This window comes from Pungitius pungitius, chromosome 19 (assembly GCF_949316345.1).
Source record: "Pungitius pungitius chromosome 19, fPunPun2.1, whole genome shotgun sequence".
In the NCBI taxonomy this organism is placed as follows: domain Eukaryota; kingdom Metazoa; phylum Chordata; class Actinopteri; order Perciformes; family Gasterosteidae; genus Pungitius; species Pungitius pungitius.
In genome coordinates this window covers 3,833,929-3,890,519 of record NC_084918.1, presented here as the reverse complement: position 1 = coordinate 3,890,519, position 56,591 = coordinate 3,833,929, and the positions used below count along the sequence as shown (strand labels likewise).

Below are 56,591 nucleotides of genomic sequence, written 5' to 3'. Positions count from 1 at the left end.
ATTACAGTAAGAAAGCACATTTTTCACATTCACATTTTGTGGTCAGAGGTCCCAATCAGCTTCGGGGCAGCAGTCCTGCAGGTGGTTTGAGATTTTAAGGTATTGGATCCCGGGCAATTAGGGCAGTTTAATCTGAATCCTCCGCCCAAAACGTGGGCCGTGTGCCAGCATCTGTCTCAAAAATAAAAGTAAGGAGGAACAAACAATTCAGTAGCTCTGCAGGGAAGTACGAAGTTTCAGTTCCCCATCGAACACCTGCTGAGTCAGACTATGACTGGATGATTACACAGGGGTTTCCTAGATTGGGGACCTGTCACAAGTTTTCTGCCTAAATTTCAAAAGATTTTAACTATATTGCACAAAAACATGTTTTCCTAAGTGGAAACATCTCTTTAATTGTTTGTGTTTTTACAAAATGTGTCGGTTTTTTTAGGAATTCTGGCCGTTCTCCTGCACCTCCACAACTTCAACACTTGCATTAATTCTGCTCCGTTTGACCCTGAGAATCTCTCCTTTTTGCTTTGTTCCTCCCTCCAACCGACGAGGGCCTCACCTCACGAGTGAAAATATGCTGAAAAAGAAAATAACTTGGCCAAATCCATGGAAACCGTAAAAACAAAGGTCTTTAAAGTGTTATAACGAATGCAGATAAAGTTCTGTGAGACATTTATTTTATTGCACGAATGTGGGATATAGTGATCATAAATATTTGATGAGAGCTAATGCAAAGTCTAAGATCCAATAACTGGAAACGCATCAATCCGATAAGGCTTAAAAGCCCACATCAAGCTAATATAATCAATAGTTTTCTCTATTAGATTCAGTGTGTTTGGGCTGCAGGCTCCTCTGCTGCGTCTGGCCGGTCAGCACCTTCTACTTTTGCATCTCCTTTCTGTTCGGGATCAGATGCTTCGGGTCCCGCCGCGACCTTTTCCACTGGAAGAGTCTTCGTTGCGGATTCTGAGAGGAAAACAGACATTAGTCAACATTTCATCTCGGGGGGGGGCACGAGGAATCGTCACCTATTTCCTTTCAGCCCGCTCACCCTTCCTCTTCTGCTTTTTGGTTCCGGTGACTGCCGTTTTCATCTTTTCCTTCGGGGTGTTTGGTCCAAACACCACGTTCCCCTCTGCGTCGGTGGAGTATGAGGTGGCCCCGGAGTCAGGCGTTCCCTCCACGACCTCCAGCTGAGAGGAGGAAGCCCGCAGTCACACGTGTACAAGAAGCCCCGCCCGCACCAGAACAAACCGTCACACCTGCAGGGTCCTCCACTCACCTGTTCAGCGAGGTCACAAACAGTCCGGGTGCACTCGGGATGCGTTCTCACCTGATGTAATATCTTTTACCCCTTAAGACATTTCCTCGTATTCATTATTATTTGCTTATTTCAATGAGATGCTTTTAAAATGTAAAACCTGGACATCCTTTGTAATGATAGTTACCAGAAACTGGGTTTCTAGTTTGGTATTCTGTTTCTTGCTGAGAGTTCGATTATAGTCGAGGAGACAGGAGTTCTCGCTTCGCTGAAACTAACAGTTTATTTTTTATTATTGTTTTACAGCGGGGTGCTGGATTATTTCTTGGTTTCACGGTGGTGTCTTGCAGCAGTTGAACTCAAATTAAGGGACAGTCCGACCCCAAATCCTCTTAACTGTAGTGTTGTCATCAATCTGGATTGTTCTTTTGGTTTTTGAAAAATAGGCCTTTTCTCCAATACAATGTGACTGTATGGCTCTAAAGAAAAAATATTCCTAAATTAAACTGCTCACAACAAGGTCTGTGGATTATCTTAATCATACAAACCTATTTTTTAGCCCCGTTTGTTTTTATTTGGTTTATTGCTCTGAAGGGAAAGAAGCTGTATTTGTTGTCCCTGTTTCTTAAAGTGTTTTCGTGCTGGTGGTTGATCTTCAGGGCGGCAGAAGTCTACAGAAGTGGTGACTGGGCGTGAAAATGCAACCAATCAACTAGAAGGTGAAAGTGAACAGTGGAGGGTTCAAACCGAAGAGAGACGACTCGAAGAGGAAAAGGAAGAGGAGGAGGAGGAGGAGGAGGTACATGCTGGTTTTTATTAGTTTCTCTGATGCAATAACAACTGTTAAGGAACAGTGATCAGAACATTCTTCATTACAGTGGCTTCGTTATCACCAAAATAAAAGAGGCATTATCAGAATTAATGGTGCACTGTGAAGGGGATTTCATGTCATTGGTAACAACAGTGACCGTGGAAGTGCATTCAAATGATTGTGAATAACAATAGAACAGGACTTAATTCAAAGCTGTTGAAATGACACATTGCATGTTTCAGCCCATTTGCTACAAATGCATCAACCTGTGTGAACGTAGATACAAGCACGACTCAATCTAATGTTTATGGGGTGTTGTTTTTGGCAGTAAAGTATTAACAATTTCTAGAAAATGGGGTAAAACATGTAAAAACCTTTGGTTTGGCTCTTTTCGTCCCATCAACGCAACACGTTTTGTCAAGTAATGTTTCATTTTTCAAACAGAGTCAAACGAGTGCAAACATTCCTCTCTGCGTGCTTCACTCAAACTACATTGGAAATTAAACCACTAACAGTTTTGAGTAGATTTTTTTTCTTCTTACTGGGCCAAATGCTAATAATAACTCATCACAACACTCTGCATTTCTGTCTGAAATGTTTCTTTTTTGGAGTCAGCACCTCTAGAGATCCTTTCACATTCTACACAAAACCCCTAAAAAAAAAAACACCCTTCCAGTGTTTTTCTTCCCATTTATACATATTTACGACAAGATGCGCAGCGCTTTTTAAAAATTATTTCTTCTTGCCGGCCGCCTCCTCGGGCATGAAGACACTTACAGTGAAGTCCCCGCTCTCCGTGCCGTACTTGTTCTTCACCAGGATGCTGTACTTGCCGGAGTCCATCGTGTTCACGGCGGTGATGGTGAAGCTGGCGAACTTGCCCGAGGCGATGCTGAGGATGCAGTGGTCGTCGGAGGTGATCTCCCTGTCGTTCTTCAGCCAGGTGACCTCGGGCAAAGGGTCGCCCGAGATGTTGCAGGTGAGATTGAGGGCCTGGTGAGACATGCGACATGCGCGAGTTTAAAAAAAAAAAAAAAACATAAAAAAATGACCTGGCCTCGTCTGGTGGGAGGAGTTTACCTTGCCCTCCTGGATTGTGACCACGTCGGGAAGGCCTCCTGCTACTCGAGCGCGACCTGGAAGGAACAGAGTTTACTCAGAAGGACGGCTTTCATGGCCGTTCTAACCAGGTTCCATATGAGGATTAGCTAGAATAAAAAATATATTTTACAGGACTTGTGATCTGTCTTTTAAAAGGAAATATAGCATAATTTATCATTTTAAAACACAATAGCGCCACGTCGTGTAGATACATCATCAGCTCCTACATCCAGACCTTAACAGTGACACTTTGAACTAGATACACTTACTTCTCTCTGCAATAGCAGCCGCTCTGGTGAGATAAAGAAAAGAAAGAGAGAGATTTGGCTGAATGTGGTTCCTCAAATCATTTTTTAGATTTAAAATGTTGTGATTGTGGCTACGTGAAGTTATAATATGATCACGGGCATCAATGAAGAAGTAACTCACTGAAGTCTCTTGAATTCTGCAAAAGCATCGTCGAATGCTGCAAAAAAAAAAGATGGAAAAAAACATGAAATTTGAATGCTTGAAAATGAAGTACAAGAAGTGTATTTGAGATCACGTTTCAGCGTTTTGAACCTTGACCGGACAGCTCCACGGTCCTCCTCAGGCCCGCTTTGCCATCGTGGAACTCGATGGCGTATTTGCCGGCGTCTTTCTCCGTGGGCTCCGTGATCTGCAGCCACAGCTGCTCTCCCACCACGCCACTCTTCACCCGGTCAGAGAAGGCGATGGCCGCATCCCTGTCGGTCACAGACGTGAGGAAACATGAGGAAAGCCGCCGACAACGCTAGAACCACACACACACACACACACACACACACACTTTACTCTCAGGTGTCATTACGCATGCTACACACACACACAGAGACAGCGATGCAGACGCAGAACCTACTTGTAGTGCCACGTCACTTGGAGCAGATCGTTGTAGAAGTTGACAAAGGTGTAGAGTCGGACGCCCTCGTCCGTGCTGGTGATCTTCAGCGGGGTGGAGGAGTTGGCTGTAATTCAAGCATCGCTTTTAATATAAAATGATACAAATGAAAAATGAATCAGGCACCGGGATGTTTATTGTGTGGAAAAAAAATGCTCATCTTCTCACCGATGAAACTGAAAACTTCATTCATCAAGTCTTTGAAACCTTTAATGGGGGCAGATTGGGATCATGGTGAGTGACATACTTGCTCCGCCATCGATCGCTTGTGTCAGTTTGTGACTTCAAAAAAAAAAAAAAGGTTCACCTTGATCCGTCAGATTCAACGTGGACGTGTCTTTCCCTCTGTCGTCCTTCAGAGCGACTTCGTACACACCAGAGTCCTTCTTGGAAATCTGACACGAGAGCCCGAGGGTCAAAGGGATCCACCAATGAATTCAAACACATTTAACATCCTCTCCCCTATTCTTACTTGAGCAATTTCCAGCTTCAGGACCCCCTCGGTGAAGCCGAGGTTTTCGTCCGCCTTGATCTGGTGGCCGTCCTTGTACCACAGCGCCGAGGTCTCCTTCTTCATGTTTCCGACCTGAGACGAGATGGGAGTCGTTGAGTCAGCGCGCCGTCAAGAGAGGGAGAGAGAGCGCTCGCGGGACGAAGGCGTTCACGTTTCTGTCTCACCTTGCACTTGAGTATCACGCAGCACTCTTGTGTCACCTCATAACTCAAATACTCGATAAAGTGAGGACCTGCAACGAAGCACGGCAGCTATTCAAATACAACTCCGATCACGTCATGAGAAAAGTAAACCGTAGTAGACATGAACGTGATTATCAATGGTTCAGCTGATTCATCAGCAGGATATTTATTTGCAGACAACTCATTTTTTTTTTAATCAAGACAATAATTAAATGAGTCAACAATGAAACACTTGCAGCTCTCCAACGTGAATATTAGACGTGCGGACAGCAATACCTTGCTTTCTGACCCATTCTTTCATCTGGAACTCTGATTCCTTCTGCAGCGCCTTGAACACTGCAAATAAAACAAGTTTACTGCGTTAACAAAGCAACGTTTAATCAACCCGCGGATCTTAAGCATGATATTCGTTGCTGCTTGTAAAAGTTGTAAAACATGAAACAAAGTAACTCAATCTTTACTAAAGAGGTCTAGTTTTTGGGGGAAGCATTTTTCATATTCATACACTTCATAGAACATAGCTGTCAGCCTCAAATAGACTAAACTCCCTGAATCCATCTTAATGGAATGTGTGAGTGGAATCATCCACTGAGCGTACCGTCTCCTATCAGCACCAAGCTGGACTGGTTGGTCGCTTTGCCGTCCTTCAGCTGGAAGGTGAAGGTGCCCTCATCCGCCGGAGTCAGACAGTCCATGATCATCTCGATCACGCCGGTGTTCTTGTCAAAGTTCATTTTGTATTTCTACAAAAACCAAAAGCGACGCCTTTTAAAAAACCTTTTTTCAAGTATCATTTCTTTCGTTCCATCCACAAGGCGTGATTCACAAACGTATTTGATGGCTTCAAATTGTCCACTCACGTCCCCCTGAGAGACAGCGTTGTCATTGAAGATGTAGTCCACTTTGCCGTTGGCCGTCATCTTGTCCGCCTGCAGCCAAAAGCGCACTTTGCCCTTCTCCAGCAGCTCCACGGCCAAGTCGGACTTCAGCGGAATAACTAGTGCGAAGGAAGAGGGGGAGACAACTTTTAACGAGAGAAGAACACACCCTGTTCACCGCTCCACGACCTGCTTAGTCCATGATGATGGACTCACCGGGGAACTTGTGGTCGTGACTGATCTCCAGCAGCCTCTTCAACTCTGTGGTATACACCAGGAAACGATCCGTGAAAAGAAGGGAATGAAAATGTCATCTGATTTACACACTTAAAACGGTTCGCTTCTTCACCCACCTTCTTCAGAGAGAGTGTAGCTGGATGAAGCACCATCGGTGTGGGTGACCAGACACGAGTAGATACCTATGTCCTCCTCCCCAGGGGTGTTGAAAACAGCTTTGGACCTGAAGGACAGAGGAGAACGACGTCAACATTTACGCATTTGTGTGTCAGTCAAAGTGTGTCCACTGCAGAAAGTCCTCCCACTTGTTTCCCTTGGTCTCCAAAGTCAAGCGGGACGGATCCGTGATCTCCTCGTAGTTCTTGGACCACACAAATTTGGAGTCGGCCGTCATGTCGCCGCACTCGAAGTTCAGGGAGACGACGCCGTTGTCATCGACGTCCACCACTATCTCCTTGGTGCCTGCAAAAAACCAAGAGTCCAGATTTAGCGACGACCTCCTCGCACGCCGGTTTTCGTCACCAATCAGAGCATCCCCCTCCCCTTCCCTCCCCCCCCCATACCTGGTTTGGTGAGCGCCACCACCGGCTCCGTCACGGCGGAGACTTGTCCAACGCCGGCGTTGTTCTGAGCGCGCACCCTGAACACGAACGACTCTCCTTCCTTCACGTTCTTGATCTGCGAGATTGGAAGAAGAAGAAGAAGAAGAAGAAGAAGAAGAAGTTGAGATCGTGGCGCGGGGAGGTGCTGCGGTGGTGGGGGGGGGGGGGGGGTCGACGGCGACCTTGATGAACGAGCTCTCCGTGGCCTTGGTGTTGACTCCTCTCCACGCCTCCTGCGGCGCGTCCGCCTCCTTGATGTCGACGTAGAATCCGTTGACCGGGTCGCGGCCCTGGTACACGGGTGGTTTCCATAGCAACACCAGGGAGTCACTTCGGACCTCTCTCACTTGCAGGTCGTGGGGCGGTCCTGTGGTAAAACACAAAGGCTTAATGAGTGCAGATCAGTAAGTTTGATTATGTTTTCGTTAAAAGGATCGAATAAAACCAAAATGCAGAAAAAAACAATTTGTCCCCTTTGTCCCACTTCTATGTGAAATCATCCATTTAACAGAAAATACATTGTACAACAGGCTTTACCATGAAATAGAGTATTTTTGTTTGATTCTCGTAGTAATACGTTGATTTAATGAGCACATTTATGAATGAGTGAGTTTCTCCACACAAGGAACGTGCAAAAGCACCGCTTTAAATTTAAATTTTGTGTGTTCCAATCATCTGCTTAAAAACGGACTTTATAGGAACATTTTGTTATTCTAAAAAGAGCGCTCTGCCGATGAGAAGCCCCCCCCCACCCCCCCGCTGCGTGGGAGCACCGACCTGGCACGGCGATGGTCCACTCCTCGCACAGGAACGTGTCGCTGGGCTGCGACGGGATGCCGACGCCCGCCATGTTGGCCGCACGCACCTGGAACTGGTACTTCCTGTTCTCCCTCAGGTCGGACACCTGGGAGGCCAGAGGGGACACGGAGGTGAAGCTGGCGCGCGGTCAGCCGATGCCCCCCCCCCACTCCCCCCCGCGTCCAAAGACCTACCCTGTAGGCCCTCTCGCTGACGGCCCTGGTGTTGGCCTCGTGCCACTTCTCCGGCACGCCGTCGACGACCTCGCGGTAATCCAGGAAGTAGCCGGTGATGTCGGCGCCGCCGGCGAAGCTCGGCTGCTTCCAGGCCAGGACCATGGAGTCGCGCACACACTCCAGGACGGAGATGCCGAAGGGAGGAGCAGGGGAGGCTGAGGCGACAGAGAACACGCACTGAGGCCTCAGCAGGGGGGAGCGGGGCGGCGCGGTGGGAAACTGAAGCGCCATAAAGAGGCGATGCTCTGATTTATCATTCGGGATCTTTCGAATCCGTTTCATGAACGTGTTGGAGATGTGTTGATGCTGGTGAAGCTTCAGTGTCCCACCACGAAAAAAACCCATTTCCAATTAAAGGACTCAATTGAAACTTACTGTCTTCTAAAGCCAAAATGTCACTGAAGTCTCCACTGTACTGTGTACAAGTTAAAAGACCATAGTGTGCAAACACCTGCAGTGACAGATATCAGGCTTCGGTATTACGATCTGCTCAGAGGAACAGTTTGAGATTTTGGGACATCTTTTGCTTTCTTAAAATGAACCGAAAAGGTCGGTACATCTGTCATGTCTTTACGCTGCGGCCAGAAGATGGTTATAGCTTTGCATAAGACTGGAAACAGGGATGGAACATTTAGCCCGATTTTATCCAAATAAAGTCCATCCACTAAAGAACACCGAAAGGCATCCAGTAGCTTTCTAGTTTTAATACAAAGAGAGCCAGGTTTCTCCCTGTTATGAGTCTTTATGCTAAGCTAAGCTTATCTTGCTTTTTTCTCATCCAACACTCTGCAAAAGAAAGCGAATAAGCAACACAGATTCTGAAAAATGTCCCAACTGTTCTTCTGTTCTTAATTAGAAGGTAGTTATGAATGACATCAAATGTGCGGTAAGAAGTGACACGACAACAGAAGAAGTGATTTCTGGGATTTGGATGAAGAAGCAACTGTGAGCAAAATGTTCCTCCAAAAGCAGGATCATGTAACATTGTGATGAGAGAATGTCCTGTTGTACCCTAATAGTCACATGAACTTGATACCCCCCCCCCCTCCTCCTTTTTAGAGGTGGGAAATTGGTCACAGAGGAGAACATCCGAGGTCAAAAGGCTCTCAGGTCAAATGTCCTGCGTTGGATGGATGTCCCGCTTTTGAAGTACAGGGTGTGCAGACTCCTGCCATGACGTACTTACGTGTGTGTGTGTGTGTGTGTGTGTGTGTGTGTGGGATCTGGGTCCTGAATGTCACGGCAGGTCCTGAGGTGCATGGTGAACGATGTTGAGCCACCCAGTGGGGGTGGGGTTTGGGGGAAGGGTTGGCCGGGAAAACTGGTATCAAGCGTGTTGAGTTAAGGTTTGGTGTCGTTTTTTTTTTACGGTCACTTACCTTAACGAGCAGAACACCAGTAGAGAACCTGCCCAACTGTCCACAACCTCGCCGAATGTTTTATTCTACTACTTTGCGAGGTCGGGGGGGGGGGGGGGGAAACCGTCCTCCTGCTCATTTGTCATGCGAACATGAAAGATTCCCGTCCGTGACCCCGGGGGCTCACCTGTCGACCCGCGCCGGGGCCTCGCCGCCTCCCGATCACCAGAAGCGTCTACAGGCAACTTACGTGCGGCGGCCTCGCGTCCGGCTCCCCCCGCGGGGGGCGGGTCTAAGCGCGCGGCGGCGGGGGCCGTGTCGGTTAGTGAGTCACAAAGTGAGTCAGGCGCGGCCTCTGGGGCCAGGTCTTTTGCCAGGTCAGGGGCCCAAGACACGCTGCCTCTCTCGCCCCCCTCGCGTTTACCCCCACCACCGGGTCGGGGCGGTGCGAGGGCGGAGCTCGCGGCTGCGGCCCCGTGGCCCCCGGCTTCAGTGTCAGCCTGCGCTCTAGTGTGCCTTCGCATAGTGTCGGGGGGGGACTGGACGGTTTCATGCGCGCCCGTCCAGCGTGGCCTGTGCTCGGTTAGTCGGCCCGCGTTACCCCCCGGCCCCATCTCCGGAAACACACCATGAGGGATGCCGCCCCCTACAGGAGTTTTCAGAGAGAAGCAGAGGAGGCTTTTAAAAAAAAAAAAAAAAGAAGAAGAAGAAGAAAAAAAAAGGAACAAAGGCAGAGAAGACGACCAGAGGCACAAACATTATTACGTTCACGTATCAAATGGCAATAAGATGTCTTCATCTGACACGGAGGGAAAAATGAAGACAAGATGATCAACATCCGCGTGAGGAGGTGAGTGTAGACTTGCTTTTGGATGATGAGAGCATGCAGACGTGTAAAGTAGGACACGTCATACCTGTGCAGCACAAATCCGCCATGAAAAAACACTGTTCTTCAGTAACAATGCTGATGGATTTCATCGCCTTTTACATTTCCACTCAAAATATTTAATAGTGGGTTGTGTATCTAGTTCATATAAACTATTTGACTATTTCTCCTCAACAAGAATACATTAGAGTTGCAGCTTCTACTTGATAAGATGTAATGTTAATTAAGTGTATTAATAATTGCTGCATAACAGCCAATTAGATGTATTGTAATTTAACAAAGTAGAAATGAATGTATTACTTTACAACTTTACCGATACTTCTTTCTGAAGACAAAAACAACCATTGGCATTTTTACTAATTGTTTACTAAGCGAGTGAGTTTCATGAGGGAAAACAAAGAGTAGAACAAAGCCGGTTAGTGAGTGAGAGACATTCAAAGGCTGAAGGTTATGCTGGTTGTGACTTTAGGGAACAAATGCAGAAGATCAGGAGGAGCAGAATTGGTCTGTTTTGCACATGAATGTGCTCCAATTCAATATTATAATTTATTGACTTTCACTGGGATTGTATCTCAATGTGGAGATACCGAGTTATTCCTTTACTCAACTATATATTTTTCCTAAATTGAACAGAACAATTCCTCTGCCGGGTTCGTTGCTCAGGAGAACTCGGTGCAGTTTGAAGGGTACCGGAGCGGTGGGAGAGGTGTGTCTGCCGCTACCACGACGTGATGCCGACACGACTTTTGTCCAGGAAAGGTGAAATGGGGCGTGGGTGGTGGTGGTGGGTGGTGGGTGGTGGTGTGTGACAGTGGGCTGGTTTGCAACAGTCGTTTGCATTGTGTCGCACAACTGACCCACATTAGATGAAGTCTACAAGTCCTGGCCCCGCCTCAGGCTGTGCAGGGAGGAGGAGGAGGAGGAGGAGGAGGAGGGGGGAGGGTGGGTGGGTGGATGTGGCTCGACATGGTGGTGTTTAGGTGGGGCAGATAACGGTGCAGAGTGACAGGTTGACACAGGGTGGAACCATGGTGGAGAAAGTGTGGGGTTGCAGATGGTGTAAAAATAGACGACATCACGTTAAAATGATTTTCCTTCATGTCTTCACGTTTGTTTGTTTCACATAAAATGTAAATATACATTCAAAGACATCTACGTCAGGCTCCTACATTTCCCAGAATACCTTTTGTGTTTTACATACGTTCAAATTAAGAGATTATATCTTTCCTATTCTTCCCTTTTAAATTATTAAACAAAATAAATGAAGGTGTGTCTGTTAAATCTTGTGAAAATGCTTAAGCAACACAAATTAGAGCTCCTTTGCATCTCAAATTATGATTTCTCACTACGGTTGTTTTCAATTATTAAAAGAATGTCTTTTTCGGGTGATTTCCTTCCTCCAACCCACTTCACTATACTCTACTTCTCAGTGACCTTTTAGTGACCCCTGAGGCCTCTCGTACCCAAAGGCGTGAACGCTCTTTTTTTTTCTTTTCTTTTTTTCGCTCACCAATCGCAGCCTTCACCTCCACCGGCTCGGACTCCGGGGAGAACTGGCTGAGCCCGGCGGCGTTCACCGCCCTCACCCTGAACACGTACTTCTCTCCCGTCGTCAGGCCGTGGCAGATGAACCTGCGAAAGGGGAACGAGGGCGACAAGTTCACAAGGAGCCCGGCAGGGGGGGGGGGGGAGTGTGCCCTTTCTGCGTTGAAGAGGGAGAGGCTGGTCAACTTCACCTGGTGGCGTTCACGGGCTTGTTGTTGCACGGCTCCCACGCGCCGCTGCCCACGATGCTCGCCTCGATGTAGTACCCCACAAGCTCCTTGGCCTCCCGGGACGCCCCCCACGACACGACCACCGACGTGTCCGTGTTCCTGGTCGGGACGACTTGGCTCGGCGCGGACGGGATGTCTGTGGGGGGTGCGACACGTCACTGACTCTGAATGCCGAACCCGCCGCGGGCGCCTCCGGGAGGCCCCCTCCGCCACTAGCGTGCGCTCTGACCCAGCTTGTCGCCCACGGTGGTGGCCTCCGTCGGGTCGGACGGCTCGCCGACGCCGGCCGAGTTGCAGCAGCGGACGCGGAAGCTGTAGGACTTCCCCTCGGCGAGGTCGAACAGCGCGAAGCGGGGCGACTTGACCGGGATCTCCGTGTTCACCCGCTGCCAGCTGTCGGTGCCCGAGACGCACTGCCGAACCGGGGGGGGGGGGGGGGAAACTGGGCGTCAGCGTGGACTCGTCCTCCCGCGCGAGGGAACGCGTGTTCAGTTAGTTACCTTTTCCACGTAGTACATGACGCCCTCGAGGCCTTTCTCCCCGGGTGGGTTCCAGCTCAGCACCACGTAGTTCTTGGTTGCTTCGGTCACCTGCAGGTCGAGAGGTCTGCCGGGAACGATGCCCTCTGACGGTCACGAAGACAACGAATTAGGCCCCCGAACACAAATGCGGCTTCGTAGACGTACCCCCCTATGAGGCGAGGCTTCCGCATAAATGCGATTCCCTACCCGCGGGCTCCTCTTCTGTGACGATGATTTGGCCGGTCCACGGAGCAGAGGTACCTGACAGCCGGAAGATCAATATGAAAACGTGTGAATACTCTATGTTTGCAGCTTACAATTTTCTATTTGGTCTATTTTCAAATACTGGGTTCCTGGAGCAGAGTCGTATCAAAGATGGCGAAACATCATTTGAGATGTGTTTTTCACGGTAACTTTTAAGTGAGAGGAAAACATCTCTAAAATCCCCTTTTCTGACCCCAAAAAATCCTTTGATTCCTGTTTCATGGAGCTGTTGTTTATGTCTATGAGCGAACCCGTTGCCCCAGACTGTCTGAGCAATCAAAGCATTTTGAACACATGGCGGCCTCACACACGACCCCACACACGCTTAAAGGCCACCTCTCTTGCGGGCGCGGTCAGCCGGGTCCATGGCAGCCACCGGCTCGGAGGCGCGTGACGGGCGGCTCATGCCGCTGGCGTTGACGGCGCGCACCCGGAAGGTGTAGGAGCGGCCCTCCACCAGGCCGGTGACGGGGAAACGGGCAAATTTGACGGGAGTCTCGTTGCACTGGATCCAGTGGGCGGTTCCAACCTCACATCTGTACGGGGATGGAGCAATATCTGTTGTTATACATGGGTTTAAAAGGGAGAATATGTGCAGAAGATATAAAGTATATGTGGATTTTAAAATATCAGTCGGTGACATCTTGCTGTAGATTTCTCCCTTTCATAAAGATCATTCTAGAAGGTCTGTATTGTCCTTTTTTCTGTGCACTTGTTACTGTGCATCCAATTTGTTTTTTATTCTTTTTAAAGGAAATCATGCAATTGCCAACATAGTAAAGCAAAAGGTCACAAACCCCTGCTATTAAACACGGACCTGTCCACAAAGTAGCCCAAGATGGAGTCGCCGCCATCGATAGCCGGCTGCTTCCAGGACACGATGATGTAATCCTTGTTGGCGTCCAGGCAGCGCACGTCCAGAGGGGCACCCGGAGCTCTCTCCACCTCGGCTTCAGCATCTACCACCAGCAGCATCGACATGGTCAGTGTGGTGGCTGTGCATGCTCTCTTTGTCTCTCACACACACACACACACACACACACACACCCGCTTGTATTGTTTTTTCGTTTGTACCTGTTGCGTCTGCGGGGCGGCGGGGGGGGGGCACTGGAAGCGTTCAGGGGAAACAGAGTGGGCTTTTACTTCAGAAGTATAGTATACCTTTGAGGCCAAGGCTTTGTCTATAGTGAACTGACATCCACCGTATGGCGGGTGGTTGGAAGGAGAGGAATGTTTTCTGGTCCTCGAGTCGAACGCAAGCCGAGAGGAGCCGGAGGACCGAATTAGCTGCAGATCCTCCCCGGAGTGAAAGGGGATAAGAGAGGTGACGCTTAAAGAGGCACAAGGGGTAAAGCCGGGCCGACTAAGAGTTGCATCAGGAGCAACTATTGAAAAATGTCTACGTATTTCCATCAAAAAACAACCAAAACGTTTACTGTTGGATGTTTTCTCTAAATGGGTCTGAAAGAAGGAATCTTAGGAGAGCAAAATTGCCCGCATTCTAATAAGTGACCTGTCTTTTAACAGTTTAAGAGATATGCAAACAAGTGATAATCACAACCAGAGAGAGCCACAAAGAGCTGGAATGAAACTGGGCAGCATTGTTTCTGGAGCAGGTATTGACAGTATCTGTCGGGGGGGGGGGGGGGGGGGGGGTCGCTCATTCCATGGCTGAGCTCTCTGAGAATAGACCAGTGCAGCCAGGCTCCTGTACTGCCTGGTCTTCTTAAGTGCAGAGGCTGTTAGGACCTCACCTTAAGCCGTGAATATTTAAAAAAAAAAGACTCATTGTCCCTGAGTGCAGCACTTGAATGAGCTATTTTGGCTAAAAACTGCCAGCTTATTGTTATATGACGTGACGTAATGTGCTGGTCAATCCCGAGCCGTGACCAAAGTCTATTTTCTGGAAGCGGAACCTTTCAAAGGCTCTGAGGTCTGCAGAGATAAGCTTCTATGTTCACTCTTTGCGCTGTATTCAAACAGATGCCAGGCGGTTTATTTTTAAAACCAGTCGCTGGTGTCTCTGGCGCTGTCACGAGGCGCCGGCGGACGTGCTGTTGTGACTCACTGACTTTGATGACTCACCCAACAAAAAAACAACAAAATCAGGTCGATGGCAGCGAGCATGTGTGGGGAAAAGGGCATCTAAGACACGTGACATTTGGTAAAAGGTGTTCCCACCTCTGACAAAGACGTAGGCTGAGTAGGTTTCGTATCCCGACTTGGTGGTGACGCGCAGGGTGTAAAGCCCCTCGTCCTCCTTGTTCAGGTGTGTGAAAGTCAGCGTTGCTCGGTCTCCACTCCAGCACATGTGGTTCCATTTGGAGGGAGACAGCAGAACATCTGGGTGAAAAAGACGGATAAACAGTGACGACAGAAAATAAATACTTTCTTGACCTAATGCTTTTTTGTCCATCACGTTTTTCCATTTAAAATATTTTAAATTTCCATATAATATATTTTTTTACTTAATATATATTAATATATATTATATTTTGATATTTTTCCATGACATTGTTTGAGCTTTATATATTTAGACCCATTCTTCAGTGACATTTGTCAACATATTTTACATTTTCGTACTAACTAAAACTAAAAAAACATATTTGGTGATAATATTTTCTATTGTGATATTTGATCTCCTCCATATCCATATCACAACCCTACTTTATTTTGTTGCTAATTTTTTTGTTCCTGAATGCAGGACTTTTATCTGTAATTTGACTATTTGCTCTTGCCACTTTAAGAAAAGATCTTGAGCATTTTGAATCCTCAGGCCCAGTGACATGCATGCAGGCATCAGTGATGCATGCCTTCTTACCGTCTCTGTACCACTGGACCTCTGGCTGGTAGCGGTGCAGGGCCGGGTAGATGATGACCGTACATCCCAGACTCATGGTCTCACCCTCTCTTCCAAAGGACACGCCGAATTTATCAACAATGTGAGTCTGGAAGTTGATGCCGTACTCGGACACTGGGCCGTCTGCAGACAAAGAGTCACAGCAGAGTCACAGCCTGGACGGGCGTCACGCTGCAATCGGTTTGCACACGCACGACGAGGGGCAAGGACTGCGTTCAAACCGAGGAGGAACCAAACATTCCACTGTGAAATCCAGGAAACACTCGATCAAAACTATTTTATTCATCATAAGGAAAAAAATACGGCAACAAATACAGATCAAATGAGTGACTCAGAGTGAAGTGCTCAAAATAATTGATCATGCAGCGAACAGTGCACAAAAGACACGTGAAAATCCTATTTGTTAATTAGGATCTTTATAGTGAACAATCACACATTTACAAAATGTACAATGTATGTACGATTAAAGTAACACTTTTGCTTCTTTACCAACGCATTCTACTTCTAATGCTCCTCTGGTTAACAAAATATAATCTCAAAATGTGCAGCAGCACATTCCTGAGACACACTTAGAAATGTGTTCCACATTAACATCAAACTCTTTATACCTCTTCAACACAGAGTGGCCATGCAGGGACTAGCCGTGGCAACAACAAGTTCACCAAAAAAAAATGTTCAAACCATAATCCGGAGACCCCCTTTACCTTCAGTACTGGCACCTGCATCGCCAAAGCATGAAGGAAACAGAAGAGCTGTTAGTGCAGTAGCACCCCCCCCCCCCCCCCCCCCCCCCTGTAAGGTACATGCACCAAACGTCAGACACACAAAAGCAAACAGCTGCTGATTAGAATGAAATATATTGCAGCTGAAGAGAGAGTTTTTTTCTCAGTTGTTGGCAGAGACAAAAACAATGAATCCATTAGATTATTCATTCGAGCGCTCGCTAACACACCGGAAGCAGCTTTGAAAGAGCATTCAGCTTGTTCCCTTGCACCCTGGTGACCCTAAATGTACAAATTCTGCCATAGAGCACACATTGAACAGTAAAGACAAATAGAAATACAAAGTAAATTTCACTCTTACGTCTGGGTGACGGCAAGGACTCATCGATTTCTCCCTTGAACCCTGCGGAGAAAAGCAGCGGTTACTATTAATACATGCAACACACACAGTGTGAGTACGGGTGTCTATTTATTGACACTTTGAGACTTCTTACAGTTAATAAAAGGCTATTGGCCAAATACATAACATTTGGAAACTTTACACACCGACAGTATTGATTTATGATGAGATTTATAACTTCTGTTTGTTGTGATTAAAATGATTTTAGGGGACCAATTCAAGACGCTTTTGGGAGCTTGTTTGAGCCTGGAGCATTCGGTGATGTGATGTGTTTGGCGGAAGACTGAAACGTACTCTTGACCACGACGGAGGCAAACACAGACTGCTCCCCCTTGGAGTTCATGGCGGAGACGCGATACTGCGCCGTGTCATCAAAATCGCATCTGAAAGAGGAGAGCATCAGCTGATCCATGTCCATGATACGCACATTGAGGACTCCTGCGTACAGTGCCCCCCCCCCCCCATCCCAACCGTGTAAATAACACCCAGGATGCAGGCCCCCCGACTGTAAAGTGTTCCATTACCCCTGGCCAGGAATACTCCTGTAATAAATAGACCCCCACTGGTGATGTCATGGGCACCAGGTGGCGTGGCTCGCTGTACATATCTACAGCCGACCTATTCCGTTGAAATGCGATAAAGATAACCCCGTATGTCCCTTTTGGTGGTGAGTTCTGGCGGCTCGTGGGACGGGTCAGACGTTCTCTTCATTTCTAAAATCCCCCACAAACTAACAGCTAGAAGAGCGGACGTAAGGAAATTCGAGTCACATGCAAATTCCAGGACAAATCTTCTAAATATTAGGGCGAGGTCATGTTATGGATATCAAACTATGGCATGAGACGCCTCAGTGACGTTCTAAGAAGTCTTTATATGAAGTACTGGAAAGGCTTAGCTTCACCTACCTGTTGATCTCCAGTGAGTGCACGCTGTATCTGCTCTCAATTTTATACTTGCCAGCATTGGAAAGAGGGTCGATGGCCACATTGTTTTTATACCTTTTAGTGGGGGGGGGGGGGGGGGCAGAAAACACGACAGAAAACAGACCAGAGGGAAAAGGAAAGAAAGTGAAAACGACAAAACTGAATCAAAGAAGAACAAGCCGGATGTTGAGGGGACAGCGAAGGACAGATCAGAGGTTACACGTCACAGGTGATCCGTGACCTACCAGACGACCCGCGGGTCGGGCCAGCCGCTCACGGTGCAGTGCAGACGCACACACTGCTTCTCCCACACGGTGTGGGAGCGAGGTTTGATCACAAAGTCCGGGGCGTGCATCAGGCTGTCTTCGTTCATGCGCTTGAAGTGTTCCCCGTGTTCATGGATCTACGAAACAAACCTTAAAACACTCATTGCACAATCATTGTACTTTTTACCAACCAGATAAAATATATGTTCAATTTCACCAGTAGTTCAAAAGTGCGTGGTTGATGCAAAAAACAAAGCAACCAAGCCGACCAAACATCCAACGTAGCGTTGTTTCTTTCACACATGCAACATGTCTTGTTCCTCGTGTCCCACGAATGGTTGCGGGTGTTGAGGCCCCGTCTCGCCGTGCATCCAGTAACTCAATGGACGACATGACAACAGCGTTAGTGCACCGCTTTAATGCGCTTTAATGCGGCTCAAGGGATGGCCATACACTACTGCTTCACTACTAGTGTGACTGTGCTGATTAAATAACTGGTTATCTAGCCCAATGTTATGTTTATAACTTTTTTTCTCCTATAAAAAGACATATTTTTGATGACTCTACTGGGATGATGTCAGAAGTACTGACTGTGATGTCACATATGATACGAAGCACAATGGTCAAGACGTTCAGTTACAATCTTCTGCTCATGATGACACAGGAACACACTGATCTATATAAGGATGGCGTCGGTATGGAGGGCCAATCAGGTCACTGAGGAGGCCATTTAAAACAGCCGCAGCCGGGTCACTCGTGTCGTGATTATGAGGATAATAATCGGTTAGTAAATCCGCGTTACTGCAGGTCATCGGCTTTCTTTAAGGGTAGAAATCCCCCACTGACCCTTTTGTTCAGAGAGATGCGCTCGGCCGACCCGCGCATGGCCTCCCTCCTGGAGACCTGCTCTGACCTCTCCATCTCCAGGCCGCTGGTGAACAAATCCCTGCGGGCCATGTATCCAGCCGTGTCTCGCGCCCTCCTCTCCTCGGTGCCCGAAAATCCCGCGGCGAACTCTTGGCTACGGGGGGAGGGGGGGGGGGGGGGGGTTGTGGAGCAGAGCCAGAGATAAGACGCGTGAGGCAAAAGATGAAATAACTTAAAGACGTAGCACAGAAGTTCGTTACCTGCCCCTGAAGATGGGCACTACGTAGCCGATGATTTGGTTCTCTTTGTCCACGGCCAAGTAAGTTGGCTTCACTCTCTCGGGCACGGGACTCAGTCTGCTCGCCTCCAGCCCAGAATACGAAGTCACTTTCAGTCTGAGACATGTAGAACACCATCAGACCCGGCACACAGCCCGACAGAGCAGCTCAGAACATTACACCAGCATGTTGGGAGGGGGGGGGGGGGGGTGAAAGTCCGGGATCAGGGTGGACGTGTGAGGGAAGCGATGCCATTTGAAGGAATGAGAGAACACATATTTGAGATTTGAGATGTTAGGTTGAGATGTCCTTTGGTTGCCCTGTCGAGTGCTGGAAGCTCAGGGTATGCAATAAGAAGAACCTGATAAGCTGATGGGGGCAAGAAGGGTATTTCCTGTATCTATCTGGCTCACTGTCCCTCTCAGCTGACCACTCACGACCCTCCGGACCCTCCGGGATCAGAGCTGCAACGGCTTCCATTGAAATGGATTCAAACGTGACTTCAACAAGTGCTTTTGTTTCATAACTAAAAACCAACAACAGTTACTTCACACAACCAATCAGTTGGCATCCAGGCCAAAACTACACTAACGCAGCCACGCTGACTGTAAAATCTTCATCACCTCAAAGTCCTCCACTCCTCATCACAGATTTGGTCATTGTTGGGCTGCCCAGCCGAAAGAGCGTGAAGCCGGAGATCAGTCGCACCTGAGCGCTCTGACCTGTTTACAAACTCCAGGCCAATGGATTTAAAGAGCCGCCCAGGCCCCGTAAAGCACACCGTAAGTTCTCTAATATAAGAAAGAAAAGGATCCCCTTCATCACAGTTCCAAAAAAACCTTCTTAACACTGCTATCCTTTATATTTCCTTCAGATTTCTTTAACCTTTGACATTTAATGACGAAAAAACGAAACTCGACCCACGTATATTCTCTTTTAAAAACACTGGACAGCTGACCAACGCATTTGACAAGGAACTTTGGCAACAAAGACGACCCGCTAACGAGCAGCTTCCCTCTTTCTCCTTTCGGGAAACAACAAGAAGCAAATGATTTTCACACAGGAGGAAGATGCCGCGTTTTGAACGCTACCAGGTTTTAAAGGTTCACAAGCCGTCACTTACTTTCCCTGCAGCATGGAACGCACAGGTCATGGATCTATTTCAGTCAATGCCATATACCATAACTCAGCCATTGCATAACACTGCTTTCCCTAACAGCTGATGCAACAAAGGGTTTAAAAACTAGACGGAAATAGCATATTTCCAACAACAGTTGTTGTTGTCTATGAAGAGGTGTTGAAGGAAAGAGTATGTGTCGGCATGCAGGAAGGCAAACACAGCATTTTTTTCTACATGCAAAAGAGATTCATGCAGGAATCAGAGTGTTTTTGACGAGATCAAAGATCCTTTTGTCGTGAGGGAGGAATGAAGGAAGATGATCCCAAAACTGTGACACAACGATGTTGTTGGAGGGAGGGACTTGATCGGTTGATTTGGGTGATGGAGTTATGCACGGTACTCCTCCTCCTCCTTACCCCCCGCTCCTCCTGCTGCTGCTGCTGGTGGTGGCGGAGGTGCTGCTGGTCTGGTACTGGCTCAGCTTGGACTCGGTCTCCTTGCTGCGGAAGCCCCTGTCATAGTGGCGATGGTGCTTCTGGTAGAAGGGAGCGGATCCAGACATGCTGCAGGCCCCTTCCCGGTACGAGCCCAGAGGTTCTGAGTTTCTTTTTTTGTTCCCTGCGTGACTTGTTAGTGTTCAAGAGCAGTTGGGTCGGCGGTTACATACAACATACTGAAGACTTTGGCTGACTGTTGATATCAACGGGGTTTAATGGAGAAGTTGTACGATCCGCACGATGCCAACATAAGCGTATCAAAACATTTCAGCCAATATCCGACAAATAGGTATTTTCTATATCAACCGTCATTAAATTACAAAATTCCAACTTGCAGAATCAGCTGGCGAAACGCGGCAAAAGATTCAGGCGCTCGGGCACTTTCCCATCATGCTTTTAGGCAGACATAGTGCAACAACTAAAACCTCATCACATATTACCCCTGCACAACTTGAGGCCACTCACCCTGGACAGAAAGCCTCAAACTCCAAGCTTTGAAGGAGAAGACGGTGCAAGTCCACTGTAAAAAGCTCAGTATCCCAGCCAAACCTGCAGGTAGGTGCGCACAGGGCTGCAGTTCCTACTCAACCAAAATAATGTCTGCCCCTTGCCAGAGTGTGCAAGCACTCGCAGGCCTTTTATGGTGACGTTGGAGTTAAATATAGCAAAGAGCAGAGTGCTCGGGGGGGGGGGGGGGGGGGGGAGCGACACATTAATGGGTGAAGGTTTCCGCCATAAGAGCCTAATGAACACATGCTTACTTTGGTATTTTTTTGTTCACATTTTTTAGATGAATTGTTGTCTTTTATCCAGTAAACCCGCACTGTATGAACTGTACTAATGTGTAAATATGAACACATTTAAATCTTTAGGTAAGGGATTATGTCAAAGAACATACCAGTTATTGTTTACTATTATGAAAATTATTAAATAGATGTTGATGCGCCTCAGAATTCAGCTTTTCGTTGAGACTCTGTGATCCCAGATTTAGGCCACAGTACATCGTCGTTGGTTAATCTCTCGGGCATCTTTTGTCTTTGATTTTTACCAAAGCACTCCCAGCTTTGAGTGTTGCTATCTTTAGCTTTGTTGTTGTCACAAGTCTCACATGCAACAAATGCCAATCCCTCTGTCTTTGACGCTCCCCTCTTGTCCCCTCAGCTCACTAACAGATTTTAAATGAAAACAAAATCCATGCTGTTTATAAAACACACTCCGGGTGGCACAGTGATACATGAACATGAATTTATAATAGTTTTTTAATGTAAATGAAGGTCTTTCGCTCTCAAAGAAAGATGGTCATTGGGCCATTTGGCTGCAGAAAACAGTGTTTGGACATCTGCAAACATGCCGGTTTTTAACCACTATGATTAACAAATCGAAAAGACTGTTGGTCCTCAGAAAAGCAGAAGCGATGCGAACGACTTGTTAAAATCCGATGCTGGAGAGGGTGACTTCATATTTACATTGTGCGCACGTGAGAGTCTGAATTTCCTCTTGGCGAGAGAGCAACTAAACGGTTACTAGCTGCAGGGAAGAAAATGTATTTTATTTAGCAATCGGTCAGCGTTTTGCATGATTCAGCATTAACGTGCCTACATTATGTACTGTAATGAATGTTTTCTAGATGAATTCTTCCTTATAATTTAGCCTGTGTAAATATAACTTTTCCAGAACAAGTGAAAGTGAAACTTAGCATCTTATTGTGTATCATGTCCCATGGAGCTAATTAAATATATTTATATCATAGAGTCTGTGTATTTGCACCTTGCCGGACATTGAATAGCATCCCTCTGAATATTTCATCACAGATTCCCAGGCTTCACTCTGAGTGAGAACGACCGCCGGTCTCAGCCATCGGAGAAGCGTCCTTTTGTAGAAATTGAAAAACTCAAGGGGACATCTTCCCAGGAGCATGATAACACAGGGCCCCGGTGACGTCATCCTACTGTACTCTATCACAATACATCACAATGTATAATGTGGAAAAGTAAGACGCCTTCTGGTCCTTCTGGAGCCAGCAGAAAGTGGACGATTTGAATACGGTTGCATTGAATCGGGCCTGTTAGCATCCTGTCATCGGCTTCAGCTGTCCAGGAAATTCCAACTCAACGGACGTCTCATAGGGATCTGTTTGTGGTATTTTTATGCTCTGCTTAGCATGACTCCCACTCCTCAAAGCCACTTGAAAGTTTGATGATAACAATTCTAGACGTGAACTAATTAAATGAGCTCTCACGCGGGATCGGATAACAGGCTGAGACTAACTATTAATGGCCTCAAGAAGCTGTCTAAGATGTCACAGAGAAGAGGGAAGCTTTTATTTGAAGCTAGCACACTCCAGTGGATTCAGGGGGACACTACAGTTTACAAAAGAAAATCATCTGAATACAATGTTACTCTGCAGGGCGTGCTGTGAACAAGTACAAAGGGATCTCCAGGTTTCAGCCTCCCCTTGAAAGGTGTGACGTCTAATGGGTTGGATGCAGTTATTTAATGTTTAATTTCTAGATGTCTGCAGGCTGTAATTCATGCTCCCAATAACTATTACTGACACTAGTTGTGTAGGACCACTGGCAAATACTTTAGACCGGTCACCGTTTGATTACAACATACGGCATCAATATGAGTGACTCGTGGCACATGTTCAGCCATTTTGTTTGAAACTGATCTGACAGCTGGACAAAAAAGACAACAGCTTGTTTTGACCTCTGACTCAACACTTTGACATCTTGCTTTTTAAGCTCTGCAGCACCGAGCTTCCCTTTACAGCAACGAGCAACTGTTGTTCTTCTATGGAGGGCAGTCACTGTCTATTATTATCCATCTTATTGTTGTGGTTAAAGTTTGTGAACTTTCTTTTGAATTAATTGGCTTTACTCAATCCGGTTAAGTCCCGTTGAAATGAAATCATCTTTTTACTAAACAAACCTGGTTAGAAAGCCACATATAGTTATAGCAATATAATATAATACATTTAATACCAACAACATAAGCGATCTGACGTATGCTAAAAAATTACATTAATAGCACAGAGCCAAGTTTAATGTAATATTTTACTCAGATTCACAGCATCAACTCAGTGGGTAATATATGAACTTCTATTTGTATTTGACTGGCACTAATGATCAAATAGCAACATCATCAACGATAAAAAGAAAAAGAAAACATCTTCCTAATTCAACTCCCATTCTTCCCAGGGGTGTCGTTCTAGTTTTCCCTTGCCTTAATTCCCTCAAAGGGCGATGTGCCTTTCTTCCCTTAAAAGGACATATCCAGGAATGTCATCGCAGGCCGAGCACTGTTTTCGGAAGTTACATTTTCTCCACCGGGGGGTATGAACATGCATTATGTATTTCAATACCCTAAATCATCCAACATTAAGATCGTTTTTAGAATTTTATTCAATGATATTCATATAAATAAAGAGTGAAAACCAAAAGCAACGTATATATTGTTTTCTAAAAAGATAAATAACAGCTCCATGCTTTGTGATCGCCCCTATTTTCCTCACTTGGTTTGGTCCGGAACCCAACGTGACGATCAGGAAGTGAAGGGCGGTGGTTGAGAAAAGCGCAGCGTCTAGCCAGCCGAGTCGTGTAGTTGTCAGGTAAGACGGTCTGTTTTTTTTGTCTTTATTCCTTTACTTGACTGCGGTAAAAACCCGTTGCTGCCACTTCGTCAAAGAACAGGGGGTATTTGTAAGGGAATACTGTGTTTCTGAATGTGGTATTGTTCGGTTGATTGCACTGATAACACGGCTAGCTGTTAGCTACGCGGCTGATCGCTCGATACCAAAAAAATAAAAAAAACATCATCGTTTCGTGGGTATTCAAAACTTGTAAAGTGAATTAATGTCGCGTTAAATATAATTTTACACGCAAACCTGAGTTAATTCACTTGAATGGCTGCTTGGTGTTTGTGGAAGTCTAACGTCAACTTGCGTCATTTATTATGCCTCACGTTAGGCCGCAACTTAATAGTTACTTAGCCGCTAATTTATGCTCCAGGAGGTTTAAAGTTATCAGTTTCTAAAATCAATAAACATGAGTAAAAGATGTGGACGAGGAGGACTTACTGCACAACACGTCCATGGAATTGATCGTCAGTAACAACCGACCATAAAGTAAACTAACGTTGCTTTTATTTTGGCTAATTTCCGCAAATGTTTTTGACAGATTTCAAACCTCCCAACGTTGATTATTGCCTTGAATTTGTGAAGAAATTAACTGTTTCCATAAGTACAATTATTTTCTGTATGCTTCTCAAATTGGACAATTTCTGCTTTTCCTTAAAGAAATGCATTTTAAACAAATGTCATACTATTAGGCAAAATAATGTATTGGAGTCTGTTCCATTGGCAACGTGTGATTCCCAGTTTATACTCTGAAATGATGACGTACAGCCCACCCCCTAAGGACAATAAAACGTGTATCACTGGAGGTTCATCTCTTCGATAATCTCACCATATCAACGCCATGTCTCAAATAAGTCAAAGCTCTACCCAGCACTTGCTGTTCCCGGTGGCTGGGACCGTTTTCCATCGACATCCAGTGGCAAAAAAAACATTTGCATCTGTAAACCTAAAGATGTGAATGGAGGGGAGAGTCTTCATTCAAGACATTGCCTGATAAGGGCATCTGTCCTCTCATCACAAAGTATCCTGCCTTTGGTGAAGCCAGTGAGCTGATCAACCTAGAAAGCTGGGTAACATTTCCATTTATAGCTCAGTGAAGGACACCACACCAGGGAATCGCTGCCAGAGAATTAAAATACCCCTCCGCACAGTTGTGGGCATGGATCACAAACTTATTTCGATTAACTTTATAATCCACATGACCTTTGATCAGGTTCTCTCCATCTGTGTCCTCTTTTTTTGCTCTTATCATGCAGTCTTTTTCTTCATTTTTGATAATGGCCACCTATGTTTAGGGAGTAAGCTGGCCCTTTTTAATCCAAAAATATGTATTCATTCACTTTTTTTTTTTTACCTTCCGTTTTCCGCAGGAAAAAAAAAAAGGTCACCATGTCTAGCAAAAGAGCAAAGGGAAAGACCACGAAGAAGCGCCCTCAGCGCGCGACTTCCAATGTCTTCGCCATGTTTGACCAGTCCCAGATCCAGGAGTTCAAGGAGGCCTTCAACATGATTGACCAGAACCGGGATGGCTTCGTGGACAAAGAGGACCTCCACGACATGCTGGCCTCACTCGGTGAGTCGGAGAGTCTGCTTTTACTTGAGGTTCGACCAATAGGTCTACAAGAAGCTGTAGGCAGGTCTGCTTTTTCTCCTTGTGGTTGTGCACCTGCGCTGTTTACTGTGCTCCTAGTAAGCAAACATTTGAACCGCCGGTAGTTAATGCGACTTGTATTCAAACCACTAATGAGGTTGAAACCCTTAAGACTAAATGCACTGTAACCGGCTCTATTTTTAGGTAAAAACCCAACCGATGAGTACCTGGAGGCAATGATGATGGAAGCTCCTGGACCCATCAACTTCACAATGTTCCTCACCATGTTTGGAGAGAAGCTCAACGGCACCGACCCCGAGGATGTGATCAGAAATGCCTTTGCTTGCTTTGATGAAGAGGGAACAGGTACATTCTGACCATTTAAAAAAAATATTTCCAGTAATTTTTAAGTGTTCTATAAAACTGATTTGAACGGTGTGATTTCTCAGGTTCTATCCAGGACGATTATCTCCGAGAGCTGCTCACCACAATGGGTGACCGGTTTACAGATGAGGAGGTGGACGAGCTCTTCAGAGAGGCCCCCATCGACAAGAAAAGCAACTTCAACTACGTGGAGTTTACACGCATCCTAAAGCACGGTGCCAAGGATAAGGACGATTAAAGAGCCCTACCAGCCCCACCGTTTCCATCCTTCTCACTTCTTCTGTCAACTAGATCACAGTGCTGCCTGTCTCGACTCTCCAGTACCAGCCCCATTTTAAACTAAACCAAAACAATAACTATCCACTCAAGTGTGTTGTGAACTTCCAGTATTGCCAAATGTACACCTAATGAGGAGAAAACAAATTCAAAAAAGTTGCAATGTGTTTTTCCTGTCACGTACAGATGTGAAGTGGCAGCACCTTGGAAGCTTTAAGGATAAGTCTTTTGCAATTCATGTGATCAGGTTTAGTGGAATTTTTACATTTTATAATATAAACTTTTTAAATAAAGCCAATCTATCAAGTTGTATATTGCTGACTTTCTCCCTTCCATAAATGACAACTGAAATAAGTAGTGCCTTATTCTGTCTTTATTTTTCACAATGGTCCTTAAGCACATTTTTCCTTCCATGAGTACTTGTTAGGACTTGATCAGTCGACCCTCCCCCGTAAACATGTGCCGACTAGCGCTAACTGAACTAACACCAACATTACCACCACTATATGTGCATTTTATTTATCAAGCTGCACTATACAACATTTAAAAAATACACTTCTTACCCAAAAATCGTTTTTGTGGAGTGATAAAGATTCACCTTTCCTCTGAGCCGACCACATCCTGGCGCCGTAGAGTAAATCATGCTGAACGCTATAGATTAAAAAACACCTAGTTTATCACAAAATGGTCATGAAATATCAGTCATAATACATACTGTAAGAAAATACATGTATTCATTTAATAAAGGATAGTACAGGATAGTACTCGTAAGTCAAATCAAATCATTCTATAGTCTACAAATGATGTTGTAGGTATGGTATATGAGCAAACATGTATAGTATACCATAAAATAAGTAATTCAAAAATATAAATATTTGGCATTCCTGTTTTAATGATATTTGATATGCCATTTGAGCCAGCAGACACCTGCTGCGTGAGATTGCGGTTATTAAAGCGGTTATGTCGCCCTCTAGTGTGTAAATAAATGTTTAAAAACTCGTGTTAAACGGTGTTTGATTCCAATACTGTCGGTAAAGATACCAATCGGCGTAAAGCCTAGAACGTCATTTAAAGCCGACCTCAAAATAAATTGATAAGTAAACGTGGTAGATTTATGGGATTTCTTTGATATCCCAGTTCATCGGGATGTAACGTTTGAGGTCCAGAGATAATGAGAGCAGTTTAGACTCCGGAAATGTGTAGACCCAACAGGTCTTCTGGATTCGCTGAATTAAACAAACGTAGTTCCTCATTTCTTTTTAGAAAGAAAATGTTTTTGTCTAATTCAGATCAAACATCGTCTACCGGATGTGGTTTTTTGCTGTTCCAATCCGACGCTCTACTTCCGAAACTACCGCATTACGAGGTTCCCTGAACGCCTCAACATCCTTACAGAACCTCCACGTTAGGGCAACATCTTCGCCCTCACCGGTTCTGTGTCCCCATGCTGACGTCGGAATGTCTCGGTATGCGTTGTTTATGGTTTCGTATATTCATTCGCGGTTTGTTTATTCCTCTGAGTCAGAAATTCAGCCTTTAAATGGGTTCCTCAGGTCAGAGTCTCTCAGTCTAGGTAGCAGGCTAGCAGCTAAGTGGCTAACAGCACCCTGAAGGTTGGTTAGCTAACGGCGGAGTAACGACGGTGGTCGTTGAGTGACATGTTAAGTTCCTCTCACTGCTAGTAACAAGAGGCATTTGGTTGACAATAATTTATATGCATTGTGTCTTGGTTTCAGAGTTTGTGTTTGCTCGTTTCAGCTGGGTCTAAAGGCGTCAGGTCATGGCTTTGAGGCTGATCCAGAGGTTTCCGCTGCTGAGGCTTCATGGGATTCCGCGCTTCCTTCCGGCCGGCAGGCTCCCAGGGGCCACCCGCGAAGGTCGGCCCCTATGTGCGGCCTGCCTGCACACCTCCGCCGGCGGCTGCATCCGGACACGGGGCTGCGGGATGCGCACCATGACCACCACGGTGAAGGAGCCGTCCTTTGTCGCCAGCAGCTCCGTAGGACTCCACAAAGACTCGGCACCTCGGTTCCGTCTGACCCAGCTGCACCGACCCACGGCTGAAGAGGAGCAGGCCTTCCGGCGGCGCCTAGTGGCCTGCTCCTCGTCCCGGCAGGTCCTCGCGCTGCTGCCCGCCGTGGGGGTCATGTCCGACACCATGGCCGCCGCGGCGCTCCACCGGGTGGCCGACCTGGAGCAGGAGAGGTGCTCCCTGAAGGACCCCACGGTGCTGGAGAAGGACACCATCAAGGCGCTGTGCTTCCAGCTGGAGCAGGACTCCGTGCGGCTGACGGACGCTGGACTTGTGTCCGCCCTCCTGGCCTGCACCCGCCTCTTCTTGGATCCCCGCAGCACGCTGATGGTGCGGCTGGCGTCCGAGAGCCGGGTGAGGTTGGACGCAGGGCAGATGAGCGTAGGGCAGCTGTGCACCCTGGGCCGGGCCATGCTGGCCGTGGAGGGTCCTGGCTGTGTGATGCTGGAGCAGGTGATGGAGCAAATCCAGAAGCAGGAGCCGGCCCAGTGGAGCCTTGCGGATCTCACGGCTGCCTACAGATTCGTGCAAGGTTACGTGGGCCAACGCGGAAAACACCGCGACCTTCTGAACGCCATGCACTCGCACGCCTCGACCGTCACCTTCCGCATGGACCCTCCCGCTGTCAGCGGGCTGCTCGGCGCTCTCGTGACCCTGAACCAGACGCAGGCCATGCCTCTGGTGATCAAACTGTGTAAGCAGGCCGTCCGGCACGTGCCTCACTTCACCGACGAGGAGCTCGCCGTTGTGCTCGGGGCCTTGATGCACTTCGGTCACAGCGATCATTACTTTGTGGAAGCGATGGAGAGGTACGCGCCCACCATGACCTTCACGTCCCACCCGGAGACGGTTACCAAGGTGATTCAGTTCTTCGGCCGGAGGAACATCTTGTCGCGGGCCGTATTTGATGCGGTCGCAGAGAGCTTCGTGTACCGCGCGGACGACTACAGCACCGGCCAGGTGGCCGCGCAGATCGTGGCTTTCGGAAAGCTCGGCTACCTTCCTCCCAACGCCAGCCAGGTATTCAGGAAGGTGGAAACCATCCTGCGTACGCGCTTCTCCCACTTCCAGCCGCGGACGCTGCTCGACCTCCTCCACGCCTGCACCCTGGTGGAGAGGTTCCCGGTGAATTTTGTCTCCAAAGTATTCAGCAGTTACTTCCTACAGCAACTTGAAGGTGAACCGTCCTGTACAGTCACCTGCGATATATGTTAAACATTTCCACAAATGCCTGCTTTTTATAATAATGCAAACAATGACGTTGATTGCAGTCATTATTGTGTGTTCTTCCCTTCAATCAATAAAGAGCTATTGGGATATTAGGCTTTGAAGACACTATTGAATAAAATTGCCTGTGTTTCCAGAGCAGAATACCGGAATGGACCGGATTGTCCGCGCACAGCTGACGCAGCTCTACATGACCATGAAGCTGGAGTGTCCCTTCTACGAGGTAAAATATGATAAACTGTGTTATAGATGAGGCCCGCCCAACAAAAGAAATGACGCAGGGGCCTAAAACCTGAATACTCTTCAGTGCGTCCCGGTTACCTGCGATAAAACCTCTACTTTTCTCAGAATGGCCAACACAAAAAGTCTTATGTCGTAATGTATAGAGAATTTTTGGTTGCTTTGTGTCTGGAAGCTCTCATTGACTGTCGATTTCCCTTGTGCTTTTATTCTGAAGGCTGAGATCAAAACACAAGTTTTAAATCGCTGCAGCTTTCATTGAAAAATGTTGATCATGTTAATTACTGATGAGAAATTAGAATTTAACCCCCATCACACCTTCTGTTGTCTCCTCAGGGTCCCAGGCTCCATTCCAAGTACTGCGTCAAGTCCTTCCTCATGTATGGACGCTTTGTGGAGACGCCGGTGGACGTACAACTGTACAACTCTGTGAAAAGTGGACTGGTGGATTTGCTCGGGGGTCGTTCCTACTTTGCATCCAAAGTGCTGACGCCGTACTGCTACTCGCTCGGTAACAAAGCAGCTGTTTATCTCCTAAAATGCGACCTGTAGGCAACCCCAAAAGGGCTCAGCTTCAACAACTTTTATTGGTTCTTTTAGATGTGGAAATAAAACTTGACGAAGAAGGCTACGTGCTGCCTGCCAGTAACACTGATGTATACAAAAGGTAAATAGAAGGTAAAGTCCTTCCGAAGTTCATCTGTCGAAGAACTCGTTTCTAACGTTGCGGTTTCGTGTTGCAGGATCGCTCTCTGTATCGACGGACAGAGGAGGTTTACTTCGAACACAAGGCAGCTGCTTGGGAAAGAGGCCATCAAGCAGCGACATCTGAGGCTTCTGGGATATGAAGTTGTTCAGGTTGGACCCTGGTCTGTTCTGTAGGCATCGTCTGCCCAAATAGTTCGCAAAATGTGTGAAATAGAAGGAAAGTATCACGGGACCAACTGACCGTTTTAACCATTTTTCTTTTAACTTTTTTCTAGATTCCTTACTTTGAATTTGAAAGACTGCAAAACAACACCAGCGTGGTGGAGTATCTGCACCAAAAGATCTTCCCTCACACTTACAGGCTGAGCTGGTGATGATACAAAGGACAACGCTGCGTTTACTTTGGCTGAGCACAAACTCATTTAAAGAAATATATATTTATTTTTTCAAGTAAAAGTAAATCATTTCTAAGTTATTAATTATGCATCTCTATCTCTACATATTTAACTTGGCAATAAAAGTGAATTTTATTTTTGAATGACTTCAATGTGCGTTGTTTGAAAAATAATTTATTTTGTTCTGCTGCAGAAACTGTACAAAGTTAAGAAAATCCCAATTGAGACCACCTCAGATACATAAGATATGAAATCAAGTATAGAATTATCAGCTTTTAATGAAAGATACCTGATTTTAAGTTGCAGTTCATGATTCATTGGACAGAAGACGCTTTGGTTATCAATGCTGCACTCTTAAGGCCGCAGGGAGTGTCAGTTGGATAAATACAAAAAGGGTATGATACACATAAAACTAGCATAATTGTACTTCGGATTGCACATTTATGTCGCAGGAATTTGAGGAAGGCCGAACTCGTCCACCAGGACACCATCCTGCAACACGATAAGAAAAGTGACCATTAATAAAAAAGCTCTGTAAATGAAAAAGGAAACTTGTAAAACTCTTAAAACGGCGAAGTACCCTGTTGACCGACTTGTCGCCGGGCATCCCCTCCGGGATGGAAGGAGCCGTTGCGGCCTCATCCAGGTAGGAGCTGTCGTCATCCATAAGGAACTCGTCTCCCAAAGCATCCAGCTCTGCAGACACGACGGAGAGTTACGTGTTATTATCTGAGGTTAATGATTACTGGTAAAATTTCGTTTTTTCCGTTGAAGTGTTTCACTGACCGGCCTCCAAGTCGTCGTCATCAATTTCAGGTGTGCCATAGCTTCTGCCCAGCGCCTCCTGGATGTCGTTAGCATCCTCCATCATGTCCCCGAGCTCATCTTGAAGATCCTGAATATCAAAATAAAAGTTTGCACTTCATCTATCGGCTTTGTAGAAAAGACTGTGCCAAACGCCCTACACAAAGGTTATATTTAAAGTGTAATTGACTCAAATTGATTAGGAGGGGAATATGGGTGTGTCATCCTTAAATATGTAAACAATGATTTACTGTGATGTCATCACACCTGCTGAGATCACTTGTCTAGGTTGTTAAAGCTCTATTGATAAATCAAATACCTCAATCTTATCAATTTTCACGTTCTTGTATGCTTTCTTCATGTCTTTCAGGCCGATTTTCATGGCATCAACCTTAAAGGAAAAAAAGCAAGTGTGAGCAGAAAGAAAAAAAGTGTTATTATTCTTCCATTTGGAAGAAAATATCACCGGTTACATGATTTATGGACTTACTGTGGTTTTAGTGTCTTTAAGGGTTTGGATTGTGTAGTTAGTTTGTTCCATGTTGAACGACTGCTGCATGAGGTTATCTCTCTGGCTCTCATACCTGAAAGAGAAAATGTATTATTATTATATAAAGTTAAGTAATAACTGGTAGATAAGACAAACTTACAGCGCCTTCTTAGTTCATTTAATATGTTTGATATTATAAACACTTACATGCGCTTCTGCTTCAAGACTCTCAAAGCTTTCTGCTTGACCATGTTCTGGTGAACAAAAAAAAAAAAGTGTGTTTACTTAACAAATGACACTAACTGATGCTCAACACAAGATTACAACAGAATGCTAGTAAATTAAAAAAGTACTTATTCTCCATTTTTGAAGTTTCCGGTTTCATTACATCGAAACTCTGTTGTCAGTGGGCTCGTCCGAAACGACAGTACACTGGATCTCACCTTTGAGGGCCCGTCCCTCATCTTTTTCATCTGGTCCTTGTATTTCACAAGTTCAACGTCTAGTCTGGCAATCTTTTTGTCCACGGATTCCGAGCGGGAATCAACCTACAAGTAAACCACAGAGATTAAAGACATCCACTTTTGGTCATTATCGGGAGCAAATAACAAATTACGAATTCACAGAAAGCTTTCGAGATTTATTTATTTATTAAGGTAAATGAGGCCCATTGAGTTACATTACTTATATCATCGGTGCCTCCCAGTATAATAATAACTCCCCAATCAGGAATAACTGGTTGCTGTCAACAACGTCACCGACAGAGCGACTGGTTTCTGCTGTCTTTCAGTGTAAAGGCTCAAATCCCTGCCGAGAATTAAATACTGCTGATTCATGACGTAAACAGATGAACCCGTTGTTTTGTTTAACGTTAAATACCTTATTTGTCGAAGGACACTTTTTTTGGTTAAAACAAACCCACTACCATCGTGGAAATCCTGTCTATCAATAATGTAAGAACCACTAACACTTAGACTCGTTGAATATGACAGCATCGCGGTTCAATATGGCAAACGTTGGTCTGTTTTCTGCTCATACAAGTTAGCTAACAGCTAGCTGAATGTTAGCTAACAGCCGAGAGGGGATCCATCTTTGTTTACTCTGTTTGAGACAGCGTTCAAAAAGTTAATTTGGGTTCGTACTCACGTTTCCTATACAGTCCGTGAGGTTCGGGGGTGGACCCTTGGGTTTTCCCCGGCCAAATATTCGGTTCATTTCGGCAATGAAGGCTTTTCACTCTTTAAGGACGCTTCGATAGCTCGATGACACCGTCCACAGTACAGCTGTAACAAAACACCCGGAAGAGAGTTGGAGGTGACGTCAGACGAGTCACGTGGTCGTTTCTCACTCGGCCGCGCCCTCGAGACGCCCCAAGTTTTCCTTAATTTCTTCCCTTTTGGAGGTTTCTGTTGTGTTGCTGTGTTCCTTTTTTAAGTTTCTGTTGTGTTGGTATTCGTGCATATCTATTAAAATATCAGTTTTGAATTTAAAGAACCTATATTTTTCATTTTCTTTTTGCAAAACACTAAGAGACAAACATGCCATGTTGCCCACATGATTTAATCTTAACATTTAAAAAACTATTTTAACTAGAATCCCCTATTCTAAATCAATTAAATTTGTTTATGTATGTTAGAAACATGTTTGTCTTAGTTTGAACATCTGCTTGAAATTAGTGGAAGAACTAATGCTGATGGATGTTGTTAATTGTCTGCTTATACCAAGCTGTGTATGTAATCAGTTACTGTAGATGTATTTTCTTTTAAGCGGACCACATTAATATATATATATAAATCAGTAATGACATGTTCTGTCCTCTGGAGAGAGCTGCAGGCATGCACACAATGAGTAAATCCTCACTACGACCCATCTGTAAAACTCTATCAAAGTGTGATTTAAAAAAGCCACCCGGAGAGACAGCGTTTTATTTTCAAACAAAATATTAATATATATATATTAAGTAATGACGTAGTGCCAACATAGAAATACAATTCTGGCAGCATCTAAAGTATCACAGTCAAATATTACAGAGAATTTACCAAACCGACAACAAGTTGAGGTGTAACTGCGAGAAGAAAATCAACGTTTGTTAAGCTTGCTTCAGTATTTAGGGCTTGGAGCGGTTATGTTATTCATTAATACGGCTGCTGTTCAGCGTCCAAAGCCAATATACAGCAGCAGAAGATTTTAAAGAGACCGAAGAGAAAGCAATGAGGTCTTGGTCCTAGTGTAGTTTCTTTAAACAATGTCTCTTATTTTGTTGTCGAGTAGCACAACCTCTGTGCTTTAATCTATTTTAACAATTAAACATGAAAAACCCACAAAGCTCTGGCTCAGGGGACACGAAAGTAAAGACAGATTTTTTTTAAATGTATTTTACTTCTGATTTACGTCGCTGACCTGTAAAGCTGTACAAACGTTCGTTAATATAAGACAGTCTATTTGCAGTACATTCAAACAGTGCAGCCCATCGAGCTTGATTCCATTGTAGCAATGATGATCGACATGCTACAAACACGATATATTTCAATGAAGTTTTTCTGTTATCTATACTAAAAACAGTTTTCAGAATAAACAGTATTCAACCCACTTGTTTAAACAGCTATTTATATTTTTAGTTTTCAGATTGCACTGATGAGAACATTTCCTTACAATAATAGTATTTCAGTAAGACTATGTGTATTATAGTAAAAAGCCACACAAAGCACATGTGATTGAATTATATAACACAAATTGAACAACTTATCAAACTGGACACAACTCCAGAGCCAAAGCTGTTAGAGAGCCCTCTGTCAAATTTTTAAATGCACATATATGTCCAGGATTTCCAACTTTTCGCATCGATAAATTCTAAACCTTTTGATTTTTTTTCTAACCACGAGGTCAGTTCTTTCACCTTGTGGTCAATCAGCACAATTTAAACACAGAAATCCAAAGTATCATGGCACATATGGGGGTGTCAGCCACCCCTGACTAGTTAGCTGTACTCGAACAAACAGTTGCTGTTTGACCCCCACTTACTAATAATTACTAAAATAATTATTTCTCTGTTACAAACATCCGCTATCCTGGACTGTTGAAGGCAATCAGGTTTGACAGGAATACACAGAATGTGAGAAAGGAAGCAGGAAACTAAATGAGCATATGACCATAAACACACTGATGTAATAAGTACACTGTGAGAAGAAGCCAATCATGTGACCATCTTCTTTTTTCACATTAAATAAAACAATTTTCTTTGGAAATTACGTCTTGTGTGATATGGACACTGTTGAAGACAAACATTTGGTCTTCCATCTCAACACACAATCATGAGGAAAATAACACGAATCCGAGCGTTGCGTCGTTTAATGTGGGCACGGGATAAAAACAGTGAGTGATAACGGAAAGAATGAACGGCAACAAAGACCAACGCTACACTGCTGATGTGACATGGGTTAGGCCAAGGTCACGCGAGTCCTCTTTTCCAATGTAAGAGATGGAAGACAGTTCCACCGCTAGTCACGTCGGCTTCGTGGCGCCCTGCGGGTTCCCCAGGGGGACGCCGGCTTCCCGCCCGCTGGGGTTCCTCCTGCTGCCCGACACCTTCTCCCCCCCCCGCAGCTTCGCCGAGACGCAGAAGTCCTTGAAGCAGCGCTTGAAGTTCTCATCCAGGAAGGCGTACAGGACGGGGTTCAGGCTGCTGTTTGTGTAGCCCAGAGCCACGCAGAAGAAGTAGGCGGCCATGATGGCGGTGGTTTCGGGCACGCTGGCCAGCGCCTTGACCAGGATGAAGATGTGAATGGGCGTCCAGCAGACCACGAACACGGCCACCACCACCACCACCAGCCGCGTGATCCGCCGCAGGTTGCGGTCTTTTTCCCTCGAGCCGGACAGCATCCGGACGCTCTTCAGCCTCAGGACCATGAGGGAGTAGCACACGGTGATGATGAGCACGGGCACGACGAAGGCGAAGACAAACACGCAGATCTTCATCAGCGTGTCCCAGTACACGTACGGCTCGGGGAACTGCAGGGCGCACTCGGTTATGTCTGCAGGGGACGAGGAGAGAGGAGGAGGGGAGGAGAAGTAGATGAATGGGACGGAGAGAGCAGTTTGCGCGGCGCCACTCTGCTGCTTTCCCGCTCTTAATTTAGCGAGCGCCCACGAAACAGCTAATCTGCACTCAAAGGGGAACATTTCGCTCTGAACTGTGCTCTCCTTACATCATCTATTGCACCATTCAGAAAAAGGAAAACTCTGCACTGACGGATCATAGAATACATTTCTTCCCCTAAAATATTAGTCTTTTCAACGTCATCGGGGGGGGGGGGGGGGGGGGAGCGCTTCCTCACCGCTCTTCGTCTGGGTGCCCCCCAGGACGAAAGCAGGTATGCCCGCCGCCGACGACAGGATCCAGATGCACACGTTGATCATCTTGGCCTTGACCGGGGTGCGGAAGTCCAGGGCCTTCACCGGGTGGCACACGGCCACGTAGCGATCCACGCTCATCATGGTGAGGGTGAAGATGCTGGTGAACATGTTGTAGTAGTCGATGGAGATGAAGACCTTGCAGACCACCTCGCCGAAGGGCCAGGTGTTGAGCAGGTAGTCCGTGCTCTGGAAGGGCATCGTGGTGGTGACCAGTGCATCGGCGAGAGCCAGGTTGAAAATGTAAATGTTGGTGGCGGTCTTCATCTTTGTGTACCTAGTAGTACCATAGTATGTGTCATTTTGGCCACTTGGGGTAAACAACAAAACATGGATATAGTACATGACAGTGTGCGCAAACAGCAACTCACAGCGGAACTAGCGTTCATGTGGAGTGTTTCTGTTCACCTGCTGCGTGGAAGTGTGATATTCTCTCCCTTTTTGCTACGCTTTTGGTCTCCACCGACTCCACGGGGGGAATACGTGGCTCATTGGCTGCTAAACGCTCCAATGGGTGCACTTGCTAGTCGCTAACGTTTCTAACTTGTCCGACTGTTATTTATATATACATATATATTTATATACTGTGCAGCTGGTAGATTACTGAGTTTTCATCTGAGCCTGGTCTCAGAGATGAGAGCCGGGGAGGTGAATCAAAGCGTAAACCAAAATAACTAAGCTGAAAGACGCTAAAGTGCTCTGGAGATCTGAGGCGGTCGGAGAGATAATTATCTGCGTGTTCAACCATGGGAGCGACACCTTGAACCAAGGTAAAACATGGAGCAGCTTTAACAGCACGGAGCTTTTTACAGCCATTTAAAGGTTGCGGTGCCGTGTCAGATACTTGGGGCTAATAGCTCAACGTTTAATGGCCTATGTTGACGTTGTGCCCCTTAGTGTTTGGATGGGGATCATATCCAATTTTGGTTACACTAAATCAATGGACCAAATAGTAAATCGTACAGCCTTTTGCCTCACTGAAATGATAAAAAAAAGGCTTCTCCTCACAGGCAGTGCAATCAATCTGGTTTCAGGTAATTGGCGATGCCGCTGCTGCATTTCATATTACATCAAAAGGAGATGGCTCTTGCGCGCCATAAATAAGGGTCAATGAGGTGAAAGCTATAAACTTGATAAAGCACAGCTGGTTTGCACTATGATTAATATGAATATTAATATCCACACTAGACAAAAGGGACATGCACGGAATATATAACAGAATGAAGTGGATGCTTTACACATTCACCATTAAATTGAAAAATGCAAACATCAATTTGTTTGACAAAATAAAAATGTGACTTCCTCTGTACACGACTAATATTTTTCCCCATGCCACTGAGACAAAATATGACATAGACCAGGCGGCCTGAAAGCGAGGGTTGGTGCCAGTGGCTTCTCCAGAAGCAATAACATTTATAGTTACTGGGAAGGAACACATTCCTCTACATGGGCCTCTGTTGTTTTTTTGCATTTCTAAAAACCTGCAAATCCTTCAAATGCAGAAAACCTTCCTGTCAACAACAGACCTTTAAATCCCTTGAAATGACATTAACGTTGCATTCTCATAGTGTTTCTTCACCCCTCTCGTATTATTCTCATGAAACGAGCTTACCTGATGATCACATACATGACGAGGCAGTTGCCCAACAAGCCGACCACAAACACCACGGAGTAGACTGCGGTGATGATGGGGATGATGGGCGACATGCCTTCCGGCTCCCAGTTATCATCCTGGCTCACGTTGCGGCTCTCGGAGTATCCGGACATCCAGGCGGAAGAATTCCCCGGGCAGTCTTCAAGGAGGCACTTATTGTCTTCTTTGAATATTTCAACCGAAGTGATTTCCATTTTATAGCCTGTTAAATGGAGAAAAAAAAACAACACCTTAAAATTATAAATTCAATTATAAGACTATAATGAAAACATTTAGAAGCCAATCGGGGATGTGGCGGTGAATGCGTTTAGGTAAAATAACGAATAAATAATTAGGCAAGTATACATCGGGGTGAGACAGAAGAACACGTGAAAAATCTGATTCAAATGAAGCAAAAAAAAAACTTAATAATAAAGCAGTCGCAATTAAACACACAGCAGCTCCGATCGTATCCCCCCCAAAAACGAACAAACAAAAAACGCCGGAGAAAAAAAAAAACTCGTCCGTGCGATGAGAAGCTCGCGGGTTACTCACCTCGTTCGAACCGAACAGAGGACGCAACCCGAAAAACAAACGGGGTTTTGGGGGCACGTTTGGTTTCCTCGGGGAAGGTTACAGCTCGTCGAAGTTTGCGGAGGGCACTGCGCGCCTGCAGAGCGGCGGCGGACGGCTTTGCCGACGCTCGTGCACGCGCCGGCGGAGAGGCGGCGCGCAGTCAGGATCGACCCACAACACGCGCACACAAATACACACACATTTTTATATATATATATATATATATATATATATATATAGAGAGAGAGCCAAGCTTCACCCAAAATACGAGATGACAGAGCATGACAATAACCTGCAGGCACAATGAAGTGGAGTAAAACGAGACATCTCTGATTGTCTTAATGGGACATTGAACTAACATGGAGCCCATTGGCTGCACCAGACGATACTAACAATTCGCCCGCCCCACCTACGACCCATAGGCCCACTTTGAACCATGACCTTTTAAAAGTTAAATAAGAATATTGATTCCGACACTACTTGTGTCAGGATGTTATCATGTGGTCCCAGATCCTACGAAGTTATTGCTCACTACTTGTTTAGACTTTTTTCTTGCACTTATTAACTTGAATTTACTCAAGCACTGTCTTTATATTTTGGCACGCTCATATCCGATTTTAGTGTGCAAGGCATAAAAAAAGACTCTTTATTTTATATGATTTTTATCATGGACAAAAGTAGATTTTCAATGGATGCTCCGATTTTTGAAGGCTGGTTGTTCCATCTCTTTGAAGTCATCTTAGAATTCACTCACTGTAAATGTGGAGAAAAGTTAACATCTCAGCAGCACCTCTCTTCATTAAACTGTTGTACGATACCGTGCAACATATATAATATATATACACCTTCTGTGCTACATATATAGATATATGAACCAGGAGGTGACACTTTGGAGGAGAAGCCAATGACATTCAAACAAACCCAAAAGACAGAAATGATTTTTAAAATTCGAGCCAGGTGACTCTTTTGATTCATCGTAGTGTGATCTCCCTCGAAGGGCCTCCTGCACCCAAACACCAGCACTAGCTGTGCAAACGATAGCCCACAACCAGACTGTTAAAGCATCCCATGTGTGACATGAAATGACTTGTCCGAGACACACACCTCTCCTCCTCCTCTTCGTTTTTGTCCCTTTGCACCAGAGAGTTTGGACCTTTTGATTTTACGTCAGCTTGATCTCGAGCTTGAGTGGGTGCCTCGCAACGCACGCAATGCATGAGAAACGAATGCGGAATGTAATCTTCAGTTTTGGGTTTTTGCTCTCTGCACATTCCTGTTTTTATTGGTCACTGTCACGAGGGACAGGAGGGGTTTCATTGACTCAACGGTGGTCCCACTGATACACGAAGCCTCGCATCTCAGGATGTTGCCGCTTTGGAGCGACGTGCATGTTCAGCTCGAGGGTCCCCGGAAACATTTCTGCACCTCGCATGCCCGCTGTGCATCGTTGCATTCAGAAGCGAGGAGCCTTATGTCTTGGAGCTCTTTTCCAACGGATCCCACGGTGCCAACAGCTCTTCTCTGGCCTTCATTTGTGACACCACAGGCCCAGTGAGCTTTATGATGTATTCCATACTGCAGCATCACGATGGGCAGCGACGCGCAGCAGGTGCCAGATTGGAAAGATGCACTTCAGCAACTTATTGTTATCTTGTAACAGCAGAGAATAAATATATATAATAAATCTGCGTATATAGGGTCTCAGGCTCGAGGTGTAATAATTTAACTTTTATAGGCTTTATATTATGTAAATGTTGTTGACAGTACAAACCACATTCAAATCTCACGAAAGTCAGTTATTGTTATTATTCATGACACCTCAATCCATTGATCAAACATTAGCAGCTTTAGAACAAGTTAGTACAAGTTCTTTACAGATGAGTGACAGGGTGAAAATAAAAGGAATAGATGTACATGCTAAAATGTAAATGATGTAAAAATCCATATAACATAAACAACTTATCTTGGTTTTTGTTTATCAAGTGTGCAAGCTCCTCCTTCCTCGTAGCACAACCTCCTTTGTTTAAAGGAAGAACAACCTCCTAAATTCATTTCCACATTCACAAAGTGGGGAGAAGAACACATTTGGCATTGAGCAGTAGGTCTGTGGGACAGAGGAGGCATCATCACCACAGGCTCCTGCTTTTGACCATCATTTTATTTGCGAGAGGCCTTTTTGAACTGGCACCGTGTGCTCATTTTATCTCTTTAAAAGGTCGTTAGATTATTTTCTTCCTTTTGAGAAAAAAAAAAAACAGCGAACACGATACCCTTCAGGATTTTCAGAAAAACTATTAGGCCGAGAAAAAAAAAGTGGGCGAAGCTTTGTGTGCACATTATGCAACAGTGACATCGTGAGCGAGTCATCCTCAGCATGTCGTTGCATGTCGCCGGATGTGGAAAGAGCTCATTTGCTGATTCCTCGAGGCGGCCGGATGAAATGGATCTACAAAGAACTACAGGAAAAAGTCAAAAGTCAGTACTGCAGAGAGAGAGAACATCAGTTTTTGCTGCTGATGCACTCATTTCCTCCCCGGGGAAGTCAGAAAATCCTCTATGCTGCGATCAGATCAATTAGTTGGGAGGTGTTCATTAAGGAAATAAACCGCCTTCCCTGAGATGTGATCTTCAAATGTGCTGCATGTTAAAAAGACAAACTACATTTTGATGAGACAGCTGAAATGTTTTCTTCCGGCTCCACAAAGCCATTGTTTATTTTTAAACTGGCGGATTTTACATTTCTGCTGCTTAGAAATTCACTGACTGTTGTTCAAAGACCCCACCGAACGGCACAGGGGGCCCCGCAGGAAAAGGCGAATGATTGAAGCGTTCAAGTGTCGCTCTGGGAAAATGAAAAGGATGAATTGATGGACAGATGAAAATCTTCTTCTCGGGATACAGCCTGTTTAGAAAATGAATAGAAATGTCAGAAGGGCAAGAATAGAGGTCAAGGAAGCTCTTGTTATTAGCAGCAGACCTTCTATTGGAGATAATTAGAGAATAAAATGTAAACAAGTCACACCTGGTGTGTCATCACAAAGGTTGTAATTCTGTATTCATCCAAAGAGAGACAGTTTATATGAACAAATGTTGTTATATTATTTCATGTTGGACAACATCGCTGTAGAACCAAAGCTCTGTAATCTATTTTGTGTGATAATCATCCGAAAAAAACCCAATCCAGCTTGAGATCCAAACCTCCCCGGACCCGGCACTCAACCAATCAGACGCCACAACCGATCCTGACCTCCGACCCCCGAAAGCTCAAGAGGATTCCTCCTCGGGAATGAATACGAGAGATTAAATAGATTTAGGAGATTACTCCTGAAAGGTCCGTCTGTGCTCAGCAACAAGCGGCATCTGATGCTTCTCAAATGTTTCAGGGCCTCAGCGAGAAAGGAACAAAATGAGAAACCAACACACGCTGCAGTGAGGACGACGACGACGATGAATCATCTACGTCTTAATAGCTACGTCTTTGCAGCGTGGCGGCTCTGACTAATTGATATTTTTAACCGGAGTGCGACGCCTCCAACGTGTGAAATCGCACTGACTGGACCGATCGATCTGGGGGGGGGGGGGGGGGGGGGGTGCGCTTCCTCACGCACCAAACGGGATCGCAGTCGAGGGATTCGAGGCCCGGCGGAGGATCCATCGCAGCTCCGTCTCACCTCAAGAGGCACGAAAGGACTTGGGGGATGCCCCAAGCGGGTCAAAGATGAGCCCCGCGTCTCATTTGAGTTGAGATTCTGCAAGAGTGACATGTTTAAATGTGTGTGTGTGTGTGTGTCTGCTGTTTGCTCTCAAGGTTCCGTCTAAAAAGGAAATCTTGAAGGAGCCCAATTAAAGCCCAGACGTCCTTTTTTTTCAAAGAAAGACGTGAAATGCAAAAATGGGGGGGGGGAAAAAAACAATTACCGTTGCAAAAAGCTTCTTTTCCTCTGCGCTCCTCGAGCCATTAATGCGCACTCAGTGTGAAACGTCTTCTTTCTGGTTGAATCGAAACCCCCTCTTTTCTCACACAATCAAATCGCTCCTTGTAATTGGAAGAACGCACGAAGGGAGAGAAGCGAACGTCGATCGTCCTCCACCCCTCAGCGGCTTCGTGTCCCATCCCATAGTAACGCAGGTCATCCACCATCTGAAGCTCTCCCTCCACCTGTGCATCGCTGAGTTTTTCCCACTTCCAGCACCACGGCAGAGGTGGAGGAACGCGGAGGCTGGGAGCAGCTCCGTCAGGCCGGAGGCTCCTCTTGTTCCGAGTGGATGTGGGTGATGGAGAGCGCTGCTGTTTCTGCTGGTGAGTCGGTATTAATGCCTTTATGTGTGTTGAGATGAATCTACGATTCTCAACCCAAACTCACCGAGGGGAAACCCAGAGGTTACAAAAGGGGGAGACACTGTTTAATATTTCAATACATGAGTTCTAGTTTTTAACTTTTTTTTTCTCCAGCATTTCCAAACTAAGATGGTCCAAACTTGTATGTTCATCAAAAATGGACGCAAAAGTCTGGCAGAGGAGGAGAAAACTTGGGGAAACTTAATATCAGTAATACCCTAGAATGAGATATGGGGAGACAACAAAAAGAAGAATTTTACCGTCAAGACATCAGTGGTGTGAAAAAGCCCTGTGAGGCCAATTTGTGATTTGGGCCTCTATAAATAAAACCTAAATGACCTTACAGTCCAATGCACTTATCACATTTTCCCATCAAACGAATGCAACCCCAGAGCCCATCCATACTGTGGGTGTTTATGGGGGGGCACACTGCGTTTGATCGACGACCCTCAGGAGCGGCCCATCATCTCCAAAAAATGCTGACTCTCCTCTGTGAGACTTTTACAATCAATGGCTGAGGGATTTTCTACGTTCTCTACATCAAAGCGAGAGAGAGAAAGGAGGGGGTTCGGGGGGGGGGGGGGTGTGGAAAATGTAGGGCTTGATGCGGTGAAAAAGAGGCAGCGTGATGCAAGATGCGGAGGGAGGCCAGAAAGGATGAAACCTCTACAGAGAACAATCCCGGTGTCCGGATGTACGAGATGAGGTGACTGCAGACTGAAATATTCTGTTACTTTATATTCCCCATCGTCCCCGTCCTTATGTCCCTATGTCCTTATGTCCCAAGCTCAAAGGAGCTTTATTTGTTGGATTGTATCTTTGTTGGATTGTGGAGGTGGAAAACCGTCACAAACTGTTCAAATATCAAATATTGCAGTCCAGCTTCTTAAAAACAACTCTATGTGACCAAGAAGGGAGCAGACATTCAACAGGAGAAGACACCGCGTGGAACAAAGCTTCCTCACACCACGGGACGTGCTCTCTCTCTCTCTACTGAACGACTCGGCCTGGAAGTCTTGTTTAGGGGCGGCTGCCCGCGGCTCTGCTTCCAGTTTCACCAATAACAAACACTCACAGACGCTACCAGGTAAAAATCCCCACCCGTGCTGCCCCGAGGTTCCTCTCCAACCAACCAACGATCAGCAGGGGGAGGGGGAGGGGGGGGGGGGGGGGGGGGGACCGGGTCCGCTTCCTGCTGGAGGCCTGAGAGTGAGAGCTGTCACTAGGACTCGATTCTACAGGCGCGTTGATGCATGTCTCAGCAGCTTCACCTCACCCAGAGACGCGTCTCCGAAAGTCCCTGCACCTTCACGACAGGAGCGTCAGTAAAAAACAGCACGTTGTTGTTCCTGATTGTCTGCTGGTTACTATTCTGAAATGTACTCAATGAAAACTACTACAGAATTAGAAATATATGTAAGGTCAAAACATAATTCATTCCAGATAACTGGTCTAATGAAATGAGACCGTTAACATCATGGGCAGCGCAATGTTCGGGACTTTTATTATTATGAATGATTGTTATTACTTTAATTATTATAATATGTTTTAAGTGTGCCTAATAACGCCCACAAAGGCCCAGTGCATTAGCAGTGGTGTTGATGAAACCATATTGACGATATGGCAACTTAAAGGCCCTTCAGCCTAATGCACAGCAGCCTCAGTGCTTCTATTATAAAATGCAAAGTCAAATCAGTGCCACTCCAGCCGTATTTTATTAAGTGCAGACGGGATAAAGCAGCCTGCAGCCTCACAGCTCCGGGTGATTAATCACATTAATTCCTCTGACGGGGGCGATTCGTTTTTTTTTTTTCGCCGCCAAACAAACTTTGCTCTTAATGGGAAATAGAGCACTCATTTTTAAGCAGCCACATCAGGAGGCGATAATTGTGGCGCCGCCGTAACAAACAGAGGTTAATCTCATTTTTGTTTTTTTTGTTCTTTTACAGATTTCATACTTTCCTCAACAATATTTGTACACATAAATACATATATACAGTATATACATACAGTATATGTAGAGAGAAATGCTGAAGGTCACCACTCAATCCGGTGTAACTTGCTGGCTGAGGTTGTCATGGCAACATGAACACAACGAATGCAGCTAGTGACTCACTGCACACCCCTACCTCCATCTGCCCGGCGCCTCGGTGACTGTGAGGGGCCATCTGTATTCCTTAAAAAAAAAAGGGTTCCGATATAGAAACAGTCCATGAAGTCAAAGAGCTCGTTTTAAAGTTTGGACGTACAAATTCAAGTTTTTTCTTTTTTTCTCCGTATTGTGATGTTTTCACCCAAAGAAGAGTGACGTTTTTGAGACAGTGTTGCTAGATGCTCCTTTGAACTCATTAGTTATTAACGCCTTATCCAAAGTATTGTTTTTTTGATAGATAATGTTTTAACTATCTCCAGGGACGGCACTATCTGCACTGCAGAGTTAAAAACCCATAATGAAGCAGGCCTAATGATCCGCGTGTGGATCGCTCCACTTTGAAACCAGAGGCAAACATCGTTTTACAAGTCCGTCTTTCACTCGACGGCTGCTTCTGGAAAAAAAAAAACAGACCTGGCAAATATTAACACATGAATCAGCCAGAGTGCATTTCTATTAAAACCTGTCAGCAGCAAACTAAATCCTCCGAACGTTAAGACGACCACGTAGCTGCAGACTTTACTGGAACCGGAGCAGTGACAGAAGTTGATTGATTGCCAGATGCAAAGAGAAGCCGCTACGTTTACTTAAAATGGTGAACCGGGAAAGACAAATTCTAACTGGTAGCGACACACTCACTTGCAACAATTAAAACGCACCCCCAGCTACAGCGTAACGAGGTACCCAGTGCAGTACGCATGGCCTGCACTTTTAAAGTTGTCAATCACCAACGCCCCAAGCGCTCGGATCCTAGAAGCGCGTTTACAGGCTGGTTTTGTGCTCGTTTTTCGAGAGGCCCTCGAGCGAAGCCCGATGCTTTCAGTCCGTGTCACATGACCCCTGAAGGGAAGTGGAATGAATGACGGCGGCGGCAAAAAGGTCGCTGCATTGAATTGAGTATCAGAAGCAGCAGAATGTATGTGCGTTGTTCCATCCGGTCCGCCTGGTGCAGAGTGTGATGTGTGGTTAATGTCTAAGGTGTAAGCAGACAGTTAGATGATGGATGCTCACGCATTAGCAGGATATTACACAGAGAGTATCACCAAGACATTTACAAAAAGAAGAATAACCTTTTTCAGTTTTTCAATTATTCATGCCACGCAGCGCGTAGTATGCGTGGCATGCTGCAATGCTGCAGGGAAGAAAGATCGAGCTGTCAGAGTGAAGAAATCCAATATTTACCTGCCACGGCGATTGAATTCATGCATGAAAAAAACAAACAAGGTTTCGACTTTTTGAATGAGCTTCTGAGCTCAACCAAAAGCACACGATCGACACCTAATGTGAGTTTGTATTGTTATTAATATTGTGAGCAGGGGGCAACTCTACTGTGTCTCATTAAGTTAAGTCATTAAGTCTATTTTCTATCTACACTGTGAACAATGCAGACCACTCCAGAGCATGGAAGGAGGAGGAGGAGAGAGCAAAGCTCTCTCCTCTGGGAAATAAATACTCTTTGGAGTTTCAACCAAAGGATGAAGCGAAGCCCCCCCCCCCCCCCCCCCCCCGGGAATCTCTAGAGCAATGTTCAACACATTCATTCATTCCTTTCTTCATCTGAGATAACCCAGAGGGTGAGTCATGACCTTTCTGTACACTCCAGTATGTACAACTTTTGAATATATTTATATCGTATAGTTGTTTTCTCTTGGTTTTTATTGTTATATATAAGTACATTATATTCTATGTACTGTGTTTTTGAAATAGAGAGCACACGACTGCATGTGCACATACGAACAAAGCTGTCCAAGAAGGACAATTGTGTTTCTCCGCCACTCAGAAAAATCTGACCCGGCACGACTGAAAAGTGTTAATTTTCTCCATAATGGTCCTCTCTGAAAGCCCAGCTGCTCCGACAATTACCTCTGAACCATGGATTTGACAACTGCATCTGCAAGGGGGGGGGGGGGGGCGGTTCCCTGTGAGCGGAAAACAACTGAACGCATGTAAGAATCTGGGTGCAGCATAGAAAGAATCGAGTATATGAAAAGGTGACTTTAAGATTGTAGAACAAAATGGTAAAATAATCTAAAGGGCTTTTTGTGCACATTGATATTTCTGGCCATAAATAAAACAGCATTGCACGTGCAAGTGTTAACACCAAGTATTAACCTACTTTACACATGGACCCTATGGTTCAGAGAGTCGTGGTGAATCAATGGAGGGCATCGTAGGGGATGGATCCCTCTCGTCCGCCTGAGGGCTTTGGTTCCAGCGCGCGTCGAGTCGCTGAGTCGCTGAGTCGCTGAGTCACTGCAGGTGAAACGGATTCAAGCTGACGTTGGGACGCGTTCGACGATGCAAACCCAAGCAGCTCACTAGAATTCTTCCTCCTCGTTATTTATAACCGCGTTGTTCCTACTATGACGTCACCCTCTCTATGAAACATGGATTTTGAAGCTCGCCAAATGAACCCAACAAATCCAACGATGCGTTTCCTGTTCCAGGTTGCTTTAAAAAAAATAACCTTTAGGCGGAATTTGTTCTCGACTTTTCATTTTGTGCCATTTTCTACGTGAGCTTTTTGATCATCTGTATTTATTCGACTGCAAACAAAAGAGCATATAAAAAATTACCCCTAGTTTATACAAGTAGAACTGAATCAGAATTGGCTATATGAGAATTCTTATGCAATATCTAATTATTCTGTGATTTAACAATTCATTGAGACATTTTCCCACATTGAGTACCTGTCATTTGAATATTTACAGTACATTTCTCCTGGCTGTAGTTGCACCACAATGTGCAAGCTATGGATCTAAAAATGGCGGCATCCCGGTGGTGGGACGTGATCTGTTTTGACCCGTGACATGTCCCTCCTCGCTCCTGTTGATTCTGCATCAACCAGCTAAAAACCAAACAGCAAACACTATATAAATAATCGGATTGAAGCAGTGAAAAGGATCTGCAGCTTTCCCGAGGCCTCGACTTAGCAATCAATTCAACCATCCCCGCCGCCGAGAAACGGGTGTCATATATTTTCTTCGGGATCTATTCCCCTGATCTTCCAGTTGCACACACGTGTGCGTGATACTAAACACGTGCACACGGTACGTCGGAGGACGCCTCGCCGCATCCGCGCAAACCAACACATTCGCTCAAAAAGCGAGCCACGAATGAATGTGAATTAAAAACGACTAGATTGCGTCGCGGGCGACATCTGAGGAGGAGGCTCTCGTCGGCTTCGGATGTGAATGTGATGGCGGCGGGGGGGGGGGGGGGGGGGAGCAGAGTGCCAGGTGCAGCCCGGCGAGGGACGGCGAGCCAATTTCAGCTCTTTGTGTGTCAGCCGGGGCGGAGCAGCCGGAGCGCTGGTTGGGCGGGAAGACGTGTAATGGCACACACCTGGAGGCCCTGACCTGCACACACCTGGAGGCCCTGACCCGCACACACCTGGAGGCCCTGACCCTAACCCATCATCGCGATGGAGTCACATCACCGACCCACTTTTGACGGTGGCTTTAGTGTCACGTTCCTTACTGAAGGCCGAACCAACGCCAGGCAGCACATCCAACGCGGCAACGGCAGCAGCAATTAGTTGGAGGCCAGAGGTGGCCCGGGGACACGGGGCATCACTCTTGCTAATGAGGCCCCCCCCCCCCCCCACCCGTCAGAGTGGGACACGCGACGCATCCTTTAAGCCGATAACAACCCGGTCCAATGTCTGTTGATCACAGAACCCAGGCGACAGTAAATGGTCTCTGAAGGGATGCAATTATCTCGGTTGCTGCGGGTTGAAATGAAGTTGAAGCGGCGAGGAGCCTTCGAGGAAATACCTGCAGCCTCCGTGATGCGCACGGCTGACATTTCTTGTCTGAGTCGTAAAGTAAGAAATGGGATTATTTCCACAGAAAGAGGTGGCTCAGCGTGCGGTTCATTTGGTAGCATCCGAGCGAACATCCAGCCTGCTGACGGGCGCTCCATCACCCCCCCCCCCGCCCCCGTGAGGACGCCTGATGGCCCTTTAATGCTCAGAGCGGCACGCACGAGGCAATTATAGGACCTGGTGTCATGTCACCTGTCTTGGGAGCGTGTACCGGACAGACATGCGCGCCTGAAGAGGACACGGCCCCCATCCGGCTCTTCTCCTTAAAGACGTTCTTTAAATGTTCCAGATGAGGAATCTTATTTTTAGGTGGATTTTTCACCACAAATGTGACACCACATTGTAACTCTGCCGCTCTTCTTGTTGAAAAGTTACATTGAAGATGTTTCATGACATATTTCCCGTACCTATGTTATGTTTACTATTCACTTTAAACCCCATGATAATTGGTTTTATAAACATTACCGAGACCATTTCACGTTAATGATTTTAATCCCCATAATAATTTTGAAAAATGCTTCGAAAGGCAAAACAAATTCTGGTTTTAATTATTACTTGCTTTCCGTGATATTTCACAAAACATCTGGAGGATGTATTTTTTAACATCTGCATCCTGTGGTGTGGAGTGATAACAGTGACTTTGGGAGTCACTTGTTTGTGATCTCATATATTCTACAAACAAATAACGAAGCGCAACATACGGCTTAATTCTCCGCAATCCAGTGTGATGCTTTGACTCCATTTCATTCTCGGAAAGTGTCTTTTGTGCAAAATGGTTCCATTTATCGAATAACAGGATAAGAACTGGTGCAGAAGGCGGCAGGCCAATGTGGTGGAATGAAAAGGGTCCTTTTGTTGTTAAATGCACTTTACAGAGAAAGAAGGTCCTTACTGCCAGATGGATTTTCTATGTTTTTTTGAAGTATGCCAAAATAAGGCCTAATTATCTAAATACACAGAAATCAAACTATTCAGAGGCTGGCTGATTGGCTCACTGCCGGTCTGATTAAAAATGGATTTTACCAGACAAATATTTCAATCAACGGTGCATTAATTATTTGCGTCTGATGGAAAAACTCCCCCCCCGATGTGGACGGGGGGGGAGCAGAGTCTCCGACGGCTGATTTACAGCAATACAGAAAATTGCTTTTTCCTCTACTGTGCTGTTATCTCTGTCGCCCTCAGAGGTTACGGGAAGCATCCAGACAAATCACTCGCTGCTTGCATTTCCCTGAGTGATCCCTGAAGGCCGCGCTCTGGAAGAAGAACTTCCCGAGGCCCCAAAAAACCCCCCCGTCTTTTGCTAGTTCTGGCTCGCTCTTTTCACAAGGATTTAATGACATCATCTCCCCCCCGCCCTGCTGTCGGTTCCGTTGTGTCGGCTCGTTTGGGGGGGGGGGGGGGGGGGGATTGATGTTGACGTCGCAGGCGGTTCGAACACAAATGGCCGCCAAAGAGCGGGAAGAAAGCCCGAGGAAGACCAGAAAAAGGTGCAGCTGGGCTCAACGGAGCGTGTTTCACACCAGGAGCGATTGAAAGGTGACTGGAAGCCTTTCAGTGATGATGGAGAGGAGGCTTTGATGATCGCTCGCCATCCTGCAACCTTTGATGGTAAAATGAAAATCGCCGACACGGTGTGCATCAAAGATTCGAAAACGGGGGGGCACGCGTCCAACTGATTTGTGTGTTTTTGCCACCATGGGAGCAGCCAACAGCCCAGCGATACATAGATCCTCAATCCATGAAGATCACACGCTGTATGGATTAGTCCAAGGCTTTCTGGGTGGTAGTGATTTTAGAAGGTTCTCCCGCTCGGAGCACGTTCACTCAACCCTTCCTCACTCCTCCTGTGTGTGTGAAGACTCCTCCACACACACACACACACACACACACACATATCCACACTAGTCTTCTCACAAAACAGCGTGAGCCCGGACCCCCTGCTGCCCTGAGAGCATAATCTGTGTCTAATGATAACTGCAACGATTCATGGCTTTTGAATTTAATTTTAGCTTAAACAGAAACCATTAACGTGACCAAACATCTCCTGCTGTTCCCGCCCTCGCGCTTCTACGGGTTTAGAACATCTAACACCAAGATGGCTGCAATTACCCTTCTGCTTTGATGTGGATCTTGTTGAGATGGGACTTGATTGGAGGGACCGGGCGGCGAGGAGGATTCAACAGACGGGACCTGATGATGTGGAACAAAAACTCAACTAGATTATTTTTGTAATTATTAAGTTGCCTTCTTTTAGGGAAAAAATGAACACATAGAAGTTGTTTAGAATAAAACATCTTTCCTTTTTTTTTCTTTTTTCCTTTTCTATGAACTTTTCTTTGCCATGTTTTGAATGATGTCTCCAGATTGTAGTTTTCATCTATTCTTTAACATTCAATGGGAAGTTAATGGGATTTTCAACAATAAATGATGAAATATCATTTCTGCTCTGCTCTCGGGGGGGAAAAGACAAAAGGGCTGTTTTGATTGACAATTACGCTGCTTTGACTTCCTCATCTTCCGCCTTTTTCGCATTAGTTTCCCTTTTCCAATTTATTCTCACAAATGAACAGCCAAAACAAATGCAACTCGTTGAGTTCCCCACGTTCACACGCGCTGTCAATCAAACTGCAGGACAACACGCACACAAACAGGCTGGTTTGATGACAGCGGTCCAGCACTAACCCCCCCCCCCCCCCTACGATGTTATGGTTATAGATTACCAGAATGATTATAATCCAACCTCTGGGCGCCATGGATGTGTGTTTCTTTTAATCCAAGATCTGTTGTGATTGAACAGCGAGTCAACAAACAGGCCGTCGTTCCTACAGACATTGTTCTATCACAAAGGAAGAACAGCAGTTGTTTAACTGAGCCGTTTGACAGAAGTGAGAAAAATAGATTGTTTCCCCAACATTGAGAAAGCGCTTTGTTCTTATGCTGAGCGTCGCCTCTCCCCCCCCCCGAGTGATGCCACGGCTAAAGGCGAAATAACCATAACCATCAAATTAAGAAGGCAGAGAGAGACAGAGCAGGGAAGTGCTTCTACATTTTCATGCCTCAGTCATTCATGAATAGCAATCGCTCCATGGAGCGAAACAATAAGCTCTGAATGTTAAAAATTGCAGCAATAAAAATAAAAAAAACGTTTGGACACGAAAACTTCTCTTCTTCAGTAACTGGAGCTGTGTGTCCTGAAGCATTTGCTACATCCAAATAAATAAAATATCCATCTTTCACAATGAGCTTGCATTCCCGTTGTTACTCGCTAATAGCTCCTGCTTTTAAAATGCACATTGTTTTAGCATCCTCCGGGGGGGGGGGGGGAGAGCAAAGTGATCGGAAGTCCCAAAACTAAGACTCGATTAATAACTTTTGTAACCTTCTTTGCCCTTTGAAAAGAAGATATTGAGGTCACTGATACTTGATGAATGAATAGAGCACAACAAGAAAGTGAATCATCTATTCAACTATGAAGAAGCTTGGTCATGTGATGAGTGACATAAAATCAATCCCTACGATTGGTGAACAGAAATGTGGAAAACAGAAATGGACCGTTAACAACAGAGATCCTGGATGACATTTAGGTCTCAGGGTTCTGCGACCAACGTATTAAAGCTGTGCCTGCAGGAATAAAAAAGCCTTATTTCTGCGATAAGCATCAAAAATCTGAAAAGGCTTTTTACACTCTGACCCACTGTGGCGGATGAGAAACGATACGAGAGAAAAACAAACAAAGATGATGGTGACATTGGACTATGCATCCACGAATAGATCACCTCCTTCTCCTCTCCTGAGCGATCCGCCTCGTCCTCTGCAACATTTCACACTCTACATCTCCCTCTCCAACAACTCATTTCCCCTTAAAGCCTCTCGAGGAGAATTAATGGAGGTTAACGGATCCAAACAACTGCTTTTAGCTGCTATTTGAAAGGGCTTTGCAGAGTGATGGGATGGAATAACATTACTTTTAGCTAAATTATTTTTTTATAATGCAATTCCTTCATTGGAGTGTGATGGTGCCGTGGAGGAAGAATGACCCGCAGCGTGTGCGTGTGTGGGCATGCATCTGAGTCCTTCTGCTGTTTTTATCACAATGCTGGAAATAAAGAGGAAAATGCCAACAGTGTTGGCTGTAAATCGCTAGCTGGACGGTGGGTGTCCAAGATGATGCAACAAGGCAGTTTTCCAGGGCGGATCACAGAGCGGTACATTGCAGGAAGGTCTGTTTTTCAAAGAAAGATGTAAGCTCTACTGCCCTATGAGGACAAAACACAAAAGTACCACATTAAGCTGGAATCGGACTCATTTTTGAGAGAAGAGAACAAAAACACTTGTGCATAACTTAAATTCTCATCATTTATATCCGTCACACAGATTCCTTCTTAATTGTGCTTCTTCGCTCCTGCTCTCCCTCTGCAGGAAACAGCGTAACCATGTTGCTGCTTGCGGGGGGAGTCAAACAACCACTTAACACTTAACTGGTGATGTGCGAGGCGGCCTTAAAGCTGTATATACCACTCGTGCACAGCGAGGAGATGAGATGAATCCTCAGGAAATCCTTAAAACATCAAACCGACCGGCATGAAGGAGGTGGAAGGAGAGGAAAGCTGAATCTTATTTTAATGCCACAGCGCAGCCGTTCATCTGCAAGCAATCGACTTGTGGCAGTCCAATTATTTCGGAGGAGCGTGTTCCTTTTATCCCCAACCTTCATTTTATTTCCTGAGAGATCCCTAATTGGTTGCTGTATCTTTTCAATTGGCTGTCTTCGGGGAGACGAGTGGAGCCTTGGAACAGGTTAACGGGAAGCGGTGCGCGGGACGTATGAGCCGGAAGGGGGACGGAGGGCAGGTGACACACCACAGACCACAGGGTGGTCCACCGAGAAGAGCTCGAAGAAGACAAAAAAGGCATCGAGAGAAGCTCCGGTTGCCTTTTACCTTCATAAGGCCTGCGCATGGAGTGGTTATCATATGAGAAATCTTAATAATAATGCCACCAATGATGTTTGAGACCAGGGCCTGATGGATTATTCTATGAATGAGCTTTGTACAGAATAAGGTCAGGAAACAAGCATTTTTTTTTTACACAAAGCCCTGAATAAAGGACAAATGTTTTACCGTAGCTGGAGGCAACACTTTAGACATCAGGAATCAGGAATTAGGACACTTCCGAGCGAGAGTGAATTAAGATAAATGATGTCACCCGTCTGTTGAGCTGCACATCGGCTTCTTTCTGTCTCTCAACCCCCCCGCAGGCAAATGACGAGCCGCGTGTCACAAAAGAAAGAAAGAAGGGCCGCGTCGCTGCCAGTTAAATTAAAAACGTAACTGCAATTCACTGAAAATCGTTTGTGTGCATTGACCTTTTGGTTTGGAAAAAAAAAATGGCCGCTCTTGATCAATTACGACGAGCTCATTCCAGATAAGGCACGAATTCAATTAAATACTGAATTACGTTTTAATCAGCGTTTAGTTTGAGCATTTTTTGGGGGGAGAAAGGGTTCGAAGAAGAAGATTAAAGAGGCTTCAGAGTCTAACAGTAATAACATCTATTTTTAGGAACATTTTACTTCGGAACTAATTTAGAGCAATTAGTATTTCAAAACTTTAAGAAGCAACAGCGGTCAGCAACCGTTTTAACAGGAAGTGCTGTTTTTAATATTTCATCGTGGCAACAGATCAAGTGCACAGCGAAATGAGGTCATTGTCATTATGTGTGAGCGCCATGAACAGGAAGGCTGCCTCCCTTCTGCAAACATCCACATCTGAGATGAAACCATCCACCAACCAAACCAAACTCAACCAATCCTGCACAGAAGGTGGAAGAAGTGCCGTCCAATCAGAGGCAGAGAGCGATGCGTCCTCGCCGATGGGAAGAAAACAAGGGAACAACCTCCGATCACATTAAAGAACTGCTAATGGCTGTTTTGGCGGCCTGGAGGAAGCACTTTAACATTTAAAAAAGCCTACCCGTACAACCACAACAACAACATTGTTACACAACCATGTGAGAACTTACCGCCCGCCCCTTTGATGTTTCGCCACTCGCTGGTGAACGCAGGCTCTTAGCAGCTAATGAAAACCGCGGCTGGTGGAGACCAAAGTCAGAGCCAAAAGAGAGTGAATGTTGTAAATTGCACAAAGGGATTTCTTTCTAAAGTTCCTTCCTATTTTTCATTTTTCTGTGGCGGCCCTGAAGAGAAAGGCCTTTAACCGTCGGGTAGAGGTGGAGGAGACGGGTCACTGCAGCGGAAACCTCTGTGGGTACCAGATAAACTTTGCGGTGTTAATTAAAATACTTTCTTGAAAAGAATAATCGCTTGGAATGAATGGGAACCCCAGGTTCGCCAAATGGGAAACATAATAACCAGTGAGTGAAAGTAGCTGCAGATATAAGCTGTGAGGAACCTCAGTGGATTGATTTGTCTGATTAAATGTGTTCTGGGAGGCTGAATCATGTTTTTTGTACAAAGCTGCAGCCCGTATTGAGTTTGGAGATAATATACACAGAATGGGCAAAATGCTCACATGTGTGCCGGTGCAGGGAGATAAATCCTGTTTTGGGCGGATTATCCAAACACTGGCGGATTTAATTTTGGTCGTTTACGTTAAATTCATTGTGAAGACGTTGGGGTTTTCTACAAATACAAAGAACTTACAACTGATATTAGAATCAATTTAAATATGTCTGTTTCCAAACAACTAAAAGTACTAGTACCAACATGTAAAAAAAACTCCAAGTCTCCAAGTCTGAGTCCTATCTTCAAAAGCAAGTGCAGAAAATAGTACAGAAGAATACAACATCTCAACATTAAGTATCTTAAATGAAAGTACTGGTTCTGCAGAATAAGACCCATGTGACTGGAATGCATTGTATTTTCATTACAACATAATTACATGTTTGCCTTTGACTGTTGTTGTGCTCCTCCAAAGGCTCCTGTTAGGGAATAACGATGCATTTGTTTGTTTTTTTGGGGGAGAGAAAATGGAAAACCTAACAATTTGTTTGAATTCCAAAATGTATTGACTATTTCATAGCAAGGAAGATTACGTTTCTAAATAATTTCGGCATTAACACTCATCCTATAAATTAAAATTAGGCTACTTAGTGGTCAAGTACGCCTGTGTTGAGATAATTGCCTCTTTTATGTCTATATCAGCTCATCAAATAATTAGCAGGCCTGTATTTAATAGAGGTCCAAAGGTTCAACACGTCCATGTTTGGTGTGTTCATCATTAAACTGTCCTCTTTGGCACGTAACACTTGTATGAGAGAGGTGCTAGTCAGATGTCTTTTTGGCAAATAACTCATGGACCTCTGACATGTGGGACCTCTTGGACAATGCATTGTGTTTTATTGAGTTTGTCACATGACCATTTGGGCCAAATAGAATTACTGACAATAACCAAAGATGTCAGATGGTAAAGATTACATAAGTATCTCTGAGATGGAGCTTGCAACAAAGAGGAAAACGAAAAAACTCGTATACAATCACTCAAGTACGGTAATGAAGTATATATATCCTCAGTTCATTTCAATCCAAGCTGAAAACTCAGAATCTGTGTTCATTAACTTAAGTACGACCCAACATTCTATTA

General features: G+C 45.5%; 5 protein-coding genes across 12 annotated transcripts; 2 read left to right on the top strand and 3 right to left on the bottom strand.

Moving 5' to 3' along the window:
• Positions 1–2,045: 2,045 nt before the first annotated feature.
• myom1b (myomesin 1b) lies at positions 2,046–20,867 on the bottom strand. 6 transcript variants are annotated; one of them, XM_037456173.2, is made up of 39 exons: positions 20,733–20,867; positions 20,187–20,396; positions 18,633–18,767; positions 18,352–18,526; positions 17,485–17,642; positions 17,222–17,314; positions 16,611–16,699; positions 16,278–16,319; positions 15,899–15,913; positions 15,156–15,317; positions 14,516–14,677; positions 13,152–13,293; positions 12,671–12,870; positions 12,278–12,331; positions 12,050–12,174; positions 11,779–11,962; positions 11,511–11,685; positions 11,285–11,406; positions 9,076–9,534; positions 7,489–7,685; positions 7,274–7,400; positions 6,679–6,863; positions 6,458–6,572; positions 6,200–6,356; positions 6,011–6,117; positions 5,874–5,918; positions 5,640–5,776; positions 5,378–5,522; positions 5,056–5,115; positions 4,762–4,829; positions 4,556–4,669; positions 4,391–4,478; positions 4,252–4,290; positions 4,045–4,150; positions 3,729–3,892; positions 3,597–3,633; positions 3,437–3,459; positions 3,147–3,202; positions 2,046–3,059 (listed from the first exon to the last, which is right to left on the bottom strand). In XM_037456173.2, the coding sequence occupies exons 2-39, from the start codon at positions 20,330–20,332 to the stop codon at positions 2,799–2,801; spliced, it is 4,869 nt and encodes a 1,622-aa protein (XP_037312070.2). In that variant the 5' UTR covers positions 20,333–20,396; positions 20,733–20,867; the 3' UTR covers positions 2,046–2,798. The 6 variants fall into 6 exon arrangements, with proteins under 6 accessions (XP_037312070.2, XP_037312072.2, XP_062415156.1 ...); XM_037456175.2 differs by lacking the exon at positions 9,076–9,534; XM_062559172.1 differs by lacking the exon at positions 15,899–15,913.
• A 2,904-nt stretch (positions 20,868–23,771) lies between these two features.
• Positions 23,772–26,509, top strand: myl12.1 (myosin, light chain 12, genome duplicate 1). The gene is made up of 4 exons (XM_037456352.2): positions 23,772–23,877; positions 25,275–25,477; positions 25,700–25,861; positions 25,945–26,509. The coding sequence occupies exons 2-4, from the start codon at positions 25,294–25,296 to the stop codon at positions 26,115–26,117; spliced, it is 519 nt and encodes a 172-aa protein (XP_037312249.1). The 5' UTR covers positions 23,772–23,877; positions 25,275–25,293; the 3' UTR covers positions 26,118–26,509.
• Positions 26,510–27,336: 827 nt separating this feature from the next.
• Positions 27,337–30,882, top strand: fastkd3 (FAST kinase domains 3). Of its 3 annotated transcripts, none has more exons than XM_037456432.2 (7): positions 27,346–27,621; positions 27,892–29,364; positions 29,552–29,637; positions 29,991–30,165; positions 30,255–30,321; positions 30,398–30,512; positions 30,638–30,882. In XM_037456432.2, the coding sequence occupies exons 2-7, from the start codon at positions 27,936–27,938 to the stop codon at positions 30,734–30,736; spliced, it is 1,971 nt and encodes a 656-aa protein (XP_037312329.2). In that variant the 5' UTR covers positions 27,346–27,621; positions 27,892–27,935; the 3' UTR covers positions 30,737–30,882. The 3 variants fall into 3 exon arrangements, with proteins under 3 accessions (XP_062415248.1, XP_037312329.2, XP_037312328.2); XM_037456431.2 differs by having other exon boundaries at positions 27,347–27,621; positions 27,914–29,364; XM_062559264.1 differs by lacking the exon at positions 30,638–30,882 and having other exon boundaries at positions 27,337–27,621; positions 27,914–29,364; positions 29,557–29,637.
• Positions 30,883–30,936: 54 nt separating this feature from the next.
• Positions 30,937–33,371, bottom strand: chmp5b (charged multivesicular body protein 5b). Its single transcript, XM_037456433.2, has 8 exons — positions 33,198–33,371; positions 32,495–32,599; positions 32,259–32,305; positions 32,052–32,145; positions 31,881–31,952; positions 31,544–31,652; positions 31,338–31,453; positions 30,937–31,249 (listed from the first exon to the last, which is right to left on the bottom strand). The coding sequence occupies exons 1-8, from the start codon at positions 33,264–33,266 to the stop codon at positions 31,199–31,201; spliced, it is 663 nt and encodes a 220-aa protein (XP_037312330.1). The 5' UTR covers positions 33,267–33,371; the 3' UTR covers positions 30,937–31,198.
• A 593-nt stretch (positions 33,372–33,964) lies between these two features.
• Positions 33,965–38,829, bottom strand: LOC119198929 (delta-type opioid receptor-like). Its single transcript, XM_037456542.2, has 4 exons — positions 38,650–38,829; positions 38,074–38,317; positions 36,386–36,738; positions 33,965–36,082 (listed from the first exon to the last, which is right to left on the bottom strand). Exons 2-4 carry the CDS (start codon positions 38,307–38,309, stop codon positions 35,553–35,555), a joined length of 1,119 nt encoding a protein of 372 aa, XP_037312439.1. The 5' UTR covers positions 38,310–38,317; positions 38,650–38,829; the 3' UTR covers positions 33,965–35,552.
• Positions 38,830–56,591: the final 17,762 nt, after the last annotated feature.

What these genes read in the sequence shown, in the direction of transcription:
- fastkd3 (XM_037456432.2), top strand. Translation starts at nt 27,936, where the DNA reads ATGGCTTTGAGGCTGATCCAGAGGTTTCCGCTGCTGAGGCTTCATGGG. An exon ending in CTTCCTACAGCAACTTGAAG is followed by an intron (nt 29,365 to 29,551) that starts GTGAACCGTCCT and finishes CTGTGTTTCCAG; the next exon opens with AGCAGAATACCGGAATGGAC. An exon ending in TGGGATATGAAGTTGTTCAG is followed by an intron (nt 30,513 to 30,637) that starts GTTGGACCCTGG and finishes ACTTTTTTCTAG; the next exon opens with ATTCCTTACTTTGAATTTGA.
- myom1b (XM_037456173.2), bottom strand. Translation starts at nt 20,332, where the DNA reads ATGTCTGGATCCGCTCCCTTCTACCAGAAGCACCATCGCCACTATGAC. An exon ending in CCCGACCCGCGGGTCGTCTG is followed by an intron (nt 17,315 to 17,484) that starts GTAGGTCACGGA and finishes CCCCACTAAAAG; the next exon opens with GTATAAAAACAATGTGGCCA. An exon ending in GGCTGCTATTGCAGAGAGAA is followed by an intron (nt 3,203 to 3,436) that starts GTAAGTGTATCT and finishes TGTTCCTTCCAG; the next exon opens with GTCGCGCTCGAGTAGCAGGA.
- myl12.1 (XM_037456352.2), top strand. Translation starts at nt 25,294, where the DNA reads ATGTCTAGCAAAAGAGCAAAGGGAAAGACCACGAAGAAGCGCCCTCAG. An exon ending in CGACATGCTGGCCTCACTCG is followed by an intron (nt 25,478 to 25,699) that starts GTGAGTCGGAGA and finishes CTCTATTTTTAG; the next exon opens with GTAAAAACCCAACCGATGAG. An exon ending in CTTTGATGAAGAGGGAACAG is followed by an intron (nt 25,862 to 25,944) that starts GTACATTCTGAC and finishes GTGATTTCTCAG; the next exon opens with GTTCTATCCAGGACGATTAT.
- chmp5b (XM_037456433.2), bottom strand. Translation starts at nt 33,266, where the DNA reads ATGAACCGAATATTTGGCCGGGGAAAACCCAAGGGTCCACCCCCGAAC. An exon ending in TCACGGACTGTATAGGAAAC is followed by an intron (nt 32,600 to 33,197) that starts GTGAGTACGAAC and finishes GTTTACTTGTAG; the next exon opens with GTTGATTCCCGCTCGGAATC. An exon ending in TGAAAATTGATAAGATTGAG is followed by an intron (nt 31,653 to 31,880) that starts GTATTTGATTTA and finishes TTTGATATTCAG; the next exon opens with GATCTTCAAGATGAGCTCGG.
- LOC119198929 (XM_037456542.2), bottom strand. Translation starts at nt 38,309, where the DNA reads ATGGAAATCACTTCGGTTGAAATATTCAAAGAAGACAATAAGTGCCTC. An exon ending in GTCATGTATGTGATCATCAG is followed by an intron (nt 36,739 to 38,073) that starts GTAAGCTCGTTT and finishes TGGTACTACTAG; the next exon opens with GTACACAAAGATGAAGACCG. An exon ending in GGGCACCCAGACGAAGAGCG is followed by an intron (nt 36,083 to 36,385) that starts GTGAGGAAGCGC and finishes CGTCCCCTGCAG; the next exon opens with ACATAACCGAGTGCGCCCTG.